Here is a 72089-nt window from a genome sequence, read left to right as displayed (position 1 = left end):
AAAGAGTTCAATCAGCAGAATTCTGCTGAAAAGAGGTTTTTGCTGAAAACAGCTGAAAAAGCTGGGATTTGTGCTGAAAAGTGGTGAAAAAATTCAAAATTCTGCTGAAAAGAGTTCAATCAGCAGAATTTCTGCTGAAAAGAGTTAAAAAAGTTTAACTGTTAACTGAAAGAAATTTTGCCATAAGCGGGATTTGAACCCGGGCCTCCCAGTCTGAGAACGGATGCTCATCTCACTGAGCTAAAACTCAGGTCAACCCGGCAAGGAAAATCAGTGAGGCCACTGATAATAAGGCAGAAAAGGGCAAAAAATATTGCAAAAAAAATTCAATATCTCAAAAAGTATAGAAGTTATGAGCACCAAAAGTCATAGCCGGAAAGAGCAGAAAGAGCAGAATTTTTTAAGATTTGAACGGTGCAAATAGCACAAAAACTGAGGGAGTAGTTAAGGTCCAAAAAGTGTACGGAAGCAACTAGAAGAATAATAAAGACTAGAAAAATTTGCATTTCCTGCGAAAATGCTGTGTGGATGCCTTAACGCTGAAGATGTCTGCTGAAAAAAGCTGAAAAAGTTGAAAAGTTGCAAAAAGTTGTATGGCGGTGAAGAAACTGAAAATCCTGCTAAAAAAGATGAATCAGCAGAATTTCTGCTGAAAAGAGATGAATCAGCAGAATTTGTGCTCAAAAGAGTTTTTGCTGAAAACAGCTGGGATTTGTGCTGATAAGAGGTGAAAAGTCTGAAAACTTAGCAGAAAAGAGGTGAATCAGAAGAATTTCTGCTCAAAAGAGTTTTTTCTGAAAACAGCTGAGATTTGTGCTGAAAAGAGGTGAAAATTCTGCTGAAAAGAGTTCAATCAGCAGAATTTCTGCTGAAAAAAGCTGAATGAGCAGAATTCTGCTAAAAAGAGGTTTTTGCTGAAAACAGCTGAAAAAGCTGGGATTTGTGCTGATAAGAGGTGAAAAGACTGAAATCTTTGCAGAAAAGAGGTGAATCAGAACAATTTCTGCTGAAAAGAGATGAATCAGCAGAATTTGTGCTCAAAAGAGTTTTTTCTGAAAACAGCTGAGATTTGTGCTGATAAGAGGTGAAAAGGCTGAAAATTTTGCTGAAAAGAGTTGAATCAGCAGAATTTCTGCTGAAAAGAGTTAGATCAGCAGAATTCTGCTGAAAAGAGGTTTTTGCTGAAAACAGCTGAAAAAGCTGGGATTTGTGCTGAAAAGTGGTGAAAAAATTTAAAATTCTGCTGAAAAGAGTTCAATCAGCAGAATTTCTGCTGAAAAGAGTTCAAACAGCAGAATTCTGCTGAAAAGACGTTTTTGCTGAAAACAGCTGAAAAAGCTGGGATTTGTGCTGAAAAGTGGTGAAAAAATTTAAAATTCTGCTGAAAAGAGTTCAATCAGCAGAATTTCTGCTGAAAAGAGTTCAATCAGCAGAGTTCTGCTGAAAAGAGGTTTTTGCTTAAAACACCTGAAAAAGCTGGGATTTGTGCTGAGAAGTGGTGAAAAAATTTAAAATTCTGCTGAAAAGAGTTCAATCAGCAGAATTTCTGCTGAAAAGAGTTCAATCAGCAGAATTTCTGCTGAAAAGAGTTCAATCAGCAGAATTCTGCTGAAAAGAGTTAAAAACGTTTAATTGTTAACTGAAAGAAATTTTGCCATAAGCGGGATTTGAACCCGGGCCTCTCAGTCTGAGAACGGATGCTCATCTCACTGAGCTAAAACACAGGTCAACCCGGCAAGGAAAATCAGTGAGGCCACTGATAATGTGGCAGAAAAGGGCAAAAAATATTGCAAAAAAAATTCAATATCTCAAAAAGTATAGAAGTTATGAGCACCAAAAGTCATAGCCGGCATTAGCAGAAAGAGCAGAATTTTTTAAGATTTGAACGGTACAAATAGCACAAAAACTGAGGGAGTAGTTAAGCGCCAAAAAGTGTACGGAAGCAACCAGAATAATAAAGGATAAAGAACTAGAAAAATTTGCATTTCCTGCGAAAATGCTGTGTGGATGCCTTAACGCTGAAGATGTCTGCTGAAAAAAGCTGAAAAAGTTGAAAAGTTGCAAAAAGTTGCATGGCGGTGAAGAAATGTAAAATTCTGCTGAAAATAGGTGAAGAAGCAGAAATTTTTGCTGAAAAGTGGTGAAAAAAAAAAAAGGTTGCCCTGAGCAGGATTTGAACCCGGCCCTCCTGGTCTCAAAGCAGCTATTTATCTCACTGAGCCAAAGTCATTCTCGCAAAGAGGAGGTGGAGAAACTGTCAATTTTGCTGAAATGAGCAGAATGGCTGAGAATTGTGCTGATAAGAGGTGAAAAGGATGATTTTTTTTTCAGAAAAGAGATGAATCAGCAGAATTTCTGCTGAAAAGAGGTTTTTGCTGAAGACAGCTTAAAAAGCTGGGATTTGTGCTGAAAAGTGGTGAAAAAATTAAAAATTCTGCTGAAAAGAGGTGAATCACCAGAATTTCTGCTGAAAAGAGGTAAAGAAGAAGAAAGTTGCGCTGAAAAGAGATGAATCAGCAGAATTTCTGCTCAAAAGAGTTTTTTGTGAAAACAGCTGAGATTTGTGCTGAAAAGAGGTGAAAAGGCTGAAAATTTTATAGAAGAGGTGAATAAGCAGAATTTCTGCTGAAAAGAGGTTTTTGCTGAAAACAGCTGAAAGACCTGGGATTTGTGCTGAAAAGTGGTGAAAAAATTTAAAATTCTGCTGAAAAGAGGTGAATCAGCAGAATTTCTGCTGAAAAGAAGTAAAGAAGCAGAAAGTTGCACTGAAAAGAGATGAATCAGCAGAATTTCTGCTCAAAAGAGTTTTTTTCTGAAAACAACTGAGATTTGTGCTGATAAGAGGTGAAAAGGCTGAATGATGGCAATGAGGTGAATGTGCAGAATTTCTGCTCAAAAGAAGAAGAAGAAGCAGAAAATTTTCTTGAAAAGTGGTGAAAAGAAAAAAATTCTACTGAAAGGGGTAAAGACGGAGAAATTTTCATCTCACTGAGCCAAAGTCATTCTCACAAAGAGGAGGTGGAGAGACTGACAATTCTGCTGAAATGAGCAGAAGCGGCTGAGAATTGTGCTGATAAGAGGTGAAAAGGCTGAAAACTTTGCAAAAAAGAGGTGAATCAGCAGAATTTCTGCTGAAAAGAGGTAAAGAAGCAGAAAGTTGCGCTGAAAAAAGGTGAATGAGCAGAATTTCTGAAGAAAAGATGGAAAGAAGCAGAAAGTTGCACTGAAAAGAGATGAATCAGCAGAATTTCTGCTCAAAAGAGATGAATCAGCAGAATTTCTGCTCAAAAGAGTTTTTTTCTGAAAACAGCTGAGATTTGTGCTGATAAGAGGTGAAAAGGCTGAAAACTTTGCAGAAAAGAGGTGAATCAGAAGAATTTCTGCTGAAAAGAGGTAAAGAAGCAGAAAGTTGCGCTGAAAAGAGATGAATCAGCAGACTTTCTGCTCAAAAGAGTTTTTTCTGAAAACAGCTGAGATTTGGGTTGAAAAGAGGTGAAAATTCTGAAAATTCTGCTGAAAAGAGTTCAATCTGCAGAATTTCTGCTGAAAAGAGTTCAATCAGCAGAATTCTGCTGAAAAGAGGTTTTTGCTGAAAAAAGCTGAAAAAGCTGGGATTTGTGCTGAAAAGTGGTGAAAAAATTTAAATTCTGCTGAAAAGAGTTAAATCAGCAGAATTTCTGCTGAAAAGAGTTCAATCAGCAGAATTCTGCTGAAAAGAGGTTTTTGCTGAAAACAGCTGAAAAAGCTGGGATTTGTGCTGAAAAGTGGTGAAAAATTTTTTAAATTCTGCTGAAAAGAGTTCAATCAGCAGAATTTCTGCTGAAAAGAGTAAAAAAAGTTTAACTGTTAACTGAAAGAAATTTTGCCATAAGCGGGATTTGAACCCGGGCCTCCCAGTCTGAGAACGGATGCTCATCTCACTGAGCTAAAACACATGTCGACCTGGCAAGGAAAATCAGTGAGGCCACTGATAATGTGGCAGAAAAGGGCAAAAAATATTGCAAAAAAAAATTCAATATCTCAAAAAGTATAGAAGTTATGAGCACCAAAAGTCATAGCCGGCATTAGCAGAAAGAGCAGAATTTTTAAAGATTTGAACGGTGCAAATAGCACAAAAACTGAGGGAGTAGTTAAGGTCCAAAAAGTGTACGGAAGCAACTAGAAGAATAATAAAGATTAAAGAGAAACAGGAACTCAATAGTGTGGATGCCCTATGAGGGCATCCACACAATAAAGAGAAACACGAACTCAATTGTGTGGATGCCCTTTGAGGGCATCCACACAATTAAAGAGAAACAGGAACTCAATAGTGTGGATGCCCTATGAGGGCATCCACACAACTAGAAAAATTTGCATTTCCTGCGAAAATGCGGTGTGGATGCCTTAACGCTGAAGATGTCTGCTGAAAAAAGCTGAAAAAGTTGAAATGTGGTGAGGAGGTGAAAAGCCTGAAAACTTTGCAGAAAAGAGGTGAATAAGCAGAATTTGTGATGAAAAGAGTTCAATCAGAAGAATTTCTGCTGAAAAGAGTTCAATCAGCAGAATTCTGCTGAAAAGAGGTTTTTGCTGAAAACAGCTGAAAAAGCTGGGATTTGTGCTGAAAAGTGGTGAAAAAATTTAAAATTCTGCTGAAAAGAGGTGAATGAGCAGTATTTCTGCTGAAAAGAGGTAAAGGGGCAGAAAGTTGCGCTGAAAAGAGATGAATCAGCAGAATTTCTGGTCAAAAGAGTTTTTTCTGAAAACAACTGAGATTTGTGCTGAAAACTGGTGAAACAATTTAAAATTCTGCTGAAAAGAGTTCAATCAGCAGAATTTCTGCTGAAGAGTTCAATCAGCAGAATTCTGCTGAAAAGAGGTTTTTGCTGGAAACAGCTGAAAAAGCTGTGATTTGTGCTGAAAAGTAGTGAAAAAATTCATAATTCTGCTGAAAAGACTTCAATCAGCAGAATTTCTGCTGAAAAGAGTTTCAAAAGTTTAATTGTTAACTGAAAGAAATTTTGCCATAAGCGGGATTTGAACCCCGGCCTCCCAGTCTGAGAACGGATGCTCATCTCACTGAGCTAAAACACAGGTCAACCCGGTGAGGAAAATCAGTGACACCACTGATGAGATGGCAGAAAAGGGCAAAAAATATTGCAAAAAAAATTCAATATCTCAAAAAGTATAGAAGTTATGAGCACCAAAAGTCATAGCCGGCATTAGGAGAAAGAGCAGAATTTTTTAAGATTTGAACGGTGCAAATAGCACAAAAACTGAGGGAGTAGTTAGGCGCCAAAAAGTGTACGGAAGCAACCAGAATAATAAAGTAGGATAATAAAGAACTAGAAAAATTTGCATTTCCTGCGAAAATGCTGTGTGGATGCCTTAACGCTGAAGATGTCTGGTGAAAAAAGCTGAAAAAGTTGAAAAGTTGCAAAAAGTTGCATGGCGGTGAAGAAACTTAAAATTCTGCTGAAAATAGGTAAAGAAGCAGAAAATTTTGTTGAAAAGTGGTGAAAAGCAAAAAATTCTACTGAAAGGGGCAAAGACGGAGAAATTTTTGCTGAAAAGTGGTGAAAAAAAAAAAAGTTGACCTGAGCAGGATTTGAACCTGGCCCTCCTGGTCTCAAGGCGGTTATTCATCTCACTGAGCCAAAGTCAACCTCACAAAGAAGAGGTGGAGAAATTGACAATTTTGCTGAAATGAGCAGAATGGCTGAGAATTGTGCTGATAAGAGGTGAAAAGGCTGAAATTTTTCCAGAAAAGAGATGAATCAGCAGAATTTCTGCTCAAAAGAGTTTTTTTTAAAACAGCTGAGATTTGTGCTGATAAGAGGTGAAAAGGCTGAAAATTTTGCTGAAAAGAGTTGAATGAGCAGAATTTCTGCAGAAAAGATGGAAAGAAGCAGAACATTGCGCTGAAAAGAGTTCAATCAGCAGAATTTCTGCTGAAAAGAGGTGAATGAGCAGAATTCTGCTGAAAAGAGGTTTTTTGCTGAAAACAGCTGAAAAAGCTGGAATTTGTGCTGAAAAGTGGTGAAAAAATTTAAAATTCTGCTGAAAAGAGTTCAATCAGCAGAATTTCTGCTGAAAAGAGTTCAATCAGCAGAATTTTTGCTGAAAAGAGGTTTTTGCTGAAAACAGCTGAAAAAGCTGGGATTTGTGCTGAAAAGTGGTAAAAAAATTTAAGATTCTGCTGAAAAGAGTTCAATCAGCAGAATTCTGCTGAAAAGAGGTTTTTGCTGAAAACAGCTGAGATTTGTGCTGAACAGAGTTCAATCAGCAGAATTTCTGCTGAAAAAAGCTGAATGAGCAGAATTTGTGCAGAAAAGATGGAAAGAAGCAGAAAGTTGCAATGAAAAGAGATGAATCAGCAGAATTTCTGCTCAAAAGAGTTTTTTCTGAAAACAGCTGAGATTTGTGCTGATAAGAGGTGAAAAGGCTGAAAATTTTGCTGAAAAGAGTTGAACGAGCAGAATTTCTGCAGAAAGGACGGAAAGAAGCAGAAAGTTGCGCTAAAAAGAGATGAATCAGAAGAATTTCTCCTCAAAAGAGTTTTTTCTGAAAACAGCTGAGATTTGTGCTGATAGGAGGTGAAAATGCTGAACCAATCAGAGGTACTTCTTCTGTCTGCTTTATCAGGCTGTGTACTTGTATGTATTTCTGCCATGGAGTGTTAACAAGAATCTGAGGTTCATATTAGAAAAGCTGCCAAAATCATAAAACTTTGCAGAATTGTAATAAATGATCAATATGAATTACTGGTCTGTGATAGTGTATTAATTTGTAGTGAAAAAAACATGTGGATAAGGTGGAATTGAACACACGACCTTTGGGCTTCAAACCCGTGTCATTACCAACTGCGCCACTGGCAAAGAGAGCGGGCAATTGGAAAACAGGCTGATGAGCAGTCAGAATTAGATCGCGGTGAGAGGCGAAAAACGCCGTTTTTTGGAGTTACAAAACGTCGTGTAACTCAAAAACTAGGTGGACTAGAAACATAATTCTTACACTGGGTGAATCAGCGGACTTTGGTGAACTTTGACTGCGATTTACATAGCTCTTTGTACTTCCGTCGCGGAGATATGACGAGAGAAGAAACGGCTTCATTTTCGGAGTTTGAAAACTGAGAGGAGGACAGATTTCCACTCCTCAAACAAACGTAATTCATGGCTCAACGGTAAGATGACTGTAAAAACTGCTTCGACCGTGAGTGTCAGCAGTGTCTGAAGATGAATTGGCACAAGCCTCATGTTTTAACTTTGCTTCGTTAAGGAGATATGACGATTTGAAAATGCCTTCAGTTTCCGTATTTCAGCTCTGAGTTTCACAACCTCCCCACAGACTTTGAATGGGGAGTTTTTAGACTTCGTGTCACTTCCAGGCAAATTGTGAAAAAAACGTAACTCGCACGATAATTATAGTAACACTGTCTTAAAGCCAGCAAAAATACCTACGTTTTGATGTATAATTTGTGGGGGATGAGTGGAAATTGAGCGAGTAGCAAGAAGTTGTTCAGACATGAAGAGAAAATTCAGAACGCACCAGTGCTCATTCTGAGTTAATTGCATAGCAACCATAACAACGCATGTATTTTCTGAAAAATCACAAATCTGCAACTGAAAACTTAAAGAGGCATTAAATGAAAACGGTAACAGATATGAAAAAGCTGAATCACACAGGAAAAGCCCAGTCATTTGAGAACATTTTAAAGTTTGAATGGAGTTTCTAGGTGAAAGTATGAGGAAGTAGTTAAGTTTGAAAAACAAGCAAGTTTTAGCAGAATTGTGGAAGTTTTCCATTCATTACAATGGGACAAATTAAAGGAAAAAAGTGTAATATTTTAAAAAGTATAATAGTAATAAACACCAAAAGATATAGCCGGAAAGAGCAGAAAGAGCAGAACAGTTTAGAGTTTGAACTGAGAAAATCGGCTGAAAACTGAGGAAGTAGTTAAGGTGCAAAAAATGTACGGAAGCAACAGGAATAAAGAAAGGATAAAGACTAGAAAAATTTGCATTTCCTGCGAAAATGCAGTGTGGATGCTTTAAAGCTGAAGCTGTCTGCAAAAACTAGCTGAAAAAGCTGAAAAGTTGAAGAAATTATAAAAACTTTGCAGAAGCAAAGGAACTTTACTAAAAAGTAATAACTTAGCAGAACTGCAATATCTTAGAGGAAACATAATACTTGGCAGAAATACAATAGCATAGCAGAACTTGGCAGAAATATTGTAACTTACCAGAAACATGATAACTTCTCAAATATACAAGAATTTAGGAGAAATAGTATAAGATAACAGAAAGAATATATTTAGCCAAAAATACTTAAACATTACAGAAACACTATGATTTAGAAAAATAGTACAACATAGCAGAAATACTGTGATTTACCAGAGACACTGTGATGAACTATGAATATTGTAATTTTAAATTAATACTATGTTTTAGCACAAATACTATAAAAAGCAGAAATACTATAAAAAGTAGAAATACTATAAAAAGTAGAAATACTATAATTTAGCACAAATACTATATTAAGCAGAAATACTATAATTTAGCAGAAATACTACAAAAAGCAGAAATACTGTAATTTAGCAGAAATAGTATATTAAGCACAAATACTATATTAAGCACAAATCCTATAAAAAGCACAATTACTATAATTTAGCACAAATCCTATAAAAAGTGGAAATACTATAAAAAGCACAAATACTATAATTTGACAGAAATACTATCATTTGGCAGAAATACTATGTTTCAGCAGAAATACTCTGGTTTAGCACAAATATTATAACATAGCAGAAATACAATTATATAGCAGAAATGCTATATTTAGAAAGAAAAATATGATATAGTAGAAATAATATGATTTAGCAGAAATACTGTAATCAGCACATATACTGTAACATGACAGAAATTCCTCCACTTAGTAGTAATACTATAACATAACACAAATTTTATGATTTGGCACAAAAACCATGATTTGGCAAAAATACTATGATTGAGCAGAAGTACTATGATTGAGCAGAAGTACTAAGATGTAGTAAAAGTACTTTGATTTAACAGAAATACAATTATGGAGGACTAGTACTTTAAAATGGGAGAAATATTGATACACACACACATACACAGAGCCTACAGGGAACAGTATTTGTGTCATGGAGTGTTAACAAGAATGTGAGGTCCATATTAGAAAAGCTGGTAAAATGATAAAAGTTTGCAGAATTGTAATAAATGATGAATATAAATTACTGGTCTGTGATAGTGTATTAATTTGTAGGGAGAAAAACATGTTGATCAAGGTGGAATCGAACCCACGACCTTTTGGATGAAGACCCGTGTCATTACCAACTGCGCCACTGGGAAAGAGAGTAGGCGCCTGGAAAACAGGGTGATGAGCAGTCAGAATTAGATCGCGGTGCAAGGCGAAAAACGCCGTTTTTTGGAGTTACAAAACGTCGCGTAACTCAAAAACTAGGTGGATTAGAAGCATAATTCTTGTGCTGGGTGAATCAGCGGACTTTGGTGTACTTTGACTGCGATTTTCATTGCTCTTTGTACAACCGTCGCGGAGATATGATGAGAGAAGAAACAGCAGACCTCAGATATGATTGGCTGGCTGGGAAGCCGTGCAGGCCCTGATTTGTAAATTTGAATGTCTCAGTTCTCACAGAGGATTGGCTGCCTGGGGACCTGGCAGTAATATATAGAAATAGTATGATAAAGCATAAATACTACATTTAGTAGAAATACTATGTTTTATCACAAATACTATAAAAAGCAGAAATACTTTAATTTAGCAGAAATACTATATTAAGCACAAGTACTATAAAAAGCAGAAATACTATGAAAAGCAGAAATACTATAATTTAGCAGAAATACTATGATTGAGCAGAAGTACTAAGATGTAGTAAAAGTACTTTGATTTAACCGAAATACAATTATGGAGGAGTAATACTTTAAAATGGGAGAAATATTGATACACACACACATACACAGAGCCTAAAGGGAACAGTATTTGTCACAAATATTATATTAAGCACAAATCCTATAAAAACCAGTAATACTATATTAAGCTCAAATACTATAGAAAGCAGAAATACTATATTAAGCACAAATCCTATTACAACCAGAAATACTATACTGAGCTCAAATACTATAAAAAGCAGAAATACTACAATTTAGCAGAAATACTATATTAAGCAGAAATACTATAAAAAGCAGAAATACTATAATTTAGCAGAAATACTATATTAAGCAGAAATACTATAAAAAGAAGAAATACTATAATTTAGCAGAAATACTATATCAAGCACAAATACTATATTAAGCACAAATCCTATAAAAAGCAGAAATACTATAAAAAGCAGAAATACTATAATATATGCTGCCAAATAAGGGTAAAGTTCTCTATTTCTCACTAAACACACACACACACACACACACACACACACACACACACACACAGAAAGAGAAAGAAGCAAGCTTGTATGTCAGTCAAGTAGCCTGGGAGCTGCTGAATTTGAATCCACCAATCAGAGAGGCTGTGTACTTTTTCCCGCCAAAACAGGTGCAGCCGTTTTTACACAGGCAGCAGAGAGAGGATTTTTGCAGTCTATTTCTCATAGTGAGGACTACCCTCCAAACAAATGGCCATAATTTCCTAACCGTAGGGGCTAGAAGGGTCATTCTTACACCGTTTTGTTCAGAAGAGATGGGGGAATGTTCAAGTGTTGACAATTTATCATTAAAATATGAATTATTAAAGATATTTGACTTCTAATGCACCATAACTGAGTAGAGGCGAAGCAAAAACTGCCTTGACTTGCCCTCAAACAACGCTTTCTAACTCTAAATATATTTGGAGTATCGATATCATTCTTTCACCGTAAGAGACAGCAGGCTTTGGTTAACAACCATGGAAATTTTCAGGTCTTTGTGGAAATCTATCAAAAAGATATGACGAGAGAAAAAAGTGGCTCATTTCCAGAGTTTGAAAGCTGAAGAAATCTGAGCGAAGGACGAATTTCCTACCCTCAAACAAGTCTAACTCATCTCAGAACGGTAATAGGTGAGAAAATAATTCTTGAATTGTGAGCGTCAGGAGTGTCTGAAGATATACTGGGACAAGCCTTATGTCTTAACGTCGCTTCGTTAGGGAGATATGACGATTCGAATATGCCTCTCATTACAGAAATCAAGCGGTGATTTTGAACAAACTCTCCATTGACTTTCTATGGAGAGTTTTGAGACTTTGTGTTGGTCTGAGGAGATTTGCCAAAATTCTATAAATCCCACAACAATGATAATGACATTTTCTGAAAGCCAGCAAAAATACCTACGTTTTGATGTATAATTTGTGGAAGTTGAGTGAAAATTGAGCAAGTAGCAAGAAGTTGTTCGGACATGAAGAGAAGACTGCGAAACCTTCAGTGCCTCACTTAGAACCAACTGCATAGCAACCATAACAACCCATGTATTTTGTGAAAAATCACAATTTTGCAACTCAACACTTTAAGGGGTATAAAAATAAAACGGTAAAAGATTTGAAAAAGCTGATTTATACCTGAATAGCCCAATAATTTGAGAACATTTTAAAGTTTGAATGGTTGGTCTAAGTGAAAATATGAGGAAGTAGTTAAGTTTCAAAAACAAGCAAATTTTAGCAGAATTGCGGAAGTTTCCCATTCATTTCAATGGGACAAATTAAAGGAAAAAAGCTTAATATTTTAAAAAGTATAATAGTGAAAAATACCAAAAGATATAGCCATCATTAGCAGAAATAGCAGAATAGTTTAAAATTTGAATGGTGAAAATAGCACAAAAATTGTGGAAGTAGTTCAACGGCGAAAAACGTACGGAAACGGAAGAATAATAATAAAGATTAAAGAGAAACAGGAAAACAATAGTGTGGATGCCTTAAAGCATCCACACAATTAAAGAGAAACAGGAACTCAATAGTGTGGATGCCTTTGAGGGCATCCACACAATAAAGATTAAAGAGAAACAGGAACTCAATAGTGTGGATGCCCTCATAGGGCATCCACACAATTATTGTCTGACAGCCAAGAACAATGCCCACCACATTTATTTTCCATGCCATGGTGTAGAAGCTGATACCCTCCACGCCTGGAAAGGGGCCTGACACAGCCAGGGGGGCCAGACCTGCCAAACATTGAGACCAACACCAATCCACCAGCGGGTGGGGGAACCAGCCACTGGCAGTGAGTGTGGTGGGGGGAAAATAGGCCCCCACAGGTGCAGGGGCCTGACACCTGACTAGGGATGGGTATCGTTTAGGTTTTATCCGATACCGGTGCCAAACCGGTACTTTTGAAACGGTGCCGGTGCTTAAACGGTGCTCAAACTGGTGCTTAAAGAATGGAAAACACAAAATTGGTCCAAAAACCTCTCATGTTCAGCTGTTTTTTTTTTTTTTGTAAAAAGATAACAATGTTAGCCTTTTCTGCAGCTATAGGGCATATATGGTATCACTCTTGGCTGGAAGCAGTGCTTAAACAATGGAAAAAACACAAACTTTGTCCAAAAACCTCTCATGTTTAACTGTTTTCCACTCTTTCTTTGGTCATTTTAGCCTTTTTGGCCAGGGTGAAGGGAGTATCTGCCATCAAACAAGAAGACAGCCATGTAACTACAATGGTGTTTGCTAGTTCACCTTACTTGCATTAATGTAATAACGTGGTTAAACTACTCAATGTAAATTACACACGAACAACATTAAGCTACTCACGCAGAGAAGAACGGCTGCTGCTGCATCATCATCCGTCATCATTTCTGCTACACTGGCAGGGCTAGGGGCCAGGACTCTCCTCTTCAGGTTTTTGGGGGATGTTGCTAACTCCGATAACAGGCACCACACCCGCAGTAGATGTGCTCGATGTGAGGTCTCGCAGCAAGCTATCAAATACGGCGCATTTCTCGGCTTTAAAAAAAAAAAAACGCTATGCATCGCCAGGTGTTTCATCAGATTGTAGGTGTTACCTCCTTTGACAGTATCACAGTATCACCTTAAAGCACTTGTTGCAGGCTGCTGAGTTTGCATCTTTTGCTGTGAAGTACAGCCAGACTTTTGACCGCTTCGCCTTGGGCATTTTTAATCTGTAGCTCTGCTCTAAAGAACATACGTACCTGGACCCGCCTACTATCCTAGGAAACTAAAATGATTGGCTAGAATCTAAAGTGTATCATTCCATACCAGTTGGTGGCGGTGATGCACCTTTCAGTTGTTTGCCAACCGCCAATACAAATGTAAGGAAGAAGAAAGTGTACCACAGTAGTGATGGGATTTCCGGCTCTTTTTAGAGTTCCGGCTCTTTCGGTTCGGCTCACTAAAAAGAGTCGGCTCTTTCGGCTCCGAACCGGCTATCCAGGTTGTTTTGTTGCTTTAATTAATTTATTATTAACAATAATATAAAATTATGCACAAAAGGAATTACTAACGTAAAAAAAGTGGTTTTATTTATATATGTTTATATATATATAAATATATGCGGTGGCCCCTAGAGACAAAACACGTACAAACTCCAAAACACATTTCTAGCATGAACTAAACTTCCAAAGCAGAGCTACTAGATCACTTAAATTACACAATTGAAAGCATGTGTGTATTGTTTGTGTATTTATACACAGGCACTCATATATATTCAAATAATTGAAAAAAAAAAGTTCATTTACCTGTTACTACCACACACCAAATCCGGTCGTTGGTACTTGCTGGCTTGTGTAGCCACTAGGTAACAAAAGTTCAACACTGCACCCAGCATCCTGGAGCACTTCTGTTGTCTTTTGTACATGTTTTGAGTTTTTACGTGCTTTGGAGTTTGTACGTGCTTTGGAGTTTTTACATGTTTTGGAGTTTATACGTGATTTGAAGTTTGTCTGTGCTTTGTCTCTAGGGGCCACCTTAAATATACTTTTATTCGTTCACTCCACATAAAATGTAATAAATACATCATATAATACAAAAACCAACTATTTACATTTCAACTTTTAACTATTTAAATTTTCAGCTTTTTCCTTTTAAACAAATTTAAAGTGAAACAACACAAAACACTGCAAACCACAACACAATTAAATATAAATTAAAATATGAAAACAAAAATAACATGCATATTCTCTGTCATATGGGCCTGTATGAATAAACTTTCTGAATCCTTTATCATCTGCAACCGAAAATAGTTGTGGATGATTACTATACCTTTCTAATGTGACGTTGTTGTCCCTGGCTCTCTTTCTGTCTCTCCCTCCGGCTCTGTTCCTGTGCTACTGAGTGTAACTACCGCCCCTCCCCCCTCTGCCCAGCGTAAAGCACAAGGCTCACGTGCAGAGTGAAGCAGAAAAAAGTGAGAGAGAAGCTGAAAGAAAGAGGAAAAAAAAAAAAAAAAAAAAACATGTGACGGCTCGCGATAAGGAGCCGGCTCGCGTCGTTCACGTCAAAGAGCCGGCTCTAAGAGCCATTTCGTTCGCGAACGACCCATCACTATACCACAGCTCAGGGGAAAAAAGCACCGAAATGTGCGCTGCTTTTCGGTCTGGTTACTATTCAATTCAATTCAATTCAATTTTATTTATATAGCGCCAAATCACAACAAAAGTCGCCTCAAGGCGCTTCACATACTACCGCTTATGTCAGTGCCATCATGGCACCGGATACCGGTACCCATCCCTACACCTGACACACTGCAGCAGCAGAGAAGCCCACCAGCTCAGACCCCAGCAAGATTCTCCTCCCGGCCACCACCGGGGGGTACCCTCTCCCTGGAGCTAGCTCCCCCACTGACCCCATTGATGAATTCTGTTCTCCAGAATCCATCAAGGGCAGGGGACCCAGGCCCATCCAGACAGGGGTCATAAAACAATAGGCGTCAAGGTTGAGTTCATCCTCCACCTCTACTGGACACCCCCCACCTACAAAGTGGACTCCTCAAGAGCTGAGACCACGTCTCACACACTCACATGTCCTGTTTATCACTGAGTACTTAGCTTCAGCATTCTGGTTCCACCTGCTCCATTACATTCAAATAAGATTCAATTATATCAGTTTTAAGAAAGCACATGACTCCTGGGCTATAGTACCTGGGGGACCTCATAAATGGCCATAATCAAAAATGGCCATAGGAAAAATGCAAGCAATTATTGGCCCTGTTATGTATTACTATACTGAAGCTGTTACAATGGCGCATGCTCTGAGGTCAGACTGTAAATCAGAGGTGATATTTTCAATATGATCATCATAGACACAGCTCTGACCTTGCGTTTGATGGAGGCAGGTCATCAGAGAAAGGTTGGCTTCAAAGAAGAGGTGATTAGAGCAGAGCAGCTATCTGAACACTACTCCAACAGAGGTCGATTATCTTGTTAATAATTTCACCTCCTCACTACGTACGACTCTGGATACTGTAGCTCCAGTGAAAACTAAGGTCTCTAATCAGAAGTACCTGACTCCGTGGTATAATTCTCAAACACGTAGCCTAAAGCAGATGACTCGTAAGCTGGAGAGGAAATGGCGTGTCACAAATTTAGAGGATCATCATTTAGCCTGGAGAAATAGTTTGTTGCTTTATAAGAAAGCCCTCCGCAAAGCCAGAACATCTTACTATTCGTCACTGATTGAAGAAAATAAGAACAACCCCAGGTTTCTCTTCAGCACTGTAGCCAGGCTGACAAACAGTCAGAGCTCTTTTGAGCCAACCATCCCTTTAACGTTAACTAGTGATGACTTCATGAACTTCTTCACAAATGAATTTTTTTATCATTAGAGAAAAAATTACCAATAATCATCCCACAGATGTAATATTATCTACAGCTACTCTTAGTACCATTGATGTTAAGTTAGACTCTTTTTCTCCAATCGATCTTTCTGAGTTCCTCCAAACCATCAATGTGTCTTTTAGACCCCATTCCTACAAAACTGCTCAAAGAAGTCCTGCCATTAATTAATTCTTCGATCTCAAATATGATCAACCTATCTCTAATAATGTACCACAGGCCTTCAAGCTGGCTGTAGTTAAACCTTTACTCAAAAAGCATCTCTAGACCCAGCAGTCTTAGCAAGGGCGTAGATTTGGCATGGACGGAAGGGACATGTCCCCACCAATAATTTGATCTCTTTGAGTAAAGAAAAACAACCCGATAGAAAGAAAAAACAAAAAAACTATCTGTCAGCGTCTGATTCACCCAGCGGTGCAGAAAGAGTTAAATTACGTTCTCTACCGGAGTCCTACATCATGTGACAAATATGGCCAATGTGATTGGCTGTGCCTTTCAGTGAGCTCTGTTTAGTTTTAGCAGCGGCAAGTCTGCGCTGCGAGGGCCTGCAAGGAGGAGAGGATGGCAGCAAAAACGAAGAACCTGGATATAAGAAAGTATTTTTCAAAGAAACCTGTAAGTCACTTAAACTCAAGTTCACTGATAAAATGTGTCCGTCACAATAACGTTACAGGCTATGCTAGGCTCTGGCCCACATCAGTCTAAAATTGTATGTTCCCATTAATAACGTGTTTTGGAAACTAACTGCACAACAGGCAGCACTCCCAGAGTAGCATTTCTAATTTTGATTGAAGCTGTCGGAGAAAACGGCAGCCTCGAGCGAGCCAGGATATTAGTTTACAGAGGCTGTTAAAATTATATGACTAACATCAAAATGTTGGTGACACAATAATTTCATCCTAATGGCACTGACATATTCATAGGGTTAATTTTTGAGACAAAATATCATGAGGTAGTCACGATTTTGCAAATATTCCACCTTGTAGTGCAGTTTGCACAAATTGTTGTAAAAATGCACTCACCCTACAAACATTACTGATGAGTCAAGATCTGCACAATTTGACAGAAACACTGAAGCAGCTACACATTTTATTCTATTGTCATGTATGTCCTATTTGTTAGGTGACAGAAGAACCAACACAAAGCTCAGAGAGTAATGGTGACACAAGATCACAGGTGAAATTGGATGATGACTTGTTGGTTCATGACTGTATTTGAAGCACACGTGTGACTGCATGTATGTGGAATGTCTCACTGTTATTTATCAGGTGACAGAGGCAGCTCTGCCATGTTGTAGCTCAGACAGGTGAAGAGGTGAGGTCACGGGTGACTGACTGATGATTTGGTGCTATAGATGAACTAGTATTTATTATCATGACAATTTTCAGGCTGCTTGTAGTCATCCCAGTATCCTCAGTTGAGGCTGAAAGAAGCTTCAGTGCTCTCAGAAGATTAAAAACATGGCTAAAGTCAACAATGACTCAAATGAGATTAAACAATGCTGCTGTGTGTCCACCAGGAGAAACGGGACAGTATAGATGTAAAACCAATATGCCAGCAGTTTATCTCTGTTAACGAGAGGAGCAGGCATGTGTTTGGCTCCTTCACATAGTGGACATTGAGTTGTTGTGTGGGGACACCAGTAGTATTAATGTCTGTTGCTGTAACAGTAGCTCATGCTTAGAATAAAAATCCCAACTCATTGATTTGATCGGGGCAGTAGTGTGCCTAAAAATGTTGCATAATTTTGCTGAGAGATCTTTTACTTTGTGGTAATCTTAGATGGACATAAACCACCAGGTCATTCAGTGTTCGCTTAGTGCTAATGTATCAGAGGTGTTGGTGTAATGTAACTGAAGTAATGTTAAGTCCTTGAACTCATATTTGTTTATTGTCATGACTATATTTCAGGGCTGGACTGGCCATGGGCATTTGCCCAGTGGGCCGCTCGTGATTTTTCGTTTTTATGGGCCGATGGGGTTTTCTTCCTTTTCTTTTTTTAATGGTATAAATGAACGGTGGTAGATTGGCCAGTTGGTCAGGATCGACTCTGGGCTGGACCAATTACAGCCGAGGAGGTCAAACTTTAAAGTTAAGGTGAAAAGGAACGCGATTTGTCCCGTACTACTTCAGCTAGAAAGTTGCTAATTCAATCATGAAACTGATCAATGATCAGCTGATGGCTTTTCTCTCTGCGCCAGAAAGAGGAAACCAGCGGAGGTTGCATTAAACAACAGCAGCACATTTAAGCTTGATCAGCTGTTGTTAGCATTTATTTAATATTAATTTCTAGTATCAGCTGATGTTTGCTGGAGCCACAGCTGTAAAAGCTGCTGGTCAAGATATCGGTTTGGATATGTGGTGAGAGGGAAACATGAGGATGAAACCAGGAGATGTCCTTACTGAATCATCAGAGCTGAACAGGTGATGGAGAAACAGGTTTACCTTTTAGGTGACATGAGTTGAAGGGAAGTTATGAACTGTTTCTGAGAGACAAATAACACCAGGATCCTTTTCTATGTAGCTGAAAGCTGGTAACTGTGCAGGGGCGGGTCTAGCAAAGTTTTGCCAGGGGGCCAGGTAGGCCATTAACAGGGAGAGGGGGGCACAAAGAAATACTTTTCTTTCTTATTCTCATTTAAAATGTCTCGCTTTTAACAAATAATTATCTTAATCTTTCAACCAACGTTTTCATCTGATGTCAAATGTATAGAAATCCATTATTGTATTCAGTAAATATTAAGTCTAGTTAGTATATACCCTTGTAAGTTATAGTATTCTTTACTTTGTTAAGGTACTATCTGTGCAGTCTGCAATTCTGTTGAAGAAAGATTTTGAATCTATTTTATTACTGGAGAAAAATAATAGATTTCTGTGCATTTGTTTTATATGTGCATTAAATTTAAATCTGTTTTGTTAGTTAAGAATCTTGAGGCAGAGGGTGGGGGAGTGGTTCCTACTTTTTTTCTTTTCTTTTTTTGCTGGGAGTTGGCAACCCTTTTAGTTATAGGTATATGTAATTATAAATTAGGTGTTACTGTTTAGAATACCAGAATAGGGAAGGTGGTGTAGGTTTAAGCTTATTATAAAGAAGGATTTATGACTTTTCCTATAATACCATGGTGGGCCGGTCACTAGTCAAAATGCTGATATTTTGTCCCAGTCCAGCCCTGCTGAATTTGAAGTTATTTTTATTTTTGTATGATACCTGATTTATATTGAATATGGCTGAAGTAAACTAAAGTCTAAAATACTTAGTCATTTGTTTAATTGTAATTTACCATTATATAACTCACATATAAAACTATCAATTGTAATTTTAAATGGATTAAAAGCATGTAGAATAGCATATGTAGGCAAGTACATTTCTCCTTTTGTTATCAAGAAGCAAAGACAAAAAGGAAAAAAAACTGAATCATTCGTCCCCAGCAATGCCAAAACGAAATCTACGCCCTTGAGTCTTAGCTAATTATAGGCCAATCTCCAACCTTCCTTTCATATCAAAAACCCTTGAAAGAGTAGTTGTCAAACAGCTAACAGATCATCTGCAGAGGAATGGCTTATTTGAAGAGTTTCAGTCAGGTTAGAGAGGTAGAGTATTTAAAAGTAGAATGGGAGGCAGAGCCTTCAGTTTTCAGGCCCCTCTTCTATTGAACCAGCTTCCAGTTTGGATTCGGGAGACAGACACTATCTCTACTTTCAAGATTAGGCTTAAAACTTTCCTTTTTGCTAAAGCATATAGTTAGGGCTGGACCAGGTGACCCTGAATCCTCCCTTAGTTATGCTGCAATAGATGTAGGCTGCCGGGGGATTCCCATGATGCATTGAGTTTTTCCTTTCCAGTCACCTTTCTCACTCACTATGTGTTAATAGACCTCTCTGCATTGAATCATATCTGTTATTAACCTCTGTCTCTCTTCCACAGCATGTCTTTCATCCTGTCTTCCTTCTCTCACCCCAACCAATCACAGCAGATTGCCCCACCCCTTCCTGAGCCTGGTTCTGCCGGAGGTTTCTTCCTGTTAAAAGGGAGTTTTTCCTTCCCACTGTCGCCAAAGTGCTTGCTCATAGGGGGTCATATGATTGTTGGGTTTTTCTCTGTATCTATGAGGCGACTGCTGTTGTGATTTGGTGCTATATAAATAAAATTGAATTGAATTGAATAACAAATGGAAAATGGATAATTGTTATTATTGATGGTGCACATAGAACAACAAAGTGCAAATTGTTGCACTGACCCATCTAGTACTCAATATATAATTCAATTTGAATGGATTGGAGGTAAACTGTGCATGTCACATGACATAAATGTTTATTATATGTTTAATATGACCTTGAAAAATGAGAGGATGCCTGAAAATTGCAGAAGTGGAATTTTCAAGAACATGAGTGAGAACTGTAGTAACTAATGACAGATAAGGCTGATGATACCACGAAACTATAGGAAAGAGTAGTTAAAGCTAGGTTAGGAAGAGAGGTGATGATCCGTGTGCTGCAGTACTGCCCAAGGAACGATTCTACAGATGTGATATTTAATTTGAAAGTGTTGATAGAGAAGGTCAGAAGGAGTCACTTTCTTTGTGGATCTACAGAGAGTGGAAATGCAATGCTGTGTGAGTATGTTGGGAGTGGCAGAAAAGAATGTGAGGGTGATGCAAGATATGCATGAGTACACCAGCACAGTGGTGAGGGGTGTGGGAGGTGTGATAAGAAGAGTTCAAGGTGGGGATGGGATCAGCTCTAAGCCTTTTCTTGTTTGCTGTAGTGATGGAAAGGCTAACAGTTCGGGTCAGGCAGTCATGGACGATGATGTTTGCAGACAATATTGTGATCTGTAGTGAAAGAGATGAAGATGCAAGAAACAGAGGAAGCGCGCAAGTTGGACCAGCTTCAACCATCCAAAACAATGCACTGCAATAAACATTCAAAGTGACATAAGTTACACAAAAGCATCAAATGAGTATTTATTACTAAAGACTCTCCGACAATACAAAGGAAACAGACAAGACAGGGACATGCTGTGAAAGAGAGCCAGAGATGAATAATAACTCTAACTAATAATTAATAATAACTGATAATTAAATGCAGAGAGGTGTATATAAACACAGTGAGTGGAAAAGGTGACTGAAAAAAAATACTCAATGCATCATGGGAATCCCCCAGCAGCTTCCACCTATTGCAGCATAACTAAGGGAGGATTCAGGGTCACCTGATCCAGCCCTAACTATATGCTTTAGCAAAAAGGAAAGTAATCTAATCTTAAAAGCAGAGACGGTGAACTTGAATGTGATGAGAATAATTTTCAATTTCATCCTGGATTTAATTAGTATGACTCGGAGGTGTAGATTTATTTAAACTAACATAAATATCCTGCTGTTACCAGGTTTCAGTAAGGCAGAGTAAATCGTTTTGTTGATCAATTATTAATTCATGTACTAACAGAGACTTAGAAGAGAGAGACCTGATGTTTAATAATCCACATTTCACTGTATTAACCTGTGCTGCAGTTATGGATAGTATATTGTTCTTTCTTTGTGATTTTATATATATATAGGGTTTTGGCAGGATAACAGGAGGAGAGAAGCTGCAGAGAGGCATGTGAGATTACAACTTTCATATTTTGGAGGGTTTAAAAAAAATTGGCAAGATTTCTAGAAATGAGAGCTGCTCCATCCAAAGAGGGATGGATGCCATCTCTCCTAAAAGACCAGGTTTTTCCAGAAAGTTTCCAAATGATCTATGAAGCCTAAAGTTTTAGACACCACTCAGACAGACAGCAATGTAAGGAGAACATGCCAGAGAAAACCTCAGTCTGACATTGATTTCTCAAAGTTACACACCAACTTGATATTGATTTTAGTGACCTCCAATTGAGGTAACCAAGTGTCATTATTGCCAGTGTCAGTTATAATTTCACAGAATTTACATTTATCCTCATCCAGCAGATTTGAGATTCCCTCAATGTTGCTGCTCTGGCCCCTGGAAGACAGTTTGCTATTGTTGCTGGTGTCTCTAGCTTCACATGTCTGATAGCAGAATCTCCAATAACTAGAGTTTGTTCCACAGTGTGTGTGTCACCAAGTGGAGAAAAAATATTAGTGACATAATAATTGGCGATGGTGTACCGGGGCTTCTGTTTATTACTACTCTTCCTCATCATCAGACAATCTGTTGGTGGAGAGCTACAATGCACCAACTACAGGGTCCTGGCTAGCCATGGGTGCAGAACCAGGTCTTGAATTCAGTAATTCTGGCCTCCAGAACTACAAACAGGCTACATTTATTACTAGTATTGTTATAACCAAATAAGGATTCCAAGTTATCAATAAACAGAGGGTGCTGCTTTATTTTATCTATGCGTATTAATCTGGATCAAACCAAGACGAACGAGTCTCCAGCAGATGCCCTATAAGAAGTGCTACATGGGATACAGATTATTATTCACCTTTCAATAAAGATGTGAGATATTCATAGTTTTATGACAAATTTGTGGCCATATTAATGACAGTGCAGCGTGTGCTGATCCTCTGTGGAGCCTGTTCAAAGCCACTTGACATTCTGCCAGTTGAGGAGAACATTTTGTCATATAATTCATTTTAGCATCTCAACAGACATTTCCAGTCTCCATCTGTTATAAAGCAATTTAATCTATTCTGCACTCTCACAGGCTCAAGCTGTGCAGACTCATATGCAATTATGGCCTCTTCATCAGAGGTCACTTGCTTTTACTAAATATACCATATTATGTTGACATTTTAATAAAAATGTAAAAAAATAAAAATCAGAGTGAAGTGCAGGAGGACAGTTTTCCAAAGCAATCTAAAAAAGGTGTTTTGGGTTTTTTTTTTTTTGTTTGTTTGTTTTTTATAGTTTAATTGATTTGTGTCATCTGGTTTCATAGCTCAACCTGCATAGCTGTGTTTGCAAATACTGTTTAATGTGCAATGCTTAAATTATCAGTCCTACTGTGGAGCTCCATGACTAAGGTCACATTCATATAGAAAGTGGTTCCCTTGTGTCACCTTATCGGTTGATTGGTAGTTGACATTCCAGCCTCTGGTCGTCTTTACTTCCCAGTCAAATGTCAATCTGTATCCTAAGTATCCCAACTGTGTTATTTTCCCTGTTTTTACTTGAAGTTGTGGAATGTCATCGACTTTCTGTAGTCTCTACATCACTGATAATCTCTAAACGTGTGAAGAGGGCTTAACATTGGTGTGTGAGAAACACTCCCCAAATTTGATTGAGTAAGATGAGTATGACTTATCTCCTTTCATTCCAGTGGTTTATTTTGGACGTTGTACAATTATGTAATCAGCAGTACTGAATGCTGCACTGCAGTGTAATAGGATAGGCCATAAAATCATTATTAACTATCACTAGTGCTGTTTCTGTGCTGTGACTCTTTTTCTGTTTTTGGAAAACAATTTTCAAAAGAAGAAAACTTACATATCCTGCTAGCACAGGGACAGGGCTGAGGTTGACTTAGACCTCAGAGGGATAAGTAAAGAATATCACACAGTAACCTTAAAAGCCTGTGACTCACAGACTGATGAGTTACTCATTTCCATGTTTTGCCATTTAAATGCGATGTAAGTTTATAAGCGCAGAGTCTGTTTGACTATAAGTAACAATACAAGGCAGGGACAGTTCACAGAAAGGAGTGAGTTCCCTGCAGCACTCAGTAGAGGTTACTCATTAAACCTGACGGTAACTGTACTGAAAAGCTGCAGCCAGCCCAGAAACCCTATGAATAAATGCAACTGCATTAAATCTACCAGGGACAGAGTCAGATTACCATCAGTCAAATCTGTGTGGTGACAGCCAATGAAAAAATTATTCTGATGAGGTGATGCATGTGTTTATGGACATACGCAGCTGGAGCACATAGAGGAGCTTTCGAAGTGACTGGTTGCTTTTGTCATATGTTAGTCAGTCATAGTCCCGTGTAAGTTTCAGAAATGACTGTCATATTATGTGGATATACAACGAGCTGAAGACTATATAAAGACCCAGTCATGTTATCAGTATCCATCAGTCCAGCCAGGAAAATGCCATAATATGTAATTAAAGTACAATACAGTTCACATTTCAACTATTGATTCCTAATTTTGTAGCTCAAGTAAATTTTTAGTTTTGCTGCAGGTTTCAACACAAACTTCTTACCTCATCTGAGACTCTGCCAGGGTCTACCAGAACATCTCATGGATCTGCCTTTTAAACATGTCCGTGAACAGATATACCTTTTAGTCTGTTCAAATGAGCATTAATATTAAAATCCACCTGGACTGAAAAGGTTGCTGCTAAAACCAGAGCAGCGCTCCAGCTGTCAGAGCTCCGTTAAAGTATCGTCCAGCCCTTTCTTCAGCTTGCTTCTCTATCTTTGTAAAGCCCTTTGTCTCAGCTGCATACAGTTATAGTGTGTATTCAACCAGCACTGATCTCAGTCTGTTTTTGTTTGTCTAAATGGCCACTAGACTTCCTTCAATTCTTTCCCAACTTAGGTTTCCTGCCTGCGTTGGTTGGTCAGGCTAAATATAGGGACCACACACGGTAAAGGGGGGTAAAGAGCAGAGCAGGAAATCTGTCACAATATGCTTTTGCGCACATTGATGTTTGCCCGTCAGTCGTGATAACTTTGTTCAGTGCATTTCACCAACTGTGTCTGCTGAAATCCGCAGTTGTAAGTTGGATGAGTTATTTTCTTTCTTTCTTTTTCATGTTTCTGAGAGTGACGTTCGACAGCACGGGTGCAGTACGCACATGTGTGATCCTGCATTGTCGCTGTGTGCCTCAGTGAGTGGGTCACCCTATCCCATATTCCACTCTAATGACGTTGTACACATTGTTTTGTCTCTCTGGGCTTCTAAAAATGTCTCCCTAAACAAAAGCAATGACTACACATCCTGCTGCCTGGCTGGACAAAAAGAACTGAACTCCAACTTTTATTGTCTCAGACACACAATTTCAATTAAAGACTGTGCGATAACTACTGTGGGGGATGGTTAAGTCTCCTTACATTCTATTTATTAATCTTCATGCTTTTTTTCCCCCCTTTGTCTTGTTTGGGCTGCAAAGACGAGGAGGAGGACGATTTTTAACACACTTGTTTGCCTTATTAGCATGTATCTCTGTTTGTGTAATGCACTGATACAGTCAGTCCTGCTACATTTATCTAAATGTCATCACATCTGTCTAATATGTATATGCAGTCTATGATCCACACAGGGCGTAAAGCATTTAGAGTTGATGTGCTTCACAACAAATGCACATACATATTATTTCAGGGTCTTCCTGCGGTCCTAACCTTTAAATATAACCTCTCTTCTTCCTCTCCTGGCCTGTCTCCCTCACATCTTTCTCAAATGTAAGTAAGGTCGCTCAGTTTTTTCTACACTATGTGACAACCTGCAAACAAACAGTCTGTGTTTTTATTGATATTTGTTCAGCTGTTAGAAGTGTTGCAAAGTGTGGCCACAGCATATAGATATCTGCACTCTGGCTTACTGCATTTGGTTTTGTCTCATTTATACCTCTAAAAGCACCAGTGATGGAGGATAACCAGTTACACCCTGACAAACTTTACTGCCTCCAGTTCAGTTGGTGAGCTAACCAGTGCATTCCTCCTTCTTAAGAATACAGCAGAATTTTGGTTAAGCTGTAGCTAAACTTTCAGTATCTTTCTGATTTATCTGATTTGTTATCTCTTGTAATGGGAATTACAAGAGATAACACTGTCTCCACTGTCGCCTTGCAGCAAGGTTCTTGCTTGAACCCTAACTTTGGACTTTTCTTTTGCTGGATGAGAGGTAGATGAAATGCTTGCAGTGTGTATAGAATGAAATATTGTATGACTGGATAGTTAAATTTGGCTTGTAGTCTACTGTGAGTAAAGACTCAATAAGTGCTAGATAAATGCCAGTCCACTTCCATTTAAGATGGTGCTCCAGTAAACAATTAGCAAATTTCAACACTTGGAGCTTTTGCTTAATTTGTTGTCTAATACTGAATGAACAGACCTCACCTGGCCATGAAACTGCTCATCAGTTAATTGATCAATAGTCTAATTGCTTTTAAGACTCTGAAAATGGAGGGCTCTTTATAAAAACGACAAGAGGTTATAAAAACTCTTGAAGAGTTTATTTTTTAAAAGGTTTTAAAGCAATTAAATTAAATGTAAAAGTCTACACTACATCATATCTTCAATATTTCTAAGCTAAATAGTTATTTACAAGCTGCTGATTTCTGTATCAGGTGAAGTAACGGAATATTCAATTAAATGTCTTTTTGAAATCAAAAGGACGGCTTTTAATGTGCTAGATGGAGGTCTAATGTGAAGTCACTAAGTTCCATCACAAACTACAAATAAGTGAAATAATCCAAATGGAGTCCAGATGTTTCTTTAAACCATCTGTTAAAGCAACCATGACCTGTCAGGTGCTTTGGTCATTCAAGCTCAAACTTTATCCCTGCAGAGCACAGTATGACCCCTGATTGGTGGGAAGTACTGTGTAGGAATAAAAGAAAATGTTTCAAATATGCCACATTATCCCAGAGCAAAACAATAACCAGCAATAACTAGAAGACTACTTTCTAACCTAACTGCAAGCTGTACATTCGTGGTTTAAAGTAATAAACAATTATACTCACATGTCTTAAAATATGCACCTACCTTACTGTGAACACTGCCAGCTTACATCTGCTACAGAAATCATGATCCTATTGTTGTACTCATCAGGATAACCAGCAATATGCAGAAAACTCAAAGTGCTGCAGGTTATCTTGCTACCCAAAGATTCCCCTCCCATCCTGGCTTTTTTTTCACACACTCAGTCCAGAAATAGATTCAGAATTTACTGAAAACAAAGGGTGGTGTGCAAGACAACTCTGCAAATATCAGTGAGTAGTCTTGGTACAGATAGAGACAGAGGGGAGGAGCAGACTATAAGCAAAGTGAACAGATTCTTTTGTAGCTGATTCATCAGTTTTTATTTTCTGTAAAGTGTCTCATTCTGGCTTTAACTCCCTTATAGGACGACTACAGAACCACCACTGACAATAAATAATTAAAGTAATTGTTTTCTGTATGACTTTAGTCTGAGGTCTGGATTTTTTCATTTGCTTAGCCGTAAGATGTATAAGGATGGTACTGTGACTAGTTGGCTAATCGCTAATCATCTGTTGCAGTGTTCCTTTAGTTTCATTACTGAGTTTCATCAGTGATGCTATGCCTTCTTACACGGTCCATAACAGCATTCGACATATTTCTCATTCAAAAGTTGAACAACTTGAGCAAGATGGTGTTTAACAATACACTGAAAGAAATAGATTTAGATGCAAGGTTTAATGCTAAACGATTTCTAAGTAGTCAGGTCCAGCCGTCCAGGGCTCCACCGCAGACACATGCACAGGAATCTCTTTCTGTGCAAGTCAGTTTCCACTTCCAGGTCCCAGCACAGGACAAAAAAAGTCTTGGAGCAGCAACAGAGCAGTCATGCAGAGATGGGAACCAGCTTCACAAAGTTTCCAGATCATCAACCAGGTGTCAACTGACCAAATATCTTGATGCATGCTCAATCATAAGGGTAGGTAAACCTCCAAAAGTTGATTCTGCTCATCTGGATGTAGCGTTTTCAGTGGGAGAAACGTTTCGTCACCCAAGTGACTTCTTCAGTCTCAGCTGACTGCAGGTTTCCCGGTCTTATAAACAGTACATTTGCATAATGACTGAAACCAGCCCACTGAAGGACCAAACAAGTTGTTCTTCCTCTTAAGTAGGAGACTGGGATCTGATAACTACCAGCAGGTGAGTTCATCACTTCCAGGTGCAGTACCCAAAAGGGCAGCAACCAGAGAAGCGCTAAAGCACAAGGTGTGACTACTTTTACTGACAGATGCATCAGTCAACCAGTGCATTTTCACTAGGATGACGGTGTTTGCAACGCTAGGAAACACCCACATCACTCTGATGCAATAACCCACGCCTAATATGAGCCTGATGGAAGTTTGTTTTTCTAGCTATCTGATTATTTTGTTAGTGTAGACGTGTCAGAAGTCTATACAGTCATTTTTACAGAATTACTTGAGCTCTAAGGTAAGTTTGATTTAGCCCCTCTGATCTTTGATCAGTGGTTGTTTATCAGTGGTCATGACAATTTGCATATTAATAATCGAGGAACTGACCTCACAGCCCATTGTTCATTCAGTGGACTAGATTGGGGAAACCTGCAGTCAGCTGAGACTGAAGAAGTCACTTCTCCCACTAAAAATGCCACGTCCACATGAACAGAAATCAACCTTTTGGGATTTACTTACCTGGATGACTGAGCATGCACCAAGAAAGTTTGGTTTAGGTTACTAACAATCTTCATATGGCAGTGGACTGTATTACATTTAATCATCAAACATCAGGTTATTGTATTTAGTTCCTAATGAGATACTCTGACATCTACCTTCAGCAACACTGGAATCTTGGATTCATTTTAATCATTTATCGTTTCATCTTAAAAACCTCTTACTACCGTATCTCGCACTTTGCCCTTGGACTGCTGCTTTACTTGTAATTCCTAGGATATTACAAATAGAATGGGAGGAAGAAACATCATGTTTCAGGCCTCTCTTATTTGAAGATAAGGCGTAAAACTTTCCTTTTTGACAAAGCTTATACTTAGAGTTGATCAGATGACCCTGAATCCTCCCTCAGTTACACTGCGATAAGTGTAGGCTGCTACACTGTAAAATGTAATATTGTGTTTAATTAAAAATATTAAATAGGCTGAACTCAGTTTTTATCAATTTGTTATCAGAACTCGATTTAAATAAGTTACCAGTACTTTTTATGCAAAAATGCTGATAAACTCAATTTATTTGAGTTGTCTTAACTTAGAAAAACTAACTAAGCTGGAAGTTTTGCTTCTCAGTGCGGAAGGATGAAAGATGTGTTTTGAAAATGCCCCGTCACTACCGTCCTCCTCCCTCTTGGATCAGTCCATGTTCATGGTGCCAGCATTTGTTATGGAATATGTTGAGCAAACCTGGAGAAGCGTCAGCTCAGGATATTATTGTTTTCATTGCTGTGAATCTTTACCTGATACACTGACTTGGTGAGTAAATGTTTACTCTTATTCAAACTGATTTTGTGGCTTGTCTTAGTTTAGCACCAGGTTTATAATCTTGCTAGCTAGTTAGTGTTAGCCTAGCGTTGCTGCTGCCGCTGGGCTCATGTTACTTAAAAATTAACACCACAGCCTTAAAAACCTTACATAACACTATGTCTGTGAAATTTTCTGTTGATTGTTTGAAATAAAAAAAAGTGAAATAAGAGCCCAGACAAAATTCTTCGGGAGGTGCAGCCGTTAGGGGTGGGGTGTGGGGGGTATTTTCAATCCATAGCCATAACTAACTAACTAACTAATTATATATATCATGTTTAACCTGAGTAGCAAAAGACCGCAGGGGGTTGAAAACAATATGCCAGGAGTTAGCTGTGCTCGCGGACTCTACCGAGCCTTGACCTCCCGGTCAGCTATCGCTGGTGGATAACAGAGCTCTCTGAAAACGGGGAAGCACTTTTGCAAATATGTGATATTTTGATAAATTAAGTAGATATTTGAGCATTACACAGCTACATTCTCGCCTGAACATATCTTAAAAGGTTATTTTGTGACCCAGAAAGGGTAGTCTGGGGAAAAGGAGGATGCATTTGTCGGCCACGGTTGTCGGAGCCTGTGTACTTGTAAGCGCGGCAATGGCGGGTCACAAAATAAACTTTTAAGATATTTTCAGGTGACAATGTAGCTGTGTAAAGTTCAAATATCTGCTCAATTTATCAAGACATCACATATTTGCAAAAATGCTCCAACGTTTTCAGAGACGTCCATTTTTGTTTTTGTGGCAGCTTTTGAACATCTATGGCATCTATTAATGTCAAATCTAGACTTTATTTAACAACATAAGCAAACTCTATGTTACAATAATTGCACAGCCATTAAGGATCAAATCAGTTTCTGAAAAATGTTCTGGTTTTTCTCCCTCTGCTTGCTTCTTACTGTCTTTGAGGCTCGGGACCAGCGCTCCTGTTGTTGGACAGAAAGACATCAGTAAGTATTTTGGTTTTCCAATATTAGCAACTGTCAGTGACATTTATATTAATCAGGCTGAACTTTAATCATACTTTAGATCAGCCTGTTTTACTTATTGTTTTATTTGTGCTTTGGTTTGGGGAAGTTGTTTCTGTACTGATCTTTTCCTGTCTTCTGTTATTAGACTTGAGATATGACTGCACTATGCTGTTCCTGGTGACTCCAGTTAATTATACAAGACATGCTGTGTAAGTAAACAAATAACAACAGTTTGTCTGCATTTCTTGAAAGATCACATCCCCCAAACTTAGTTTAGAGGGTCTACACTGTATATAGTGAAGTCTGCAAGTTTTCTAACAACAAAATTTGTTTTGTGCCCAAATCATTTTGCACATTATTAGAATGAAAGTTATTGGCCATGTTTGCATAGCCCTTTTTAAAATGATGCTTTCATGACATTATTGTATGTTGGGTGGTGGTCAGGGCTATCCAGACTGACAAGTGGGACATTGAATGTCACCTCTCTGGTGGGGAGGGAGCCTGAAATTGTGTAAATTGGAGTCTGTTTTATACGAAATGCAGAAAAAAATGTTTTAAGAAGGCAATTAAGTTCATGTTCCAAAAAAATATGATTGTTTGCTTGCAGGACAACAGGAGAGATGAGTCCTCCGTCACAGATGGTGTGGTCAGTGAAGATGGTCGCCTGCAGGTTCAAGCTCATTGCATCTCCAACCCACATCCACTGCCACTGTACTTAAGGGAAGTTAAAGACTTTCTTCTGCACCTACATTTGGATCACCTCGATCCATGACAGTCATTCAGGCAGTAATGCCTGGACTGGAAACAAGCCATCCTTAAAATAATACAACATTCCAGCTCATGTGTTGGAATGAAAAACAAATGTGTTGTTTAAATCAGAGACTGCACTTGTGACAGAACAACAAATATTTTATTTTGATTATATAAGTAATGTAAGTACAAAACAAACTTGTGGTAGGCCTAAACTTATTTTCAGAATAATTACATCTGAGACTTTGTTTCATTATAACATTATAACAGTGATGGCAATATAATTGTTTGTTGTTCAGCAGAACAGTGTCCAGTATGTTGGCTGTTATACTTTGTTGTGTTTGAAAATAAAAGTTGGGCTGATTTTAACATCATTACAAAAAGTGTTGTTAATTATTTTTTAATCATATTCAGGTTACCACAAATTGGGTTTTTTTCATTTAGTTGAACTTGAAATGTTTGTCAGTAGGTAAACAGTTAGTATTGTACAGTCAAAATATCAAGTTATTCTTAATACTGTAGACTTGCAATGATGGCTGTTGTCCTAACAGTCATCTAGTAAGCTTAGTTTTTTTGAGGCAACGAGTTTCCTTAATTTTTTTGAGTTCTGGGAACTAATTCGATTTTACAGTGTAGGGTGTTCCCATGATGGACTGAGTATTTTATTCTTCACACGCCTTTTTTCACTCACTATAATTCTGCACATTAAATCATTAGTTATTAAACTTAAGACACACTACAGTTTGTCATGGGAGGTGACTACACCTTCCTGAGCCTGGTTCTGCCAGAGGTTTCTTCCTGTTAAAAGGGAGTTTTTCCTTCACTTTGTTGCCAAGTGAGATAGATATATATCTATATGTATGTGTATATATATATGTATATGTGTGTGTGTGTGTGTATGTATACATATGTATATCTATAAATAATACATATTGAACTGAACATAGATATAAAATCATCTAAAAAAAATTCAACTAGTAAAAACAGACAAGCAGCTGGTGTTAAATATCACAATTTGTGGTTTATTATCAAGGGGTTTAATGTACATTGTATTATGAATTCATAGAAAAAGCTATTTATTCATGTACATATTACAAATACATCAGCTGTCTTTTGTTTAAATGTACACAAGGTTCTTCTCTCCGATCACTGCCTCATAGCAGCTTTGCAACCTGGCAAGACTTTGCAGTGAAATACAGTTAAGAGAAGTAGGAAACATAAAACACATGTGAATTCAGTCCCTTCAAGACACTGAGGGACCAGGTTACACAACAACCTGCTTGTAAGAAACAACATATTTGTAAGAGACATGGAAGGAGGCTTTGGCTATGTTTCAGACAACCAGTAGTCCTCTAACTGCATCTGAACACCCTTACAAATGCTTATTTCAAAGACATTAGCTACTTTCTTTAAAACAACAAGTGCATATTACATATCTGGTGATGCTGTGGTGTAGAGACAAAGGCATGGCAATGGAGGAAGCAAAGGATTGGACAGCTGGCTTCTTCACAGAATTAAATATCCACAATTAGTTTGATTGGGTACAAAATACAACTTGATCCCCCAGCACGAGTCCATAGGGTTTGTCAGTACGATAAATGAGCAAAATGGTCTGCTATGATATACACAAAACCCCACTTAAACACAGAATTAAGCACCAGACAAGACATAGATTTTATACAGTTATGTAGTTTCTCCCCTCCACGTAGGCACCATGTTGTACATTAAGCTGAACCTTCATCAAGTAAATTACTGTTTGTTTCATTTAGTGTGTGTCATATACAGTGCAGAATATATGGGCTTTGATTAATGACGAGTGTGTGAGTACTTGTATTTCTATACTTTTAAGGACCAAGCATCCTCTCTGAAATCAAAAAACTGTGAACCTTTTGGCAGAAGACACACTGGCTGACGTGCATTTTGTTTAAGGTTGCAAGTGTTGGGCTTTATCAGTTGTTGGCATCAGATGTTGAGCTGGATAGAGAAATAACAGATGGCTTTTTCAAAAAAAAAAATCAATCAAACACAAAGCAGTGACAGATCAGTGACACAGCACAATAAATATGGCGGTTAAAAAAAAATCCCAGGGTTACTTAATGCATGTATTAGACATGCTAGCAGCAGGACCAGAGGAAAGGAGCCACACTGTTCGCTCAGGTAACCAACTTTGGTCCAGCTTTGGGAAATACCAAAGCTACGAGATCATTTGTTGTGTAATTTGGTACAGGAATGAATTTTCTGTGCATCATGTTCCTGCTGATTTCAGTGAATTCTTCTTTGGGTTGACCACACAGTTTGGAGTATTAGCATCTCCACACCAGAGGCCAGATTTACTAAGCACTAAATTGGTAGTCAATTTTTAGTTATCTGATAACAAAAGAAGTGCAGGTCTCACAAATGTATCGCTCCCTGGAAAGAGAATGGCCATTCAGGCCAAATGAAAGGCAGCTAAAAGAGAATCTCTATGTTCTTCTGCGAGAAGCTGATGGAAACTGTGTCAAGTTTTGGAGGCGGATCAGTACATTAATGAAGTTAGTGTGCCACATGTCTTAATGTGCAAACAGTTTTTTTTATCTGCATATTATATGAGGCTGCAGCAATTTATTCAAGTCAAAGGAAGGGATCTGACTCAGACAATTCCTGCAACAATCACAAAATCCATCCTGTGATACCTGATCAACATATCAGTTTTGACTTGCTCTTATACACTTCAGCTCTGAGTTATATTTATAGCTTTATGTGGACAGACATTTTAGCATGTTATGTAACACATGATATGGGGAAAAGAGGCAAAACATTTGAAAGTGAAACATGTAAAGGCTTCTGCGTTCACTGTTTAGAAAAAAACCCCAAATAACACCTTTACCAGAAACATCCGAGGATCGTCTCTGAACATTTGGGCTGAAGAGCTACAGCTCAAAGCTTTGCTACATCTCAGGTCACTAAACACTTACTCTGATAACTCACTTGTATCCCAGATGAACTGGCAACTACCACATCAACAAATCACAGACACATGCTTAAGTGTTAAACAGCAATGCAATTAATTGCCTGTAACCTTCCTCAAATTCCATTTACTTTACCTCTTTATTAGTAAATCTGCTGGTACTGGTGCGCTGTAAATGAATGCGTGTGAAAGACAGGCCAACCCCTGGCACATGTGCCAGTCACACTGAATGTTCAGATCTTCTGCAGCTTTTCCAAACTCAGTGTTGCTGATTAGTCAAACACAATGACATTTTCAACACTGTTACACAACTGTTACATTTATGTTTTTGGAAAACCACTGGAAGTTTGGACCAGTTGGAACGGCAAAAGTGATTTTGTACAACTCTCTGTTTCTGTGCAACAATGAGTTTTTGCACATCAAGTTTTCAATTATTTAATACAGAGCAGCAGAAAAGAAGCACAATTTGCCACTATCAGACTTTCTTTCTCCAGTACAAATTATCTGTGTGTAATGGTTGTTTAGGTGTTTTTGCAGCACATAGTGTCCTTTGTAAATAGCAGTTTGTGTTTGTCCATATCTGTCGTTTTATACATCTGGAAACTAGCTAAAAGAAACCCACCCACAATGATGCTTTAGACGATGTGTAAAAAAAACATTTCCCCGTAGGCTTTCTTTAAAATATACATTTGTTCAAAACTAAAAATCAAATTCAATATTTGTGGAGTGCTGGTGTTGGTAAATATTCATTAAAAACAATGGATAATAATAGGCCCTGCATTTATACCACTTACATACAATGTATAGAAGGGCTTTATTTAACAAAAACACACAAAAACAAACAGCACTAAATGAAGAAAGCACAACAAAATGAAATGTGAGAGGAGCTGAACCATAAGGCTGTGAAGCAGGAGTGAAAAAAGATGCTGGCACAAAGCCTGACCATCATTTTGGCAGATCAGCTGATGGCTTAGCTGACACCCAGCTACTCATCCAGTTTGCTGATCACACTCGGGCTTTGCCATTTCTGCTTTTTACCCCACTCACAGTTGCTATGCATCTGTAAGCTGCTTTGCAACCCACTTCCAGGCCAGCTCCTCTTTCCATGCCGTCTCTGACTTGACCAGTGTCTTATTTGTTTTGAGTGATGTCTGCTCTGTTCTGTGCTATTGATTTTGCTGCCTCTGGCTTTTCACTTTCCACGAGGAAGAGTGACAGGTTCCACACGCTGCCACAAAAAAAATTACTGCACTTTTAACCATAGTGCCCTTAAAAGAATTATGCCTCCAGAAATGTATATAAAGGTACACTAACCAACTTTCTTATTCTAACTTTTGTTACTTTGGGATTGTTGCTGTATGCTACAACCAAGGCCAAGATTGCTGTTGACATTTTGAGAATGCGTGAAAGTGGTGTGAGGATGTCCTCACAAGTATAGTAATACAAGATTATGCATGTGGTTTTGGTGTCTCTTGTCGCCTCCTGGTCAGTCCATGCTCACTGTGTGTGTGTGGATGTCTGGTGTTTTTCCGCCTCCACGCAGTAGTTGGGTTTGTCAGAGGCCTTAAAGCCTGGAAGACACACACACTGGTAGGAGCCCACATTATTGATGCACCTGGCGTTTTTACACAGTGACATCCGGTTGTTTAGTTCTAAACACTCGTTAACATCTGTGGACAGATGTGACATGACAGAAAAAGAAGGTTGGATCAAAATGTTTTCTTTGTGTTACAATTTAGGCTGTATGCGTGTTTGCTCTCCTACCAATGCAGGTCATGCGGGACAGGTCCAGCGTATATCCATCAAAGCAGTCACACGTGTAACCCTCCTGAACCCGGACACACCGACCGTTATCACAGCCGTTCAGTATTCCGCACTCCTCTGCTCGCAAACCCTCAAAAGCTCTGTATGGATCTGAACCACGTAAAACACAGTGTTTCACTTAATATCAGAGAAGACACCATTCATGGATGAAAGCAGCTGCCCTCTATGGCACAGGTCATACACTAAATGGATGAAAGCACTGGGCTTACAATTAAGTTTTTTTGAAGTATAATAAAAGTGAACTTCTGGGCTTTTCAATTGCAAATTGAAGAACTTATTTGTGAAGATGTCATGAAAGTGAATAATGATAAAACAATCCTTTCTTGTAGCACTATCCTTTACTTCTGTTAACATCAAAACTGCAGAAATACTCACACTCTTCAATATCATAGTGGGGACGTGCTTCAAGTGATAGAGAATAGTCTGGTGTCACAGCATATTCATCAACTGGACCTGCAACAAGAGCGTCACGACCGTACGGCCGCCGCCCACCACTCAGAGGAAGGTTACACATGGAGGCGTAGTCCTCTGAGACGAGAGAGAGAGAGTAAGAAAAACGACAAATCACTGATTAAGAAATGTCATGACCTGGAGCTGTTCAATGACGCAATAATCCCTACAGACACTATTTAAGGCCTTTTTTTTGCCCGGAAACAAATCCCTGTCCTTAAAAACATTGTATTTCCCTTTAAGTCTTAAATGTAAGCTTTACTCCCATATTACAGCTCCTCCTTTACCTGGAACTCTACAAAAAACAATAAATAGGGCAAAGTCTAATATGATGGGAAAAGTAAGCAACAAACAACGCAGTTCTTTCTAAACACTCGGTACATTTGACAGAACCAATTCTTGAGTTACAACATCAGAATTCCTCAACACAAGGTCTGGAAATAATCTGGTTTCTTGGAGCTAAATCTATGAGAGAAACAGCACTTTTATTTTCCGACTTTTGTAGATCCACTAATGTAGTTGGAATATATGTAGACTTAAAGCTTATACTTCTATATAGGTCAGGAATCTGCACCTGCAGTTTCCATTACATACATTATGTGTACATATGAATCAGGTAAATCTGGCAGGTACTGTTTTACCTGGACGTTATCAGCTGACATCATGATGAAGGATTCATAACTGCATGTAAGTGATGCTAACAGTGAGATGTGCGAGCCTTGTACAACAGTTTTTTCCGGCACGTTCACATTTCAAATGCATGAATTATTTAATACCCGAAGGCATTTTGTTTAAATCGCCTTGTTTTATCAGTTCTGAATTTCCACAGAAATAAACGCTCATTTAATTAAACGCCCCTACACCGAAACATTGTCAGAGATGTAGTGTAACCTAGTAATTTACAAAAACCCCAAAGATAAAATGAATGTTTAAAACATTCATCTCACTTGTCATTTTTTAATTCAATGGAACAGTTGTTTGTGTCAGTTCTCATAAAGCTCCAACAGTCCCACAAAACTGACATCACTGACATATAATCTGATTTATATATGCAACGTGTGTGTGGGTGTGTGTGTGTGGGTGGGTGTACCTGTGTCTCTGGAAGGACACAGGGCACATTGCATGCCCCAGGCATATCCGTGCAGACAGCAGCACTCAGTGTACGTGGTCTTCTGGTTAGGACCAAGTGGATTGATGCACATCATATTTCTGACCTCTTGCCAGCAGATGCCCCCATAGTCTATCTCCTCCGTTTCACGTTGGTCTGCAAACACACACATTGTTACCATATAAACTTTTATAAGCTTGGTTTACTTTTTAACTAACATAAGGATAAATGTCTTGCAGCACATGGAATTTAAAATGGAAAACACACGCCCCCCACAAAGTGGGGGAGAAGATGTGCTGAAAAAATGTATAAAAATAAAAATCAACAGATTAAATTAATCTGATGAGGAGTAGGTATACGCAAAACATCACACACTTTGCTTTATCAATCTTCAGGTAATATCTACAGACTTCATGTAAAGTCTATCAGTATACATAACTGCACGTCGACACCCAGAATGTGTTTGCAAAGCTCCTTTACAGACACTCCGTGACTTTAAGACATTAACCCAGGGAATATTCATATTAAATTCTGTTTTTTATATGCAGTATTATTTACAGTTATTGTAAAGCTCATTTAAAAAAGATAAACAGCTGTTTTGTTTTTACTTCTAGTTGTAAGTCCACGTGAACATTAAGGAATATATTGTGTAGAATGATGTTTCCCAACCGCTGTGCCGCAGGCGTGTCGTGAGAAATGATCAGGTGTGCCGTGGAAGATTATCTGATTCCACCTGATTAGTACTCTAAGCAATCGGCATGAGTAACAGGCAGAACAATTACATTCTCTTCCACTAGAGGGCAGTACAACTTCCTGCTCTAAATAAATGGGTCGCCAACAGCCAATAACACAGAAGAAGATGAAGAAGAAATTACATAATAGTCATGCTATGAATTAGACAGCACAGTGTAATAACAATAGATAGATTTTTGAACGAAAAAGTGGTCAGTCTGACCTGGGTCCGGGAGAAATTCCCACCCAGATGAAGGCCCGAGCATGAGTAGTGTTTAGAAGAAGCAAAAAAGGTATACTGGGGACAAACCAAGCCAATTCCACTATACCTGATGCACGGAGAAAAATAATCAATGTGCTTTTTGTGATATTTTGTTTTGGTGGTGTGCCGTGTGATTTTTCTATTGTGAAATATGTGCCGTGGCTACAGGAGGGTAAGCCGAAATGTGGCAGTAGGAAAATATGTTGTTCTCACTCAGAGAGACAAGTCAGTCATATGTCCACCACATGGATATGAAGCAGGATAACGATCCCTCATGTAGTTGTTTGTTTTCCCAACATTAAGCAACTTGAGTTAATAAGATACAGTATAATACTGGTAAGAGTGCATCCTAGGAAAAAGTTCAAAGTAAATACATAACATAACATTAACACCGTTAGATAGAAAAACATTTTACAGTTTAAATAATGTCATATTTTATAATTAATATATTGTTTTGAAAAAAAAATATGGGAAGACAAACAGGATTCTGAGTCGTGATTTTTCATTCTTATGCCGTCATGAATATAGGGAGTAATCTGCAGTTTTATGTCAGTGCCAGCAGGGGTCACAATAGGACTTTAATAAAAGATCAAAAGCTGGCTCCTGAATCAAAAGCACTCCTGAGGCAGATCAACAACAAAACCCAGTGAAGCCATGCTTTCACTGCTATAAAAAAGTATTCAACACAAAACTGAGAAAATGAGACGATGCATTCCCAAAACTGTGTGCTTTCTATTTCATGACACTGTCATTCAAAAAATGCTTTAAAGAAGTGAACAGGTGAATTAAATGCAGTGCGATAAACTCTTCAGTTCATAATTTGAAATTATTTCACATCAGTAGCTAAAAGTTAGTTTTGGCACTGGCGGTTAGGTTTCATAGATGACCACAGGCTTCTGAATGGCGACATTTAGATTTGAAAAAACGCAACTTTATTTTTTAATGTAATTATGTGGTCTTGAAATGGTAACAGAAAACTTTCCAGCCACCTCAGGATGGAAGATGCAGCGGTTCCCAATGGGGAACCATGGGGCTTATACACAAACACATGTATGAGCCATCTGTGTTCAAACACTGCCCATCAACACACAGCGACTCATCCAGACACTCATCGATGTCCACAGTAAAGACAGGCAGAGAAAAACACCACAACTTAGAGGATTTTATGCCACAACGTGGAACAAAAGCTAAATGCTGCAAATTGATTCCAGGTTCTTTTGACCTTTCATCATCCAATGAAACATTTCCACAACACTAACCCTTCAGTGCTTCTAAACCGTGTTGGTGGAGAAGGTGTATTTAGTAAGTCAGGGTGCATGAAACTGCATCACTCTGTCAGGACTTTCTGAGCCCTTCAGCTAAATCAAGCAGAGTATAAAACACGGGACATGTAATCACACCATCCCAGGATCAAATGTGACCATGGACACACACCTGTGATTTACTCTCTGTAAACTGATACTGTTAGTTGTGTCAGTAAATACCGTATTATCTGAGCAATGATAGCACTTGGCTTCTTTCTCTGTGTGCACATCTATTTGTGTTTCCTCACCTCTGCACTCCAGTTTGATGGGGTCGTAGTCCTGTCCGGTCTTGCAGTAACACTCGTAGCCACCCTCAGTATTCAAGCAGAAGCCTCCTTTACACACCTCCTGACCAAACAGTGAACATTCATCTGCATCTGAAAACACACACACAGTATAATCCCTTTAGCATTAATACAGTCTCCTTAATACAGGCCTTAGCCACTACACAGTACTATCTGTACAGTGAGTGCCATAAAATACTATATTAACATGTTTTACAGCTGAACTAAAGCCTGATTTGGCCTCTGCTAAGAGAAATGTATCTTTCTGCAGCATAACTACACACTGTTTCAAAGCTATCCCTGTGTGAACAAGACAAAAAAATCCATTCAGTTGATTTAAAAATCTTTGCTCAGCATACTATAAAACGTTTCCTCTGACTGAGTAAAAATAATCTGTGTTAGGTTTATATGCATGACATGAATGGCTGTAGACTTTTCTTACCCCTGTAGACATCAGAAGTGGGTACTCCATACAGGAAGTCTCCATTGGGAATAAAACCTCTTCCAGATGGACACATCTGGTTAAACTGGTCTGTAAGAGGACAGACACATGTTTGCAACAACCCTGTATGCACACTGGGTAAGATATAAACCAGTTGTATGTGTCGTGGTTTTCATGTCAAGAAAACAGTTTCGGTGCAACTTCTTTGCACTGAAAATTGAATTGAATTTTTTCAAAGTGGGTTGTAGTATACAGCACTTTAATTGGTCAGTAAGACTAAAAAGCACTCTCTAAAGCTTTCCATGTACCTCAGGACCACAAGGAGATAATATACTGTGAGGAGCTATAGGGAGACATAATGTGAAAAAGGGTGAGGAGGTTGTGTTTTTCAATCCTTGTCACCTTGCTTTGGATAATGAAAAGCAACCTTTTTGTTCAAATGTGGTATGCTGGGATTTTTAAAACCTCTCAGAATACTGTGTAGGTGCCTCTGGTGAGAATACCACGTATATTTCATTATCCTCCTTGAGCTTACCTGTGCCATTGACAGGACAGGGATGCACCTCACAGTTATCACCCCAGCCAGCTCCCAGCGTGCAGCAGCACTCCTGCAGTGTGACATGGCTGGTCAGTACACTCTCACACAGGTTCTCGTCATTCAGACGGTAGTAGCACTCCTTCCGCTCCACCAACGGTGCTGAAAGACAAATGGAGGAGTTCAGTCAGCCTTACTATTCTTTTACTTTTCTGTCAAAGCACTTTGCAAACTTTATTCTTAAAGGTACAATATAAATAAAATGAGCATTATTATTATATATGTACTTGTAGTGTTGCAATGAAAAAAAGCCTCCCAAAAAGCTCATGAGCATGTGCAGTGGACTGCACAACGCGACAGAAAACCTGGAGGCGAGAAAACTCTTTTGGCTTATATACTGTATATAAACTGGGCAATCTACAGAAATAAGAAAGCAACTACAAATCAGTAAAATTTCCCCATTTCAATATTTGGTACTAAGTTGGAGAAATATTAAAGATTTCCTGCCTGTACCGTCACTAGTGCAGGAACTATTTAAGGAGAGGAGGTTGTTCTTCTTTATCAGTGTTTAAAAGTCCCATTTAAACAGAACAATACAGACTGCTGAATGCAGAAAAATAACTGTAAGAAGAACAATATCAGCTCCTGCAACATTTATGTTTCTAGGAATGAAGTTAAATGCGACTAATCTCCTCCATGATATCACAACTGGAGCAGGTCTTGAGGATGAATACATTTTAAGGATTGCTTTACTTACTTTGGTTTGACAAAAGCTTCACTGATCAGATTATTCAATAAGATGCCAGAAAAAACACAGTTGTTTATATGAAAATAAATTCTACACTTGTACAGTAATGTTTGGACGTAGTTATGGAGCCTCGCCGTTCTTTCATGTGTCGAAAGGAACCCACTGTTATTTTCATGAGACAGTGTCAATGGCAGTGTAATGAAACCAGCTGTGCGTTGGTCTATCTTCAACTTATTTGTCAATCTGAAGTCACCTGTGGGAAACGGCTCGCACTTGGCGATCATGACGTTGTATTCTTGGCCACTAGGACACTCGCACTGGAATGTACCATCCCTGTTTACGCACTGCGCCTCTCCACAGACACTGCTCAGCAGCTCACACTCATCCACATCTGTGGAGAAGTCAAAGAATGTATTAATAGAAGATTTGTTCATATTTGAATGAAGTTCATTTGCTTTGATAGTTAAGCTGAGTACAACCCATAGCTGATAAACACAAAACAGAAAAAAAACAACAACTAAATACCAAATATGTTAATCGATTGTTTATAAGTGACTCAAATTTTATGTTTGAAAAGGAGTAAGAAGAGGAAGAGACTTATATGATACTACCCATTCTTCCTACATCGGGGTGGGGAACTCCAGGCCTCAAGGGCCTGAAGGTTTTAGATCTCACCCTAGGTCACCACACCTGAATCAAATGATTAGTTCATCACCAGGCCTCTGGAGAACTTCAAGACATGTTGAGGAGGTAATTTAGCCATTTAAATCAGCTGTGTTTGATCAAGGACACATCTAAAACCTGCAGGACACCGGCCCTCGAGGCCTGGAGTTCCCCACCCCTGGTGTATATCATTAGTGTGTTATCTGTTGAAGTTGCACAGTGAGCTGTGATCCTGCTAGCTTTAGTGATTTTTAAATACAGGCTGATTCATCTTCTGTCATTTTACATCTATTTGGATTTTTAAAATATCTATACTCACAAATAGAGAATAGACACATTTTTGGTTTTTGCCAAGTTGATTTCTGTTGTCATACATTCTAATTCATTGTCAATCCTTTTTCCCCACCACAAACAAAGCCACACCACCTCCACTTTCTATACACATAATTCAGTTCATACCCATCAGGCTCTCCTTTCTCCACAATAATCCAAGTCTCTGATATTAAGAGGCTTATAATATTTATATTATAATATAAGATATTATAAAAGTAGGTGTTAATGGTGCTGTTAAAAAAGTGAATTTCTGGGTCATTTGCATGTTCCTCATCAAAAGTGGTGCACTGAAAAGACTCCAAGCTTGGACTTCCTTTACAGTTTTTTCTGAGTGCTTAAACCCTAACTGTGATTCTTATAGCACAATTTCTAAAACTATTAATACTCATAGTAAAACCACTCACTGAGTTTGCAAAACTAAAAGCACAAACACTGATTTGCACTCAGTTTGTCATTTTGTAACACACACTTTGCAAACCTGTAGCTACAATCCACTGCACAGCACTCTTTTTGCAGAACTGTAAACACAACTCACTGCTTTACACTCAATTTCTAAATGATCAACACTCCTAGCAAAACTATACACATTTAAGGCTATTATTTACACTATTTTGCCAACTGTCTGGCACACTGTCACATGGGAAAACTGTTTCAGATAATTAGTTCACTTTGCAACCAGCTTAAGCACTATAAATAAGCTACAGGTAAGCTGTCCATGTGGAGTACAATGGAGTGAGCAGGAAGAGTGAGAAGAGTGAGAATTAGAGGAGGCCGAGGAAGAGGACGTGGAGGTGAAGAAGTAGGACGAAGAGGACGACAAGGACAAGGAGGTGAAGTTAGAGAAAGAGGACAAGGAGGAGCAAGAGGAGGACGAGGAGGGGGAAGATGAAGGGTAAGAAGAGTAAGAAATAGAATTACTGATGACATCAGAGCTACAATAGTGGACCATATAATCAACCATGGAATGACCCTGAGGGAAGCTGGCCAACTACACTGTAGCGAGCATCATAAGGACATTTCGAAATGAGAATCGGTTAGTGCAGTCACTTTGCACTAAGATTTGTAGCACTGCCGTATGCTAATGAGGAACACAACAATACCATATAGATAACAATAGTGACATTGTTACTTTACAGAATTGCTAGACGAGCAGATGCAGAGGAAGAATGTTCACTGCAGACCAAGAAACTCATATAGTCAATATGGTGATTGCAAATAATTCCATAAGGCTACATGAAATTCAGCAGCACATAATGAGGATGACACCACCTTCCAAAACATACAAAATGTGAGCATTTCTGTATTAGGTCGTGTACTTGCCCGCAACAGAATCCGAATGAAACAAATCTACAGAGCACCTTTTGAAAGAAACAGTGAACGTGTAAAACAGCTGCGATATGACTATGTGCAGGTAAGCTATAGTATCATTGGTACTGAATCTGGAAGTGCATACTGTAGTGCTGTGCATGTGATGGAGTGATGGAGCTAGAGGCAGATGGGTCATGAGCAGTTTTTAGTGGATGAGGCTGGTTTTCACCTCACTAAGACAACGAGACGTGGCAGGAACATTATTGGACACCGTGCCACCAGTGTCCCAGGACAACGTGGTGGTAACACAACTATGTGTGCAGCTATAAGTCAAAATAGTGTTGTTCACCATCATGCAACCCTGGGCCCATATAACACTGCACACATTATTACATTCCTGGACACCTTACATGACATGCTCACTAATGTTCAGAGACCAGAGCAGACCAGATACGTTATCATATGGGACAATGTTAGTTTCCATAGGGCTGCTTTGGTCCGCAACTGGTTTACAGATCACCCACTCTTCACTGTACTCAACCTCCCCCCATACTCTCCATTCTTGAACCCAATGGAAGAGTTCTTCTCTGCCTGGTGCTGGAAGGTCTATGACCGTCATCCCCATCAACGCATAACCCTTTTACAGGCCTTGGAGGAGGTATGTGGGGATATTGACCAGGCATCATGTCAGGCCTGGATACGCCATTCCAGAAGACATTTTCCCCGGTGCTTTGGACTAGAGGACATTGCACGTGATGTAGACAAAAGTTTGTGGCCGGACCCAGAGAGACGACACGATGTAGACTGATTTCTTTTTTTTCCTCAGTGAAATTACTATTTTGTTTTGACTTGGAAATAAACACTTGTGTTTGTTTTGATGTGTGTGAATAAACACCAGTACTTGAAGTTTGGATCCCTCTATGTTTACGGACCTATGACAATAGTATGACCTCAAACTGACATAGCCTACCTTGTGCACAGAGAAAGCAAAAGCCAGATGTGTTTTTTATTCATACCTTCAGTGTGTAGTTGGTGCATTATGTGCTTATTAATGTGATGGCTGTTAACTGTTTGATACGAAAATACCATTTTTACGAAGGTTTGGAGAGTTAAGCAAGGTTTATTAGCTTTTGCAAGAAAACTACAATGTTTTGCTGATTTGGTGAAGCTTATTTCTTATTTCTGTGTAGAGTTTTGCAAAAATAGCCAATAGTTACAAAAAATGTGCTTAAGCCATCAGAAAAAACTGTAATTCTTCAAAAACTGTGCATGCCTGGCAGTGTCTGCATTTCGCGTCATCAGGTGCTCATTCAAATACACAGTTTATTTTCTTTCTAATTCATTTATTTTCTTGTTTTAGGAGGACAGTTTCTTTTTTGGGGGGTTACAAATGTCATTATTATTGCTGGTTTGTCACACTTTCTTTCTGTGGTGATGAAGCCTGATGTTGTTTATATACTAAAGGAATCCCGTCACCTCGACTCACTGGGTTCCCTCCATTTTCAACAAACAGGGTTTAACTTCCAACCCTGCAATAATGATTTCATTCATCCTAGTGTAGCTTTTCCAAGTCCCCTGTTCTCTTTTCTAGGAGGTAAATTTGCTTATCCTTCTCAACAATCTGTATCAGTAGATCCACCAATTCCAACATACTTTTCTGTTAGAGATGGACCTCTTTATGTTGTCGATTGTGTCAGTGTTGTTCTTCTTTGGCTCATATATGCTGATACACCTGACGGGTGTTCTCGGGACAACTTTGAGGATTTCAGTAGCTGAAGTCCAGTCTAATGGTAAATTGACTGGTTCTCATATAGCACTTTATTCAACTTCACCAATATTCACACAAGCACTCTACAGGCAAGTGCTTTCACACCCCGATGAAAGCATCACAGAGGATCTTGGGATTTAGTATTTTGCCCAAGGAAACGTCGGCACACAGCCTGGGATGGATCCACCAATTTCCCACTTAGGAGATGGCCTACACTACATCCTAACACACAGCAACCAGAGGAGCAAATAGTCTATTCATTCAAGACAAGTATCAAGCTCTTGTGCTTGCATATTCTGATCGCCAAGGAAACAAAGTAACCTTTATTTAAAGCTTCCTTCCACTTGGAAGGTACAATATAGTCTTGGTTAAGGGGAAGCCCCTTTTGAAAAAATGTAAATTAACTGCCAAATTCATTAGTCAGAAATAAACACATAAACTTTCTTTTAATATTCACTCTTCACTCAAGTTGCTTGATGAGTTGCTCAGGGTTTAACAGAAATATTACAGAGATATTAAGCTCTTAGGAAAGATGACATACTAGTAATATTACTTCTGTAACGTTTCCAGAATAAAAGTGAGCGAAGGTTGTATATGAAAATTAAAGAAGGTGACTGTTGTTGTGATTTGACCCTGAATAAATAACTATGAATTGAACTGAATTTAACATAAGAAGAGGAGAAGGAAGCCAGAGAGGAGACACACATTCTGAATGGTTAGCGGTAAACCATCACTGTTGGTTTTTAAGGAGTGTGTGTGTGTGCGTGCGTGCGAGTCCATCTTTGCTAGCCACAGCACAGTGATGGTTTGGCAGGAAAGAGGAGGCAGCTGGCCGGACTGAACTAGGGTGGGACCGAGCAGTAGTGCCAAAGGACAGACGAGAAGCATGTTTAAGTGTGTATAAAGCACATACTGTACTTTGGTAGTTCTGGTACTGTATTTTATGTCTGCTGTGCAGTGGGGCTTTTATGTATCTGTATGTGAATCTTTCTGCCAGGGTTATGATAGTGGAAGTCACCTTTAACAGTAACGAGTTTGGAGTTGCATGGGCCCAGTTAGTCCTGAGAAACAACCAGCACCCATCAACACCATCATGTATTTCTCATTGTGTAACACAACTAAGGCCAATAAGACCAAGTTTTCAGTGCAAAAACAAGCAAAATCATTTTTGCAAAATCTTGGTAGAAATGTGGCGCATGGGCAAATCAAGGCCCCATTACATTTTGGTCACTTCTTTCAAAATTCTGTTGAGGTGCTCTTGTAGTAAATTAGTCAGTCAATGGGTGTCTATTTCAATGTAACCGATTCAAACTTCTTTCCATACTGACACTGAAGGCTTGTATTTGTTCTAAAATTATCAAAAGAAACGAAGTGGTTCTTGAGTTGATGTCATGGCGTTTGTTCTGATTCTTGATCTCCGTTTTAAGTCGTTAGCTTTTCTCTTTGTGTTCTTGAAGGTTTTTTTCTGTTCAGTGTCTCCTGTCTGTATTTGATATAGTCATTATGACACCATGTACACATTAAGATATCTAAATCAGTTGCACAGTTTTGGATGGCAGCTTCCCATCATAGCACGTTATTAATATACAACTTGCAATCAGCATCAGCTCTAAAAGCCTTATCGATTGATATTGATTGATATACACCAAAGCTCACACACTTACCCACACAGCTGTGGCCATCCCGTGACTCCTGGTAGCCCTGGTCACAGAGGCATCGGTAAGAACCCAGTCTGTTCTCACAGAAGCCGTGGGGGCCACATATTGTCTCATTGAGTCCACACTCATCAATATCTGAAAACCAAATAAACAACATCAATTTTTTATTTCTTTTTCATGATTTACTCCAGCCTTGAATCTACGTCACTACATAAAATATTATCCTTACTTTCTGACATCTTACTGTAGTGGCAATCATCTCATTGCAGAACAACTCCATTGTAGTTTTATGAAAATCAAATACTTCTACAATGTTTGCACTCACACACACACACACACACACACACACACACACACACACACACACACACACACACACCACACATTGACTGGCTTCATAAAAGCAGACACCCAGACACTTGAGTCTGAGCCCCCTGCATAAATCACGAGGCAAGAAGCAACACATATCCCTCCTAGTCTAGACAGCAAGCTCAACAGCTTCCGTCCACTTTTTCTCTCACGTTTCTCTTTTCTCTCTGTTTTTCTATAAGACAGCAGAAGGCATTTAAACCTCATGACCACAGAGGCCATGACTCCTGCCCCGGTGCAGAAAGTATGAAAACATGAAAAAAATTCCTCAGAGACATGGAGTTATGGACACACATAAAGAGAGCATTCTTAACAACATTGGCAGTAACACTTTGAACATCGTATGTAGTTCAGTGTTGATACTGAAGCAAAGACTGAGAAGCCCACTTTAATAAACAGTCATCTGAAAGTAATGACAGCTTTGGAATAGGCTGATCTACTGTAATTGAGCAAAAAACGCATATTATAAATGTAGGTGAACAAAGGAAAATATTTATTTAACCTTTTCTCAAGTTCACAAGTACCCACCTGTCAGTTAAAGCAGGGAATACACAATCCACAACACACAACAACAGAGACCCTCTCGCTAACAGTAGAGTTGAACTATGCAACAAGATTCATCTGTACCAGAGGAAAATACTAAAATAGACAGACTTCTAAATTATTTTAAAAAATGTAAATGCAAAAATTATTCAAATGTTTACAGAACAGAAGTTAGAGGGCAGACAAGATTAAAAAAATAAGCTCAGGCAGTATTACTTATTGGAGTATAGCAGGGTAGAAGCTAACAACAGTGCATCAAGTCAAGTCGGTCCAGAAAAGTTCCAGAACGTTTATTCAAGCTTAAAAACTATTGAACGCTGTGCTGAAACTAGCTCAATAAAGCACATAAAAGAAAGATAAGACTGACACCTCATACATGACCTAGGGTCCATTAGATAGATTTTGGTTGAGTTGGACTGCAGAATGAAGGAAAAGCAATCCACATATGCTCAGCATATGTGGGAACTGTTCTGTTTCGGAAACTGTTGGAAAGGCTGCATTTTATGAAGCTGATTCACAGACACACACACAATATGAAAAAAGAAATGAAAGCAAAACCATGTTTGATTTTAAATTTGGCCTTTAATGGCACTTCCTTACATACTTCTAGACCGCTCCTAGATCTGTTGCTACTTTTAGAATACTTCACAGAAGTCCTATTCTGAGCACATTTGCTATTTCACCATAGACCTCAAAGTTGGACATAAAGCAAAAAACATCTGCTGGGTCAAATTAAAACACAGTATCCAAGCTGTGTTTTACCTCCTGACCACAAAGGTAAGGTCAGGAGCACAGTCGGAAGTGTCCTCGTTGCTTTTTACCTCCAAATTTATCCCCTGCAAGCTGACTGTCAACAAAGAGTTCAAATGCAGATACAAATTGTGTCAAATGTATCTGCAGTTTGTGTCATTGCGCTACTTGCGAGCAGATCATGCACACAGTGATCCAAATAAAGCACAGCAGTGTGGAGGTGCACACAGTGATGATCTTGATGGGTAGATTTTGAAATCATGAAACTCTGATTCCTACAGTGACTAGAATTTGTGTGTTATGCTGGCATGGTGTGGGTCCATGTACCATTTCTGTCCTGATGGGAGTGGCTTCTTCCAGGAAAACATGGCCCCCAACCAGAGGGCATGAGATGTAAGATATAAATATTATTCTATGGCCTCTACAGTCACTGGATGTAGGACTAAAAACACCTTTGGGAATGCTGTCCACCGCCATCACCAAACACTAAATAAGGGGAATTTATCTTTACATTTTTTTTATAATAAAAGTATTCATTCATCACATGCCATCAGCAGCCCAACACCTAAAACATTTAATTCTGGTAATTTGGGGAAGTATGGAGAATTTACATAGGAAAACTACACTTAAACATTTATATGGAAGATATTATTCATGGTAAATGGACTGGTTCTACTTGGGCATTTAGAGCGCTTTATGCAACAATAATCACATTCATTAAACATCTGGTTGCTTGGAAACAGCATGTTTACATCGTATATGTGTGCCTTGTCAGTGCCGTTGCATCTTACCATCACAGGATGGCATGTGGAGGCTAGCAGTGAATCCACTGTCGCACACACACAGATACGATCCTTCTGTGTTGAGACATTTGCCATGAGGGGAACACAGCTCTGTGTCGTCGGCACACTCATCAACATCTGGGAACACATAGCGTGAACAGAGTTTGTGTCATTCCATACAACGAGTCTACATCCTTTGTTTAAAGAAGCAGCTTACCACTGCAGATGGTGCCATTGATCTGCCGGTACCCCTGTGGGCAGGTACAGGTGTAGGAGCCCAGATTGTTGACGCACTCTCCCACTTCCTTACATGGCCTGACTTCCTCTGTGCACTCATTCACATCTAAAACATCAATAACACAACACAGGTTTTTTGATTCAAGTGATATGTTCTGATTATTTTGACAGATTTGATCAAATCCTTATTATACATCCGTCCCAACCCGGACAGCTTATCCCTGTCAAGGTCGTGGGGGGGAGGGTGGAGCCTATCCCAGCTACCACAAGGCAATAGGCAGAGTACACCCTGGACAGGTCGCCAGTCTGTCACAGAGCTAACACATAGAGACAGACAACCATTCACACTCACGGGCAATTAAGAGTTACCAATTAACCTAACCCCACTGACTGCATGACTTTGGACTGTGGGAGGAAGGCAGAGACAACCCAGGCAAGCATGCAGAGAACATGCAAACTCCACACATAAAGACCACGGTCTTCTTGCTGTGAGGCAACAGTGCTAATCACCGCACCGCCGTGCTGCCCATTGTCTATTTGAATGTTGCAGCAGCAAGTGGTAGCAGAACGGTGAACAAGCTGCCCACAGGCCAGGGCAAGAACAAAACTTTCAGGTAAATAAATCATTGTAATGATGTCTTGATGCATTCTCAATCATCCAGGAAAGTAAATCTCCAAAAGCTGAATCTGTTCATCTGGACGTAGCGTTTTGTGGGAGAAACGTTTCGTCACTCATCCAGGTGACTTCTTCAGTCTCAGCTGACTGCAGGTTTCCCCAATCTTATAAACAGTACATTTGCATAATGACTGAAACCAGCCTGCTGAAGGAACAATAGGCTGGGAGGTCAGGGAGAAGGACAACTGCTGCCCAAGCAAAAACCTGTAGTGATCCCATATGTATCAGGAGTATCGGAACAGTTGAGACACATTTTTTTTAAACACAGGGTCTCTGTGGCTTTTAAACCCCAAAACACGCTGTGCCAAAAATTGGTCCACCCCAAGGATCGGGTCCCCCGACACAAACAGATTAACATAGTGTACGCTGTTAAGTGCAGGAGGATTGCCAGGATTTATACATCGGGGAAACCAAACAACCTCTGGCGAAGCGGATGGCACAACACAGAAGAGCTACCTCGTCAGGCCAGGACTCTGCAGTCTATTTACACCTACAGGCCAGTGGACACTCTTTCAAGGATGAGGATGTCCACATCCTGGACAGGGAGGAACGCTGGTTTGAGCGCGGAGTCAAGGAGGCCATTTACGTGGAAAGGGAAAGACCATCTCTGAATCGAGGAGGGGGCCTAAGGGTACATCTGTCACCATCTTACAATGCTGTGATTGCAGCCATTCCCCAACTCTGTGAATGGGACTCATGGCCATTGATCAGTGGTCTTTGATCAGTGGGTTTTGGTCAGTGGTTGTTGATCTATGGTCATGAGAATTTGCATAATTAAGATTAAGGAACTGACCTCCCAGCCTATTGTTCCTTCAGCGGGCTGGTTTCAGTCATTATGCAAATGTACTGTTTATAAGGTTGGAAACCTGCAGTCAGCTGAGACTGAAGAAGTCACCTGGATGAGTGACGAAACGTTTCTCCCACAAAACGCTACCTCCAACTTTTGGAGACATTGTAATGATGTGTTCTTCAGCCATGTCCTGAGACATCGAAGACAGAGTATTTATACAAAGGATCTGAAATGCTGCCAGGAGGTGGCTGGATGTTCTATCACGACAATTTCCATGACCTACCAGCCCTTTCTGTCAAATCTGGACACCTGTGACTTCTATCGTTTCCCTAAAATGAAATTAAAGCTTAAAAGATACTTTTTCAACATGGTCTAGAAGAAGCACATGCACTAAAAGGTATCACTGCACAAAGCATCGTCAAGGGTAATGGGGGTGAGGTTTAATCAAAAAATCAAGTAAGTACTTGGTATAACAATTTTGCATCCATACAGTTTAAGGATTCAAGGCTAACTAAGCTTGCTACTGAAAACTGTATCCTCTGATCTCTACACCAACTTCTGCCTCAAATAAAACATCGAATCAGATTCCAAAACTACAGTACTAATGCAGAATGCATATAGTTTCACTTATTTATTCTCCCATGAAATGGAGGGAATATGTAACTGCTTCCATTTGTATTGTCTGTCTGTCTGATTGTTAGAGGTTCTCAAAATATCATATTTAAATTTTGTCGTTATATCAGCTTGAGCTGATATATTTTTGGTGAAAATTGGGAGAAGGTCAAAAAATCAATAAAAACTTTATGTTACCCACCAGCATACACAGATTGATATCTACAAACTTTGCAGCAGCATAGTAGGACTCAGAAAAAAATCTGAAGAAACCATATTAAGCAATATAGTTTAACATCTTAAAAATTTACAGCTTACAGAAGATTTCAGCCATTTCTGCTCCAATTATATGGGTAAAGATAACAAAATATGATACCATCACACTGGTCTCCAGCTGGCGATAGTCTGAAGCCTGGCCCACACACACAGAAAAAGGAGCCTTCAGTATTCTGGCAGTGGCCTCTGACACAGACTCTCTGATCCTGGCACTCATCTATATCTGAAACAACACAAACAACAGAATACAAGAGTTAAACTTGCATGGATTTCTCACACAGCAGATGAACAGTGTGCTGAGGGGCTTCTCTCAATGAATAATTATTTAAGCGAACAAACTGGTTGAGACTGACTGTCGGCAGTGTTTCTTCACATACAGTGAAAACAGTGAGCGCACTGATTTATAGTGTGAGTGTTACACTAAACTGATCTGAACACTGCAATAAACACTTCAGGTAAACACAGGCACAGTATTGGGAGTGGCCTATTATAACTAATGCATTGTTATACAATGGAAGCACGGCTTTAAATTATTAAACATGATTTAAATCATTTTTATTTACAAAAATGTCATCATTGGTTGATAAGCAGGTAATGACATCTAAATCATGCAAGCACTGGCCAAACCTAATGCATGATTAGAGGGTAAAACCTCTTTTAACGGCTCTTCTGACTGTATTTTTATAGACTTTTGGTGACCACCACAGACTAGTGCCCACCAGCTAAATCATTGTCGGTTTAAGTAAGTCGGTCTGAGGCGGTTTCCATTCCAGGCTCTTCAGCATTCTGAAGCATAATGCCCATAATGCCCAAGAAGTCGTCAGTGCTCAGAGTAAACACAAGGAATCAGCACACAAGTCCTAAATGATTATGCTCAACCGTATCTCGAAAACATCATCCCATCATCCCGGCCGAGAACGTTGCTCTCAGACTGCAGGTTCACTTGTGGTTCCTAGAGATGTTTAAAGTACAATGGGAGGCAGAGCCAACAGCCATCAGGCCCTCTCTGGTGGAAACAGCTACCAGTTTGAGCTCAGGGGACAGACACCTTTACTTTAACGTTGACTTCATACTTTCTTTTTGATAAAGGGCTGACTGTGGCTCAGTCTGTTTAAAAGACCTCCATGATGCACTCAGCACTCCCTCTTTTCACTCCTGTTATTTATATATAATTTTCACTGTTGCCTTTCATGTCATTAACTTTTGTTTATTCTCTCCTGTAGTTAGTGCTTTGTCAGTTTTGGTCTTCGTGGTCTCTCTATGCTCTCTTTTTTTGTCTTCACAGATGGCAGTACCTTCTCTGAGCCTGTTACTGCTACATGACTCTTCCAGTCAAGCAAGAGTTGGTTTTCTATACTTTCATCAAGTTCTCCAACTGCCTGATCATTGGGTACTACACAATGTTTAAGATGACATTAGCTTTGGGTGGCAGTGCTATGGAGAGGAAGCCCAGTATAAATCAAGTTACTAAATTGTTGTGAATCAAATATGATTTATAGCAATTTATAGCATTGACCCAAGTAGCACAGTGGCGCAGTGTCTAGCACTGTTGCCTAGCAGCAAGAAGGTCCTGAGTTCAATTCCGCCATCAGGCCGGGGTCTTTCTGTTTGGAGTTTGCAAGTTCTCCCCATGTTTGTGTGGGATCTTTCCAGGTACCCTAATCACCAAAAATGAATGCCTAATGCTAACTCTCAGCCTAAACCTAACCATGACCCAATTGTAACACAAAAATACCCTCGAACTCATGGACACACACACACACATAATCTAGTTGATGTGAGTTTGGCAGTCACATGCAAACACTTGTGGCATGGTTTATTAACTTCTGCTGCACAGCCTAATTCTTTTCTCTCGCTGCTACCACCGTTCTCTGTTGTGGCTTGGCTTGCCTGACATGGTGTGTCAAAGCTTCACAGCTAACCTCGAGTCGCATGGGATACAGGAGTGGCAAAGTGCTAAAAGAGTAGAGATGGGCACACCTTTGGTGCCTGCTAGAAATAATAGCATTTCCAGGAAAGCGTGGGAAAATGTTGTGTATTCTTTGGCATGGTTTGCAATTTTATTTCTTGACTGGTACAGGTGTACAACTTTGCATCTGTTTCCTGGGTTGATCCCTTAATGTTTTGACCGCCAGACATACGCACCTGAGGTTAAGGGTTACCTTGAAAAGTGTTCTCTAGGCCATTAATGGCTTATACTGGAAGTTGGCACACATAACGATTTCCTGTTGGTTTTCTGATGATCATAGAGATTTTCATACATCGCCAACTCTGCTAGCAACCAAATACAATATTTTAACTATGTGATCAGATAATTAAAAGAAATTAAAAATGAAAAATCAGAAACAGATGAGAACCTCCCTTGGTCTTTCGCCATGTGTTTTCAGGCAGTCACTGTAACTGTAACTCCTCCAGTCCATGATTGTGCGCCAGGCTCAAAGTAACACAACCTTTACTCTGCACTGATCAGCAACCTAGGTACAACTCAGACTTCAGCCTCTGTATGATATTAGTGCAGCATTAATATATGTATTATATTACACACTGTTTAGTTTAGGCACATTATTAATTAAAACTGATTTAAAGGAGTCTTGCACTGCAGTAAGGTCCAAATACAGAGACATGTACATGTTAACAGTGTAAAAGACCTACCCACACACTGGCCTCCTTGACCCAAGAAGCCAGACGGACAGGAGCCGCAGCTATAGCTACCAGGCTCATTGTAGCAGATACCAGAAGGACACACTAGCCTGTTTTCACATTCATCGATATCTGAGAACACACAAAATAAGCTGTCACAACAAACATGTTCAAAAAACGGTCATTCAGTATTCACTCTTCTTTTAAGCTCTAGTTTTAGTCTCTACCAGCGCTCTCTGGCTCTGTAGCTGCTGAATCCTTCTCTGCATGTCTGTCTGTGGTTTGGCAGACATTCATCAGCTTCACTGTAAACAGCTGAGTCAATAAAGAGCAACATTTCTAAAGCTGGTTCACCAAATCTCAATTTTTCCACATTACCAGCTGTTTTTCAAAGAAAAAAGTATTAAAAAGCAGACAGACAGAAACTGTTTAACACTCAGAGCTCTAAGTCATCACAGGTGACACACCTAATGTTATATTTTGGTGAAAGACAAACTGACTGGGACCTGGTAGAGACTAAAAACAAAGCTACAAGACTGCAACAAGGATCTCACGCTTGGGCAGTATCAATATCACAGGGCATTTAAAAATCACAACAAATACATTTTGTTAAAAAACAAACAAACAAAAACATCTCCCTTAGAACAGAGTTGAGGTTGCAATGTAAAAAGTACCTGTGTAGAAAAGTTCACCAGTCAAATATGCATCGTAGGAAATTTTATACACCGCGGTGTAATGATTTTTACTACATCTAAAACCAATCCTCCTGTTTTTGTCTGCTTTGCATTAATCTTATTAATAGACACTATGGTTGCAAACCCACATGCATATAAACCTCTCAAAGAAGTCATAATCTGATCCCCGAGCCTCTGCAGCTGAGCAGAAGAGATTTTATTGCGGCTATGGAGAAATCATCATCACGCCTGTTTGCTCTCTGAGCCCTAATTCAATATCATTTTGGTGGGTGGGGAGAGCTGCATTGAAACGGCAGGAAACCACGTAATGACACAGTGCATCATATTCATATCCCAATAAGGCCGATGAGCCGGGAGGAGGGTGGCGCTGATGTCGGTAACAGTGTGGTTGTTGGTCTCGTCCGAGATTCCACCAGCTTAGAATTCCATTAGAATGCACTTGTTAGCTTTGTTTGACCAATGCCAGATGTTATAGATGTGCACAGCATAAATACTGTCCTAGTGCCTGATTTACTTTGACTGTAAATGTTCCTCCATGTCTCAGGTTTATTCCAGAACAGGATACAGCATATGGTGAATACGTTTTAAATATTTATTTGCTCTGGGGCTCCAGCCTAACAAACATATTAGTCTATAATAAATTATAGTCTAGGTTCTTAGCTCACTGACTATATTAACAAGTAGGCAGTAAGTCAGAGTAACTAAGAACTAAGAACATAATTCATGATAACTCACAAACTTCTCTTCAGTCAAATGTACTGGTCTGGTCCTTGAACTAAGATTCTTGGGTCTTGGGTCCAATCCAGCAAACCCACGCAGTGCCTACAGCTTTTAACGCAGTGGTTATAAAACGTTTCCTTTTTTATGCCCTAACTCGGAAGCCAAAAAAAGCTCACACTCTACACAAAAAAACCTCAGAAAAAATACAATTGTTATAAAGAAAGTAAATAAATAAATTTTTTTAATGTGTTTGCCTTTATTTCACTAATAATTAACTTCCTTTTTCTGACAGAAGCTGGTGCAAAGATGCTGATTTGTTAGACTGTATCTAAGTCCCATGAACATTCAGACCTCATGGCTGTCTGTGATGAGCATTAAACCTTCAGACAGTATATGGGGAAGCTGGAAACAGATCACAAGGGAAAAGAGTGCTTTAAGTTGAGAAAACAGCCATTTGCTGTTCATGTCTTTTGGACATGGGCCACTCATTTCACCTATCATATCTGCAGGACACTGATTCCATGAGCTTTGCTAAAATCATGTTGCTTTTGCTCACACTACACATGGCGTACAAAGCTTGTTTAACTTCAGCTCTGACCAATACATTCCTTACCTATGCAGGTGGTTTGGGTCTCATCCAGGTGGTATCCTTCATCACAGTGGCAGATATAGCTCTCAGCTGTGTTGTAACAAATCCCGTGGCCGCAAATATAAGGGTTGATCTGGCACTCATCTACCTCTGGGCCAGAAGAGAAACAGGAGAGCACTAATGTAGCAGCACTTTTAAGAGCTAATAATGGGTCCCATAAGTTACTATAAAAAGCTGCAAGGAACCACAGCATACCATTAATGTACCACAAGTTAACAGCTTAATAAAAAAAAGCATCACAAGTTCACATAATCTACCACAAAGTAGCCGAAAGCAACTGACTGCGGAGCAGGTGACGGAATTAAAACCATATCACAGACAAAGTGTTTTATTATTGGCAGTTATTCTCAGCATATCGTGAAGAAGGTCAAATAAATACCTTTTTGTACATTGCAGTTATCCTTGTGAGCTGCTTTCATAGCAAATCCTTTTTAGTTCGTTAGTAAATGATTTGAGATGTGAGTTTGCACCACAGCAAACATCGTTGACAGTTAGCGATGTAGTTATTTTCCAACTGGGAAAGCTAAGATGTAGATTAGTTCTGCGCTAACAAGTGTTACTGGAAATCAGGCAATAGTTCGAGAAGTTTCTCCAAGTTTTAAGAAGACTCTATGGTCAACAACATACACACTATATATAACACGGAGTGCAGAGACACATACAGTCAGAAGTATTTGGACAGTGAAGCTATTTTGCTCACTTTGACTTTCAAACAAAAGAAATCAAGATCTGATTGCAGAACTTCAGCTTACATTAAACACTTCCAGTCATTTTTTTTCAAAAACCTGCAAAAATCTGACTGTAGTACTAAACACAATTCTTATATTTAAAACTATTTTAACTCGTCAGTTACCTTTGAGCCTCAGAAAATGGAATATGTAAAAAATGGCTGAAAGGTATAAATATTTGTCATTTTGATAAACCCCTTGAATTAAAGCTGAAAGTCACCTGAATCACATTTATCAAATACATTTGCCTATTCATAGATTCTTCTATATTTTAATTCTATGTACAATTGACTATGTGCACGTTAGCATATGCTACTTCCGGTGCGGAAACTCCTGTGGGGAGCTTTGTTTCCGGTGTCCTATTTGCGCCCTGTTTACGGTCCAAAACAAGTTAAGCAAATGAATGAATCAAGCGGCGATTTACATTTCTATAGATGTCTCGGGCATTTACCCAATATATCTGTAAATGATGTTCATCGACTTGTCGATATTTTTCCCCGCGCCTCAGAGCAAAAGAGAAAAGGGATTCAAATGTTATATTTCTCAGCTGTCCCTCGTTTATCGCGGGTGTTATGTTCTAAAAATAACCAGCGATAGGTGAAATCAAGTAGCCAATTTTATTTTGTGACGGTGCAAAACGTTTCGTGGACACCGTGGACACACAGTACTGCACTTCAGAGTCACACTGCTAGCGATCGATGCAGTGATTCTGTACTGTACAGGAGAGACGTCACGGAGGAGATCGTCTGCAGCAATGTGATGTAAAAAAAAAAAAGCATGCAAACTTGCACAAAAAAAATCTGCGAAATAGCGAGGTAAAAGGTGAACCGTGTTATTAGTGAGGGACCGCTGTAATTTTGAAGGTAAGTCACAACATACCCTTCGTAAATACTAATGTATAGAAACCGTTACCAGCAATCATTCATTTTTTGTGTGGCTTTGTTCACGGTTTGTTAACATGCTGTGTAGGTGTGTACTTGACGAGCTGATCTCAACATAACGGGAAACATCTGGTTTGACTATTCTTCACCTGTAGCTTGAATGCTGAACATTTGCCTGTTTAAATCATAATAACTGTCACTATACAGAGATGTGCTTCTGAATGTGGACGATGTGTCTTCTGCTGCAGTGATGCAGTTCTGCTTGTGTTGAGTGATGTAAACAACTGATCGATCTAAACTCTTTAAACGTCAAAGTTGATCATTAGATTTTTTATGACACAAAAGTGGTGAGTGTTCCCACCTTCTCCTCTTTGTAACTTAACGTGATCTTTCCGTTTTCGAGTTTTGGACATGATTTGAGTATATCTTCGCAGTAGCGATTGACCGCAAAGTAAAGCTACCGGAAATGTACAACCCCACATCCGGTCTCAAACCAGGAAGTTAGCATTTTCTCGTGCACAGGGTCAATTTGAAAAAATAATATACATTTATTCTCTCAATGACTTCATGAAGTCTGGAGCCTTTCCAGCACACTTGGAACATAAAGTTTGTGGAGAAAGTCTTTTTCAAACTTTAATCTTTTAGTTCAGCATTTCACTCAATTTGAGGGAAACGTCCCAGCGCAGAACCTGTGGAACTCCATAATTAAACTTCATGGGAGAAGATGATTCCTTATTTAGATAAAGAAACTGGAGTCAAGACAGATGAGCCTAGAGAAGACTTTTTAAGTAATAGTTTAATTACTGCCACTCTAAGGTGGTGAGCGAAGCATTAATTAATACTAGGATTTCTTTGAGCAGTCTTGCAGAGAAGATTTGGTGAGTTTATCATGGGCACAACCCACATATGTAACTCTGCTGCTCATTTTCCTTACAAATGTTCTGCTGCTTCAGAGGAAATAAACAGGCTTTCCAACAGTATAGGATTAATTGCCAATAATAATTGTTACAATAAAGAAATAATCGACCAAACACAAATTTCCTTACTTTCTGTGCTAAGTTTAGTTAGGGTAAAGGAATGCTTGGCTCAACACAGCTCTGACTTTCTGCCAGCCTGGCCACCGTGCTGAAGAGAACCCTGGGGTTTTCTTATTTTCTTCAATCAGTGATGAATAATAAGATGTCTCTGCAGATTTATGGATTGCATTTGGATTGCATCCAGGTTAAATAAAAATCTACTGAGACACTTTCTGCTCTAGCTTATGGGTTATCTACATTAAGGTCCATATTTGGGAATTGTACCAAGGAGTCAAACACTGGGCTTTCTTTGTCAGGGGAGCCACAGTATTCGGGGTTGTACGAAAGACGTACGACTTTTAACAAGAGGATCAACCTGCCTCGCAGGTTAACATATGAAACATACGTTAACCTGCCAGTACAAAAATTGAACAGCAACATTTAAAAGCAAGATTTAAAAATCTAGTTGGTATGACGAGTAGCCTTCAGTAATAGTAATAAATCACACAGCAATAGTACATTCATGTAGTTGTAAAAAGCATGATAATATATTAAGTAATCCAAATACGTTACAAAACACATTTTGGGGCATGTACTGTAACCTGTAGTGGAATACATTTTAAAAGTAACCTTCCCAACATTGTTTGCAAATTACTCGAATCTTTCCTAAATTGAAATGGTTCAACTCTTACGAGGTAGACACCAACTAGCATTTACACAATTACAAAAAGCTGGTGCAAAGAAAAAGAGAAAACAGAAAAAAAACACACACAAAAGAACAAAAAAAAGTTTGCAAAGAAAGAGTGAAGAATGTTTCAGCCCTACCTGCTGACTGGGTAGGTGCGATGTCCTGGCCTGCATTAGTTGGAAGAATCTCTACTGGTGCAGGAGGAGAAATCCTCTCAACCACTTCTGTTGAACCAAAAAAGAAAACCACAACACAAGCCATTAGTTGTAGTATGTATGTAGTTTATTCTTAATTCATTTTATTTCAACATATTCATTTTAAAAACATTCACAATTTACTTATAGCTTAACACTGAACTGTAATTAACTATTAAACTAGACTGCCAGACTGGTGTCTCTCCTGGAGTGTCTAAGCAACAGAACACCAAAATCATATAGCAAAGTGGTACCTTGGGTTTGTATAAGAGTCTTCACAGATGGACATGCGACAGACAAAATATAATTCTCATTGTTTGGCAAGGAAAGACAACTTTGGGTGTATTCATACAAAGCTGAAGTTATAATGAGAGAGGTCACAGAGGACCAGACCAAATCACGCCCACAGATATGCACAGACCTCAGTATGATAGCAATGCTTAAAATTCAACTCTGAATGCATATCTCTAATCCGATGGTTAAGACCACAGACACTAGGGAAAACAGTTTGGAGACTGCTCCACAACATGTGTTATCAATAATCAAATGCAATCTCCTTGTAATTGAAATGGTCCCGTCAAAGATGGGAACCAAATCTAAGATGACTTACAGTCAATTGTTGTCTTTAAAACACCTTTAAGAGTTTGAGAAAAGAGAGACACAACAATTGTTAAGACTGAGGCAGTCTGCGATCAGTTTTTGATTACACGGGGTCAAGTTGGCAGTGCTCTGCATGCAATAAAATCATGATTAACTCTAAAAAAGTTCGATTTGTTGTTGTCTGTTGCAAATCTGGTGCTGTCTACATTAGAGGTATATAGGCAGATCACAAACAATCTACACATCAGGCATGGTTCTCAGCCACAGACTGGGCCGGAAGTAAACACGGTAAATTTATATATTTTATACATTTATAAATAAACAGATACAACTAGTTCATTTCATTAATGGCCAGCACTGTACCAACAGCAGTGCAGGTTTGCAGCTCAAACATCAGGGAGTGAGTAATGTACTGACAGAATAAAACAGTGTAAGCATAGTTGCATTGCTCTCTGAAGACAGCATGGTAGCTCAGATCAATCAGGCTGAAGATCAATATGTTTATGACCCAAGGGTGAATGGTTATGTTAAAATTACTCTAGATGTTTGTGGACCTCACAAATGAGTCTAAAACCTATCACAATCCCATTAATACATGCATTTTGACAGGCATGTGTTTTGTAATAGCACCAATCAAACCAAATAAATGAATGAAAGACACGAATGTTGATATGAAATGTTTACAATGAGTAGAAATGTGACTAAAACCCTGAAACACTTTAACCCACTCGGCTCACAGTAAAAAGGAGCACGAGACGCATCGTCTTATCATCTCACAGGATTCTCCTTCTCCCTCCCTCTCATAGTCCATTAAGTTTATTTCAAGTCTGTTTCATTTCAATAAATCAATAAAGCAAAATGTGAAGCTCTAAACAGTGAAAAGACTTTCATTCAGCCAACATTCTGGCACTGCACTCACAACGTCCCTCCTGTTTAAATAAATCAACACTGGCAGCAGCAACCATCACACACGTCTTGCAAAACAAGAGATGCTCCTCAGTGTTGACAATCTGTCTGCTTTCATAAATTAGACGGTGCTTAATTGCAAACTTTCACCAATCTATTTGAGAGTGAGTGCAGTCAGTCGGACAGAGAAACGTTGCCTCCAATGTGGCGACCTGCAAAAAAGTGGCTGCCCAGAGGTTGATGGTGCAGCACCCTCAACCATTGGGCAACTGCTTTTTGTTTGCAAGACGACTTTGTTTCAAGTACTCGTATTTGGCCCCAGACAGCCAAAAAATTCTGTGCAATCACTTGACAACCATTTTTTTTCCTGGTTGCATGGAGGTTGTCATTCTGCTTCTACTCGTGTGTGACTGATACCTAAAAAAAGAGAGATGGGGGAACTACCAGTGGCAGTTAAACCAGGAAATACAACACTAGAGTGACTAGATTATCCACACTAGGTAACATATGTCGCGAAATCGATCAATGTAGAGCAGTGAGACAAACCAGGCCCCAGGACAATGGAAAGGATAATATCACCTGATCTTATATTCTGCACAAATGTACTGAAACTTTTGGTACAAACATCATGAATGACAGAATTAGATTTATTTTTTTTACTAACAGAGACGGCTCCTGCACAGGCACATTTATTTTTTGTCATAACCATCACTCATCACCTCAACCTGCTCCTGCAAAAATGTGATCATATGACCTCAACTGTTACCACTTCTTAATGTCCCAGGGAGTACCTTTGGCAAGAAGTTTAACAGGTTTAGAAAGGACTATACAGAAGAGAAATTTCAGAAAACAAACATTATTCTTGGTAAAAAGGTAGTAAGCCCAACAAAATTTACAATCAATATTACATTATAATTATTACTGCAAGCCAACACAAAAAATAAATAACCCACCCCCAACGAGCTTCTGTGGCTTACCCTCCCTGTGGAGGTATTCGATCATCATCATCTGAACAACTCTCAAGTCAGCTGTCTTATACGTGGTTGTGGTTGTGGGCAGTGAAGTGCACCGAGACAGTATTCAAACTGTACAGCTTTTGAATAGTAATTAACTCAAACTTGAAATATTCCAAATAACTTACTGGTATTTATGAGATATAAGCAAAAAAAAGAAAAGATTTTAATTATTCACTTTGTATAATGAATATACAGTATACGGACAAAAATACTAGTCCAACTACACATGTGCCATGTACCTCAGCACTTAACAATCCTACTCTGTTCCTATATGGCTTTATGGCTAATTTGCTATGGTTCCTAAATAATTTCCAACAGCTCCGTCTATACTCTTTTACTTTACCCTATGATGCAAAACATATAGTTTCAACATTTTATAAGCATGAATTATAAAAGAAATTTACCGTAATGCTTTATATATATATATATATATATATATATATATATATATATATATATATATATATATACCGTAATTGTCGGGCTATAAGCCGCCACTTTTTGCACAAGCTTTGAACCCTGCGGCTTTTAGTCAGGTGCGGCTTTTCTATGGATTGTCCATGATTTTTGTCATATTGACTATGTGCACGTTAGCATATGCTACTTCCGGTGCGGAAACTCCTGTGGGGAGCTTTGTTTCCGGTGTCCTATTCGCGCCCTGTTTACGGTCCAAAACAAGTTAAGCAAATAAATAAATAAAGCGGCGATTTACATTTCTATAGATGTCTCGGGCATTTACCCAATATATCTGTAAATGATGTTCATCGACTTGTCGATATTTTTCCCCCGCGCCTCAGGGGAAAAGAGAAAATGGATTCAAATGTTATATTTCTCAGCTGTCCCTCGTTTATCGCGGGTGTTATGTTCTAAAAATAACCAGTGATAGGTGAAATCAAGTAGCCAATTTTATTTTTTGACGGTGCAAAACGTTTCGTGTACGTCGTGGACACACAGTACTGCACTTCAGAGTCACACTGCTAGCGATAGATGCAGCGATTCTGTACTGTACAGGAGAGACGGAGGAGATCGTCTGCAGCGATCAGGACGCAGGACGTAAAAAAGCATGCAAACTTGCACTAAAAAATCTGCGAAACAGCAAGGTGAAAGGTGAACCGCGTTATAGCGAGGGACCGCTGTAATTTTGAAGGTAAGTCACAACATACCCTTCGTAAATACTAATGTATAGAAACCGTTACCAGCAATCATTAATTTTTTGTGTGGCTTTTTTTCACGGTTTGTTAACATGCTGTGTAGGTGTGTACTTGACTAGCTGATATCGACATAAGGGGAAAACATCTGGTTTGACTATTGTTCACCTGTAGTTTGAATGCTGAACATTTGCCTGTTATTTAAACAGGCAAATGTTCAGCATTCAAACTACAGGTGAACAATAGTCAAGGGCGACATAAGACCAGTCACTATACAGAGATGTGCTTCTGAATGTGGACGATGTGTCTTCTGCTGCAGTGATGTAGTTCTGCTTGTGTTTAGTGATGTAAACAACTGATCGATCTAAACTCTTTAAACGTCAAAATTGATCATTAGATTTTTATGACACAACAGTGGTGAGTGTTCCCACCTTCTCCTCTTTGTAACTTAACGCGATCGTTCCGTTTTCGAGTTTTGGACATCAATTTTGGAGTATATCTTCGCAGTAGCGATTGACCGCAAAGTAAAGCTACCGGAAATGTACAACCCCACATCCGGTCTCAAACCAGGAAGTTAGCATTTTCTCGTGCACAGGGTCAATTGTAAGACGATTTGTTTTGTTTGTTCCGCTGTTGTACGGCACTACGTTGCCTGGCGGAAGGGTATGTGATCAGACACAGAGTATCGGGGTTCAAGAGTGGTATGTTGGTCACATGTCCATCCGCCAGGCAACATAGTGCCGTACAAGTAGCGCGAAAAACAAACTTCAAAGTAGCGCTACGCGTTCAGCGGGAGGCGTGGATGACGAGCGGCGATAAACTTGCGAAAAGCAAGATATGCTCAACTCCACCGGTGGAATCTGACAGCGTGGAAAAGTGTGAAAACATCCATGATCACCAACGGATTTCGAAGGGCTGGACTGCTGCATGATGGAGACACCGCCACGGCCCTTCTGAGGGTGTTCGACTCTGACACTGACAACAAGGATTTGTTTGGTTTTGAAAGTGACAACCAAGGAAAGAAGCTGAGAGTGGATGACGAAGCCATCCTGAGCCTGTTCGTATCCGACACTGGAAAAGAGGACTTTGGTGGTTTTAGTGCGCAGGAAGAAGAGGAAGATGCTGGTGAATGACTGACTTTTCTTCTTGTTAAAGCCGTGTCACTGCACCTGAGCCTAAAAGGTAGTCCGAATCTATTTTTCTGGTGTGCTGTAGGTTATTGTTATGTACTACATTTGTTACTCATTTATGAAGCACAGTACATGTTTCGTACTTGTAATTACCGCTACTTGTACATATACCTAAAAAGTTATGCAAATATGTACCCGTGACTTGTTTTTCAAAATATTAATAAAAGGGGTGTGTCTCCAAACAGCCATCTCTTTCCTGACAATTCCCTTTGTGCATATTCTCTTACATATGATAAGTCAACATTGAAACACCTGCGGCTTTTAGTCAGGTGCGGCTAATGTATGTACAAAACAGGATTTTCCCCTGATTTTAGCTTGTGCGACAAGAGCATGCTGTCAGATGTAGCCCTTGCTTCTAACATGTGGTTTAAAAAACGTCTGATATTGATGGTAAAAATGTACAAGTTCATCAAAATAGGACTTTACTCACCAATCAGTGACATTTCCGTCGCTACAATAAAACTACAATACAATAAAACCTGTGTGCAGTTAAGACTAACAAAGTGATCTAATACTGGGTTTAGATGAGGCAATATCAAACTGATGATGCCTATCCATACCATAAATAGACATCAGGGACATAATTGATGGTTTATTTTGTGTAGTCTGTGGATACCAGATGATTCGAGCAGATGCTAAGATAATGTGTCGTTAGCACTGATCTTCTGTGCCCTTCTTTTAAATTCTTACTACCTCGGTCTTATCCCTCTGTGCATCCACAGCACAGAGAATTTTGAAAAGAACAACAACAACTCATTTTTAATGTTCTGTTTGTTGGCTTTTTGGAACCCAGTACAAATTAGTACCATACATACTGTTTGGGATACCACTTTTACAGGCATGTTTCCAGTAATTACCTAGTACCTCTTTTACAGTGATATTGTGTGTTGTGAAAAACAACAAGCTATATTTATATATATAACATATCATTGTCATGTCAATAACAAGTTTTAAAATGAGTCAGTAATCACCATCACTGAAACAGCACTCTTTTCAGACCACTGGATCAACATATATTAAACCCAAGGATTAAAAATCGCTTTGTCTGAGCCCATCATAAGCTCGATGAGCTGAGTCTGAAACTGCTTTGAAGTTTAAAGGGCAAAGCAGAAACCTGGGTAAGGTGCCTCCATCTTGATAGTGGAAACACCCGGAGATAGCTGGGGCTGGATAGGTTCAACTACTGGACTAATGCTATCCACAGGAATTACCAGCTCCTTCAATGAAAAGACACAGACAACACCAAAGACATAAAATCAACATAGCACTGTATACATATACTGCTCAAAAATATTAAAGGAACACTTCAGCGTGTATAATCAAGTCAATTAACCTTGGGATATTGATCTGGTGGTTAATCAGTTTCAGCTACTTTGGCATTAATGACTTTAACTACAGGCGCACTAGAGGGGCAACAACGAGACCAACCACAAAACAGGAATGGTTTTACAACTGGAGGCCACTGACATCCATCTATTCTGACTGTTTTTTAATTTGCCTAGGGTCAGTGTCACTATCGGTAGCACAAATAGTCCAACTCCTCCAGGATGGAACATCAATACAATGCTGGACGGTTTCCTAGCACAGTCTCAAGAGCACAGAGGAGGCCCCAGGAGACAGGCAGTTATTCTAGGAGAGCTGGACAAGAAGGTCCTTAACCCATCAGCAGGACCGGTATTTGCTCTTTTGTGCAAGGAGGAACAGAGCTCTACAAAATGATTTGTGTGAATGTCTCTGACAAAACAATCAGAAACAGACTTATGAGGATGGACTGAGGGTCTGACATCCTCTAGTGTGTCCTGTGCTCACTCCCCGACACCATGGGGTGAGACTAAAGGGTTGGCATTTGCCATAGAATACCAGAAAGTACAGTTCTAATACCAGTGAACCAGTGAAAGGGTTACATCCAGATTCACCCTGAGCGTATGTGACAGGAGAAGCCATAGAGGATGTTATGCTGCCTGTAACATCATTCAGAATTACTGGTTTGGCTGTGGGTTAGTGATATCCATGGAGTCATATCCATGAAGGAACGCACAGGATAGAAGAGCCACCTCCACAGGACAAGACTCAGCAGTCCATCTGCATCTAAAGCACAAAGGTCACTCTTTCGAGGATGCCAATGTTCACATTTTGGACAGAGAGGACAGATGGTTTGAAAGAGGAGTGAAAGAAGCATCTATGTCCACTGTGAGCGACCATCTTTGAACAGAGGCGGTGGTTTACGACACCAACTGTCTGCCATCTATAATCCAGTTTTGAGTTCCCTCCCCAGACGCCTTAACGCCCACTCACATCCTGGGCCATCTGACCCCAGGAATTCGCATGATAAGGTGGGGCCAGGTTTCACAATGAGCTCACCTGAAACCCTGGCTGATTGGGACCCACACCCAGTTTCACACCTTGGCTCAGGCGATTAGAGGATCATCAGGGGGTCCTTTTGTCCCTCTGTGGGGGGATACTCCCACCAGGTTTATATCTGGGACTCTCCACCATTTGACCTTAGAACTGAAGAAGCTTCTCGGATGAGAGATGAAACGTCTTCAAGCAACTTAAAGAAGTCCAGACGCTTTTCTTTGCAAGCTCCTTTGAGTTCAAATGAAATGTTGGCAAAACGGATTAGCCTACCACATCCTTCTTTCACTTTGATTATGGAGGGTGTCTTTGAATTAAGTTCTCTGTAGGTTGATCATTTTCATTTGCATCAAACAATGTGGCATCCTTTCATTCCTAACACATTACCCAGTCCATGTCTGTATTGATATCCGGCAAGACTTTTTCCCCACGGAGCTCTGATGTGTTTTCAAAGTGTTCCTTTATTTTTTTGGAGCAGTGCATCTTTAGCCAAGACTCACCATTTAAGCCTCCTACTACTTACGTCATGCAATGCAGGTACTGTGCTGAGAAGCAGATTAGCATTTAGCTTGCATGGCAACTGGCTGCAATTTAATCACAGAGCAAGAATAAACAGCTTGGCAAAAGGGAGCTAGAAAAGCGTGGAGTATCCAGATCTGGGACCATGTCAAAGATTTCAGTCTGGTTCTTAAAGTCTACACGAGCACATCAAAGATGTAGAAATTGACTTGCTGTTCAACTGACCAGCCAAAGTCATGCAGCAATGTTGCTGATTTCATGCAAATGTGATTTTGAAACTCTTTTGCAGGTAAGTGTATTTGCTAAGCGTATGCAGGCAAACTGCTTTTGCATTTTCACTCTAAAGAGTGAAAAGGTACCAAACCTACCTGCTCTGGTGAACTGGTTGCTACTGACCCAAAAAAAAAAAAATACAAACAAAAACTTTGAGTGAAGATTTGTGATAATGTAGCGTAGCTCAAACTTTTTTTTTAAATGTCAGATTTAAGACACTCAAGCTAATCAGTCAAAAACTGTTTTGACATCATAAACACTGAATACCTTCAGACTTTGCTTACTGCTTATTAGCCGTTGAAATGTAAATTCTTACCAATACTGCAAGAAAAGTAACAATTGCTTCCCCAATCACAGCATTTTGGTAACACTTTATATGAACAACGCACGTATTCAGCATTAGTAAGGTATTAGTTAATACTTTATGCATTAATTATACAGCTATATGCTCCTTATTTGTTCTCCATCATCCATCATCATCTGTCGGTCAGAAATTCACAAGAATTGTTACTTTTCTTGCAGATTTGTTAAGAATTTACAGCATTTCAACACCTAATAGGTCTTCATACAAATTATGTTCAAGGTCACAGTTGTTGTTCTCAGTACATTTAAATTCTCATTAGTTTGCGCAGCTGTGGCTCATAATCAATTCCCCTTATCCAGAACAAGATTCTTCTTATTGCCCTTCAAAAATAAGGCAATTGTTTTATGTGAAACGCCTCAATTTCATCAACATCCAACCTTTGCTTAAGTAAATGCTTAACGACATATATACAGGTCCATGTTTGATGTTGTGAAAAGATCATAAACAGCACACACCACATTTCCAGGTCTCAAGATGACAAAAGTAAAGATTTAGAAAAAAAGCAAAATATCTCCTTCTTCCACCCAGCGCAGCTTTTGCTGCTTCAAAGTACCAATATGTATGGCTGCCAGGTGCCTCATCACTTTCTGGTGGTATCCAAACACTAATCTGCACAGGTTTAGGGTGGTGAAATTTTGTCCGATTGTTTTTTGCGCCCTGTCCTCTGTGCCTGGAAAACTCTGTACTCTGCTCCAGCAAAGCTAAACAGTAATTTGGTTTCTGTCTGGCTTTGGCTAAGATGTTGCAAAGTTTCTCCTTCCCTTGGTGGCTGCCAAGCATGTCCTGAATAATAACAGGAGAGGATGAGGCTCTTCTCTCAGGCAGGTTTATCTCCCCTTTGCTCTCTTTTTGATGGCTTGTGGGCTGGGCTTTTAACAGGGAATGAGCGCTCAGTCAAAGCACTTTAATCCATGTCCTCTACAAACAAATGTCACAAGAGGGATGTGTTTCTCAAAATCTGGCTTCCTAATCACATGCAAGAAGATCATAAATCAGAGTTTTTAATGTTACTTTAGAGTTGTAATTTGCAAATGTGAGATTCTCGTTTATCCCATCGTCTCGGCATTTTTCACCACGACACTGATAAATTAATACCACACTTCAAACAGGAGCAAGTGGGTGTAATTTGTTACACAGCTTGATCTTTTTCACATTTTGGGCATTCAATAAAGTGCAAAAAACATTTTCTGTCTGCTGCACTGCATAAATGCAATCCATCAGACATATTTGTTGCTTTGACAGCACATTGAGTTCAGACACTTTAAAGGGTGCCAAATAAAATACAGCTGTGGAGTATTCACATCTTAATATCTCAAGTATCTAACTGCTGCACCGCAAATTCTGCAACAGAGGGCAAGTTGATGTCTTTCTGAGAAAGACGGAGGGCTTTTTCGCCCCAAATGGAGACTATAAATACTGCATAATATTCTGTACAAACAAGTCGCACTAGGTCCATATGATTTATTCAAAAGTAGCAAATCAAATGTAATAAGCCACCACTTCTGTTCAAAAATGGTTGTTCATAGAACATAGAAGAAACCAAAGAGTCACTCCACAAACACACCTCATAGGAGAGCCACCTCAAAAGGAAAAGGCTGAATCTGCACTCAGAGGACAAAGGGCCGATTTTGGACCGAGAAGACAAAAGGTTGGAAAAATAAGTAAATGAGGCCATCTGCATCTACTGAGAACAACCGTTGTGGAACACAGACGGTGACCAGAGGTGGGACACTTCATTACCGTACTTAGAATTTTAAGCTGTCTGTAGTTTACTTCAATATTTATTTTTCTGATGACTTTTTTTCTCCATACATTTTTACACAAACATGCAAACTGCACACAGAAAGACAAACATCAGCAAACACACAAACTGTTTGTGTGCAGTTTGTCTCACAGTGTGTCTGCAAACTGACGGTCCAACTGCTGCATTTCACAGGAAGAGAAACGAGTGAGCAACTTTATTTAGAGATGGAGAAAGTTTAAGACAGACAGGACAGCAGAGGAGACGTTGTATTTAAAGGTAAGTGCTCAGATATTGGATGTGTTTTGATAAATTAAAATAAAATGAAATATTTTTATACCGTGTAGCATCCTGTAAGCAACCTAGTGATAATTAAATTCATTTACTGAATTCCACCTATATATCAATTATATATGATCTAGTATAAAGACAGCATAAATAGAACACTGTTAGTGATACAAATCAGTCAAGTTACCTAGATCAATTATTGTGGTCCCAAACACATAAAATAAATAGACTAAATCAACTAAACATGCACTGGTAATTAGCTATTAATATTGCAAGACTCACCTGGTATAATCTCTTCCGGTGTTCCAAACGCCTCCACAGGTCTCTCTGGTGTTGGTAGGGGTTGTGGTGGGTCAATGGGCTCCTGATAAATTGGCTTATTGACAGGAGGATTTGGCAGAACAGTGTAGCCCATTCCACCAGGACAGATTTCTTTGAACTTAGCTGCATGACAACACACGACATGAGTAGTTACCTCTATATTCTTAGAATGAATACAAAAGCACCAGAATAAAAACTCAAATAAAATCCAACATTTACCAAGTAGAGGCTACTTTGAACACATCTCTGGTGAAGAGAAAAAAGTTGGCCTCCATGAATACACAAAGCATTTTATGCTCTACCTTCACACAACTTTCCATTTTTGCTCCTTCGAATCTATATTAAGTAAATGTCCTAGTCTTATCAAGATAACTTCCACCCTTCTCTTGTAAAACAATATAAAAAGAGAAATGGAATGAGATATTACAAAAAGAGGAAAAAGTGATATTTAACTAACAAAGAATAACTAAATACTATTAAGCAGTCAGTTCCCACGATGAGATAACAGAGAACCAACCGTAAAAACAGTGGACTTTTCTTTTTCACTGAACAAAACAGCTTAAAATTAGTAGAAAAACAATTTAGAAATAGAAATACATGACATATTTTGATTGGAGTTTGATAAGTGACACACTCAGTAATGTTTCAGAAATGAGGAAAATCCCAGGCTGGAACATGTCCATATCCAGCCGATGTATTTTAAATCCTAGCTTGTTGTTGAATGTCCTGGCTCCTGGGTTTTGTATTTCCAACAGTGTCGCTGTAGACAAAAATACTTCTTTGACTGTTCATTTGTTCTTTCAAGAAAAAGGATTTTACTATTTGCTACACTATTTTTTAAAACAACAGTCCATCTAATATAAGTTGTATGTGTTGAAAAGAAAGGTTTTGCTGCATCACAGGCTTCAGATTCACGTCAGATTTGAATCCCAGCTTAAGATGTTCAGAAATTTCAGTTCCAACTTAGATTAAGTTTGATCACATGTGTGATCGTTGTACAACAGGGGTGTCAAACTCAAATACACAGTGGGCCAAAATTCAAAACTGGAACAAAGTTGCGGGCTAACATTTATATTCATTGAAAAAAAAAATCTTCCTCCAGATATAAGAATGAATCTT

General features: G+C 39.1%; 1 protein-coding gene and 2 long non-coding RNA genes across 6 annotated transcripts in view; 1 reads left to right on the top strand and 2 right to left on the bottom strand.

Annotated features, from left to right (window-relative positions):
* Positions 1-11219, top strand: part of LOC146490321 (uncharacterized) — a 12673-nt gene extending 1454 nt beyond the window's left edge. The window contains exons 2-5 of one of the 2 annotated variants that reach the window (XR_014872826.1): positions 7-2447; positions 2478-4638; positions 4827-5966; positions 6186-11219. This is a non-coding gene — a long non-coding RNA (uncharacterized LOC146490321). Of the gene's footprint in view, positions 1-6; positions 4639-4826; positions 5967-6185 lie in introns of both variants that reach the window. The other variant, XR_014872827.1, reaches the window with a different exon arrangement.
* LOC146490320 (uncharacterized) lies at positions 127-14488 on the bottom strand. The gene is made up of 2 exons (XR_014872828.1): positions 11913-14488; positions 127-5321 (listed from the first exon to the last, which is right to left on the bottom strand). It is a non-coding gene; the product is annotated as an uncharacterized LOC146490320 (long non-coding RNA).
* Positions 14489-31633: 17145 nt separating this feature from the next.
* Positions 31634-72051, bottom strand: LOC146490319 (uncharacterized). 3 transcript variants are annotated; one of them, XM_085153322.1, is made up of 18 exons: positions 70932-72051; positions 68352-68374; positions 66224-66326; positions 60193-60279; positions 56707-56832; positions 54691-54810; positions 52139-52261; positions 49665-49790; positions 49457-49585; positions 47010-47138; positions 41527-41664; positions 40526-40687; positions 39991-40080; positions 39513-39641; positions 36949-37122; positions 35784-35936; positions 35349-35498; positions 31634-35254 (listed from the first exon to the last, which is right to left on the bottom strand). In XM_085153322.1, exons 1-18 carry the CDS (start codon positions 71062-71064, stop codon positions 35082-35084), a joined length of 2268 nt encoding a protein of 755 aa, XP_085009448.1. In that variant the 5' UTR covers positions 71065-72051; the 3' UTR covers positions 31634-35081. The 3 variants fall into 3 exon arrangements, with proteins under 3 accessions (XP_085009448.1, XP_085009449.1, XP_085009450.1); XM_085153323.1 differs by having other exon boundaries at positions 68352-68371; XM_085153324.1 differs by lacking the exons at positions 66224-66326; positions 68352-68374.
* Between the last annotated feature and the right edge of the window lie 38 nt (positions 72052-72089).

This window comes from Neolamprologus multifasciatus, unplaced genomic scaffold (assembly GCF_963576455.1).
Source record: "Neolamprologus multifasciatus unplaced genomic scaffold, fNeoMul1.2 scaffold_16, whole genome shotgun sequence".
Classification (NCBI taxonomy): Eukaryota; Metazoa; Chordata; class Actinopteri; order Cichliformes; family Cichlidae; genus Neolamprologus; species Neolamprologus multifasciatus.
Note: the sequence above shows the minus strand (reverse complement) of the source record. Positions and strands in the feature narration are given on the sequence as shown.

Excerpts from the sequence above, each read along its gene's own strand:
- LOC146490319 (XM_085153322.1), bottom strand. The coding sequence starts at position 71,064 with ATGGGCTACACTGTTCTGCCAAATCCTCCTGTCAATAAGCCAATTTAT. Across the intron at positions 52,262-54,690 it reads TCAAGGAGGCCAGTGTGTGG|ATATAGATGAGTGCCAGGAT; the intron begins GTAGGTCTTTTA and ends GTGTTGTTTCAG. Across the intron at positions 35,499-35,783 it reads CCACTATGATATTGAAGAGT|ATCCATACAGAGCTTTTGAG; the intron begins GTGAGTATTTCT and ends TACGTGGTTCAG.